General features: G+C 36.7%; 1 protein-coding gene and 1 long non-coding RNA gene across 2 annotated transcripts; both read left to right on the top strand.

Annotated features, from left to right (window-relative positions):
* Nucleotides 1-31,045: 31,045 nt before the first annotated feature.
* On the top strand, nt 31,046-33,559 carry LOC140833041 (putative pentatricopeptide repeat-containing protein At3g23330). The gene has a single exon (XM_073197420.1). It carries the CDS (start codon nt 31,160-31,162, stop codon nt 33,128-33,130), a length of 1,971 nt encoding a protein of 656 aa, XP_073053521.1. The 5' UTR covers nt 31,046-31,159; the 3' UTR covers nt 33,131-33,559.
* A 15,047-nt stretch (nt 33,560-48,606) lies between these two features.
* Nucleotides 48,607-57,664, top strand: LOC140831767 (uncharacterized). The gene is made up of 3 exons (XR_012117927.1): nt 48,607-49,076; nt 49,228-49,448; nt 57,433-57,664. It is a non-coding gene; the product is annotated as an uncharacterized lncRNA (long non-coding RNA).
* The last annotated feature ends 14,425 nt before the right edge of the window (nt 57,665-72,089 follow it).

Below are 72,089 nucleotides of genomic sequence, written 5' to 3'. Positions count from 1 at the left end.
GTGCTACAAGCAGATATCAGGCGAACCCTGTTCAAATGCATTGGAAGGCCGTGAAATATATTCTTAAGTACTTGAGAAGGACTAAGAATTTGTACATGGTCTATGGGGGTGGAGAATTGAAATTGGAAGGCTACACTGATTATAGCTTCCAATGTGACGTAGATGATTCGAAATCTACCTCTGGCTTTGTATTCATGCTATATGGTGCGGCTGTCTTTTGGAAAGGTTCCAAGCGAGACACCGTTGCGGATTCCACCACTGAAGCTGAATACATTGTTGCATCTGATGCAGCCAAAGAGGCAGTTTGGATGAGGAATTTTGTCCACGTGTTGGGAATTATTCCTAATGGAGTTGATCCAGTCCCGTCGTACTGCGACAACACTGGTGCCATTGCGCAAGCAAAGGAACCGAGGTCTCATCAGCGATCCAAACATGTACTGAGGAAGTTCCACATCATACGGGATATTGTGGGAAGAGGAGACATATCAGTCGAAAGAGTCCCCTCTGTAGATAATGTTGCTGATCCACTTACATAGCCCTTGCCAGGACCATTGTTTCAGAAGCATCGCGAAGCAATGGAATTAAAGATAAGGGTAGTTGGCTCTAGGGCAAGTGGGAGATTGTTAGAGTAGATGCCCTGCAAGCCAACGATTGGCTAGGGAATTTATTGACTCAAGTGAAATAAACAATCTTTATTTTAATATAATTTACTTTTTAATGGTTTCGTTATACTTTATCTGTATACCCATGCAATCAGCATAGATAAAGTCCTTGATTATGCTTTAATACGAATGAATCGTAACTCGATGTTGAAACTCATTTGTAAACACTGCATATTCTAAATTCGTTCCTAGTAGATTCAGCCGCCGAAAACATGAATAAAGGTCGCTTGTGCTCGAGACTAACATCTGTGATGTTGTGTAATGCGTTTTTTGGTAAGGGCATAGAGATGTCCAAACATGCAGATGGGTAGTCATATGATGATTATACCGAACAACCCTCCCTCGGACTTTCCAAGTGGTTATCATTCATAGAGAGGATAAGTCCGTGGTTATGATTGTACACCATTAGTACTTACGACCTGAGACAACACTGAGGCTCTATATGCTAGGGCTGTGCTTTGAATCGTTTACCGGCTCCAAGAGAGTCATCAGGTGGCGAGGTTGGGTACAGTTGCGACACATATAGGAGCCAGTGCATTGTAGTCGGGGATTCACCGCTCGCCTACGGGTGTGGATATCCTATGTGATATGATGAAATAATAGTGCGTGGAATCTCTGGCCAGAGTATGAGATGTACGTGGGAGAAGGAGTTCTCCAATAGTACACGCGATGCCACTATTATAGTTATCGAATTAATATGCAACCCTCGATGAACCAATGGTTGCAGATTCGATCGGGATATATGAGATGAAGGGACCGTACTGTACGTTAATCATAATCGACTGGTTCTTGCAGGCACTATCAGTGATACCTAGGGGATCATGGGGCGATGCTACTAGATGCTCTTACCATGATCCGATGGGTGAAATCAGAAATGAGTCCTGACATTCTTGATCAAGGTGTTGATGAAAAGAATGGGGTTAACTAGGGTAAGCTCGAATAAAGGATTATGTCTTGAATCACAAGGAGTTGTGAACCCACGGCTAGCTGTGTCCCTGAACCATTGAGGGTCACACAAGCATTGGATCGTTTGTTCCCATTGAGATAATAAATTCAAGAAGTTGAATTTATATTAGATATAGTAAATTTTAGGAGCTGAATTTATAATAATTAAATTTTGAGAAAATAAATTCAAAAAGTTGAATTTATTATATAATAAATTCAAGAAGTTGAATTTATGAAATTTGGAGAGAATAAATTCAAGGAGCTGAATTTATAACATTTGAGAATTTAATTTATTAAACTTAAAAGTTGAGATTATTTAATATGAAATTTTGGAGGTGATAAAATTCAAGGAGTTGAATTCACAATTTAAATTCAAATGTTGAATTTATAATTATTTTAATTTATTAAACTCAAAAGTTGGGTTTATTAAATATTAAATTAAATATGATGTGAGGTTTGTTTAATTGGCTTGTAGGAGTACAAATCCAACATGTCAAATGATTAAAATTCTTAATGGACTTTAATATAATTAATTAAACTAGTTTGACTAGTCCATTTTAATGAACAAAGCCCATTAAATTATTTTAAGAACCTAAATCCATAATTATGGAATTTAGGTTAAAACTCTTTTTAATATAAAAAAAGGTAGCCTCCACTATCTCATGGACATGGATTTTTCGAGAAACACAATTCCTATTTCCTCCAAAATATTTTCGGCCTCTTTTTGAAAAGGGTTGAGCCGCCTCTCGGATTTTGATCTCAACGTAAAATTTCTTCCAAATTTTCTAGTGAAATTTTGAAGAGGATCAAACAATCTATTCGTGGACCTGATTAGAAGAAAAAGAAAGGAGTCTTTTGAAGAAAGATTGTAGAGATTCATCAAGAGCTAGATCTGTCATACCGGATCAGTTGGTGCCAAGTGATTTAATCACCAAAGGTATAACGATTCTAACATCCTATGTGTGTTTATCTTAAAATCATACGAGCGCCCAAAGCAAAACATATTTTGATTGTCAAAATAAATAAAATTTTAAAACTTTCGCTGCGTTTGGGCGTATAGAAAACCAAGATCCAACACCCACTCCCTAGAACCCAGCAGCGAAGCCCCTGAACCAAAGGACAACAGCCTCGCCCAAAGCATCCCTCACGCTACTGCTGATATATTCTTCGTGGAGGTTCTTACCCAGGCTACCACCGAGCCAAGCCCTTCCTAACCATTACAGGACCATCCTAAAGCACCATCTAGACCACCTAGCCCAGCCCTCAACCGAGCCACCCCCCTGAAATTCTCTGCCGATCACCAACTCCCTACGGGAAAAGTCCTATTCAGCGTGGACTCTTCCCTAGCCTGGCTGCGCGCGTCCTAGCCCTCTAGGACTCCACCAGGCCCTCTCCCCCAACCCTATTTGAGCCCTAGCCAGCCCTGGCCAAGCTCCAAGGGACCATGCAAAACAATCGAACCCTGCACGTTACAAAACCCAAAACAAACTCACGTCCTCTTCCCTTGTTCCAGCTTAACGTTCTGTTTATTTTTTTTTTTGTGCAGCATTTTGTGTGAGTTCTTAGGACCCTAAACTTGTGTAAAAACATAGTTGATCATATCCTAACTCATGGCAGTCCCTTTTCTATCATTCAAACATGATTTTGAAACAAAACCCAAGCCTTAAAAAATCCATGATCATGTATAAAAGAAAAATAAATAAAAAGTCACTTGTTTTTCATGCAAAATTCAATTAAATAAAATACTATGGTGTGATGGATGGTTGAAGGAAAGAAATATGGCGTGCCTTTGCGTATTTAACGCATGATTATTCGTTGACGACGGCGAAAAACGGGGCAAGAACCTTGGCTTGAACTCTACCTTGCAAATTCTCGATTTTCTTCTTTAAATTGTGGTGTGTGTGAGCCGTGCACTTTGAGGAGTTTTGGGTTGGGGTTGATTATTTTATTTAAATACTAACTAATTCTCTAAATAAGGCTTAGGCCTATTAAGCTAATAAATTAGGCCCATTAGTGCTTGATTTAGGAATTAATTAAAATATGATATTAGTTTTGTTTAAATAGAATTTTGAATTTATTAGTCGGGTTTCCAATACGTTCGTATTTTTGTTGAAAATCCAACATCGATAAAAATTACGTCCCGGCGTATAAATTCACCTCAAAACTCCTTACTTTCAAAAATAATAAAAAGCATCACCCATATTTAAAATAATTAAAAATAATTATTTAATAAAATCATTTTCTATTTTTCAGCCCTCGGTCTCCGTTCCTCGATCGCAACTTGAATAACCTTTTAAAATACATTTTAATGCAACCATGTAGAAAAAATATTTTAAACATGTAAATATGCACAACATAATTAATTATGCAATTAAAACAAGCAATTAAAATACAAGAGAACTTAATAATTTCATTCATGTGGTTTGCGTGGAATTTAAAATTTTCGTGGCGTTACAGATAGACTCTTGCTTTTGGATAAATGCATGAATTACATCTTCAAAGTTTTTTCTTGGATGTGTAACATAAGGAATATAACCTTGATGATTTTGGTTATTTTGAAATTATTGTTGTGAGGGTTGTGCATTATTATCATTCCTACAACTAAAATTAGGATGATTTTTCCATCTAGGATTGTATGATGGTGAAAAAGGATCTTTTTTTATAATTGTTAACATAATTTGCTTGTTCATGGAGACATTTTTTAAATGAAGGTAATGTTGGACAATCTTTTGTAGCATGATCATATGTATCACATATATGACAAAAACTTTCTTGAATACTTTTTAATTGACCACTCTTTTTCATTTCTAATGACTCAATTTTTCTTACTAAAGATGCAAGTTTAGCTTGAATATCTATATCATCTTTAAGATTAAAGATACCACCTCCATTTGTTGAATTATTGATTTTAGTTGACGGTGGTTCTATACTACCTATATTATCCCAATTTTGAGCATTTTCTGCTAATGAATCCAAATATTCCATAGCTTCATTTGGGTTTTTATCTTCAAAAGTTCCATTACACATGAATTCTACCATTTGCTTATCTTTAGGTATTAGACCTTCATAAAAGTGAGAAACTATTCTCCATGTTTCAAAACCATGATGTGGGCATGTATTAAGTAATTCTTTATATCTATCTCAACATTGATAAAATGTTTCTCCTTGTTTTTTTAGAAAAAATAGTAATTTTTCTTTTAAAAGAGTTTGTTCTATGGGAAGGGAAAAACTTTTTAAGAAATTGTTGTTCTATTTCTTCCCATGACCTTATTGAACTTGATCTCAAATTTTGTAGCCATGTTTTAGCTTTATCTTTTAAAGAAAAAGGGAAAAGCTTTAATCGAACTATATCCATGCTACAATTTTGATCATTATAAATGTTACAAACTTGCTCAAATTCTCTTAGATGTAAATGTGGATTTTCAGAATCTAAGCTATGAAAATTTGGTAAAAGTTGAATAATTTGAGGTTTAAAGTTGAAATTAGATGCATCAAGAGGAAAAACTAAACAAGATGGGGCACTAGTTCTAAAAGATTTCATATGGTGCCTAAGTGTTCTTAATTGATCATGTTCTTGATTATTATTATTATTATTATTATTATTATTATTATCATTATCTTGATTATTTGAATTATCATCCATGTTTAAATTATTTTCAGATACTCGAATAAGTATACCACTTTATTTACGACTCCAAATACTCATACAAGTAAACACAATACTTATAAAATTTTCTACTACTTAAATTATAATTCACCCAAGTGTAGGTTGTCTGCAAGTAATATATTTCGTAAGTACGATGTTGGGGATCGAGGAAGAGTTTAGAGGAGGAGGGGTGAATGAACTCTTCTCCAATTTCTTCTTTTCTTTCTCGGATAAAGAAGGTGCTAAAATCCTGTTAGGTATAGTAGCTTAACTTGTCGTGAATACTTCCAACAGATTACAATATTAAGTGCGGAAACAATCTGGTGGAGTGAATGAAAATATTAATATCAGTAGACAACAGTTGTTTATGGAAGTTCGAAGATAAAGTCTTCTATGTCTCCCCTTCTTCTGTTTCCAGAAGGTATCACTAAAAGACTTTGAATTTTACAGTACAACTCTTGTACACACCCACTTCAGTAGGGCTTGCCCTTTGCCTACTGAAACTCTTAGTTACTCAACACAGTGAAAATGCGATACAATACAGTTCTGAAAAGACTCTTTTCAGATTACAAACTCTTCTTGGTAAAATATGAGTGCAGTGAATAATTGTGAAGAGTGTAAGAAACAGTAGCACAAAATGATCTCAATAGATTAAATGTCTGCTATGAAGCGTGTGCTACTTTTCTTTATGTTGAACTCGAAGATATCAAGGATTCGTGGTTTTCTCAGTTCGTGAAATACAGATTGATTTTGAAAGATATGTCGCACTTTATTCTATAAGGGTTTGTTCCATATATATAGGTGACTGAGTTCAACGTCTTTAAATCAGAAACTATCTTCTGACTTCTGATAGAATCAGCTTTATTACAGAAATAGGTTCCTGCAGAAAAGCTATAAAACAATCAGTCCTGTTTTATACTAAAATTGGCAAAGTGAATTAAATGACTTCGTACAGTGTTTAATGCTGCAATTACTACTTGTACTAGAAAAAAGTAACTGGTAACATTCAAAGCTGATAACGTTAAGATGTCGAGTCCAATAAAGTCCTTTCTTCTGCTTCTTATTCAATATCCGTTTAGGTACTTCTTCTGCTTTTCTACGCTACTGATTTTGCTTTTTAGTTATCTGTTGTTTTAACAAGTGATCTTCTGGTTTTGATTTTCATCGCCACAATAAATTTAGATCTAACAATTTCTCTCTTTGTGGTGATGCCAAAACCTAGATAATGTTAGAACGACAATAAAGAAAAGATAAATGCAAAACATAAATATAGGAAAGCAGTAAGAGTTTTAACACGAATTTTAATTATTAGTTTCAATATCCCTGTAAATGATTTCTTCATTCTGGTCATCTTAATCTCTTTTTCTGACTGAGGATTATGCGTTGTCTCTGTTTCTCCTTTGTTCTTCTTCTGTTAGAACTCTTTCTCTTTGTTCTTCTTCCCTTTTTTTGGCATCATTGGCAATGACCCGAGAAATTAAGTCATCCATGCGTCCAGACAAGTTTTGAAGCCCATTTGTAACCATTTCCAGATAAGGAGCCTGAGTGGAAACTCGGTCATGAAGAGTAGTGAGAGATTGAGATTGGGACTCAATCTCGGCATCCAAAGATTCCATGGAGTTAGAAAATGAACGGATAAGTGCATCATGATCAGTGAGACGTTGCAAAATATCATTCTAACCAAGCACTATGGTATTGTATCCTATGGAAATTGTTTTTGAAGACAATGGTTTCAGCATGCATCCTGCTCACATATTCTTCCATGTTGAAGATTTCTCTCGTAATGCGGTCTTGAAAGAACTGAGAACCACTGACTTCTGCAGCATGTTCATGAGATAGCTTCCGAACTATATCGGAGAGATTGTTGAGATTTTTCTGTAAAATATTTATCTCATTTTCGATATCGAATGGTTCTAGTGACGGAGTTCTTTCATGCATACAATGCCTCATTTCTTCAATTCGATCATCATGAGCAGTTTGGGCAATTGTGGATAACGCCAATGCAGTAGAGGGTTTAGCTTCTGCTTGAGTAGAAAAAGTAGGAACGAGAGCAGTAGATAATGCAGTAGTGAGACCTTCCTGACCAGTAGATTGTTCAGTAGCCATGGGTTCAACAGCAGCAGGTTCAAAAATAGTAGAAAGTGTAGGAAGTGTGATGTCTGCTGGTTGAGCTACTGTCATGGCGTTCAATGGTTGATCGGGTTGAATCGAATCATTCAAAATCAGGACCATCTCCTCTTGATGTTCAGTAGAGAAAATTGCTAAATTCGGCAAGGAAGGAGACTGGTCAACATGCGATTCTTCCTGAGTTGGTTCTGTTGGTTGGAGTGTTGGGTGGTTGGAATCATCAGCTGGAACGGTATCCGATACCGCAGGGGAGTCCCGAGTGATAGATTGAACGACTTCCTCTACTGAAGCCAATTCACGAACAGATACAAGTGAAGAGGACGAAATAGGCATCTTGGAAAATGCAGGAGTACTGGAAATTATAGATTCTGAAATAGCTATAGATCGTTCCTCAACTGACTGAATCTGAGAAAGATCCGGAATAAGGCCTATTGAATATGGTTCAGTCTCTCCAAACTTTTGTTATTGAGCACTGAGTTGCTCATCCATTATTCTCAGACGTTTTGTCAGTACAAGAATCACTTCTTGATCGTGAGCCGCAGTTGGGATTAATGCATCAGAATTGGACTGAAGAGTCTTTAAGATTGAGTCCAGTTTGTTTCGTTTAATCTGCTCAACAATGAAGCTCCGACGGTGCATCGCTTCAATCACATTCTCTGTCTTTGCAAGATCAAAGACCTTTAACTCATGCCTTACTAGTCGTCCAAACGAACCCTTAGTTTTGAAAAAGGTGAGGGGATGAAATACCCTGACCTTGTGCCATTCATCAGAGAACTCCACTTCCTCATTTGCAAAATTTTCGATTTCTTCTAAAGACAATTCCAGACACGGGTCTAAAAGTTGACGCAGTAGATGTTGTTGAAATAATAGCAGTAGTGATTGGTGCATAGGCAGAGACAGTTGGTCGAGCAGAGGGAACAACTTTTGGAAACACTTGCCTCAAAGGAACAGTTTCCAGATCAGAGAAGGCTGTTGTTTTCTTGATACCAAGAACTGTTCGAGCTTTCTTTTTGAGGGGAGTGGGTGGCTGAGAGGGTTTGGTAGGAGCAGCAGACTGCTCGGATACTGTTTTGTCAAAGTCAGTGGAGATGACCACTCTCTTTCTTTTATCTTTCTTCTGAAGTGCCACAGCCTTAATTTGAGCATTTACTTCCTCCTTTTTCATAGAAATAAACTCAGCCACAGTTGGCTTAGGTTGAAGAGCAAGCACGTTGGCAGCGTCTGTCATAGTGACATAAGATGCGTTTGATTCAGAAGTGAGGGCAAAACCAGCATCTTTGAGCATTGTGCTGATTTGAACAACAAATCCAGAACTTTTTCTTGTAACCATATATTTCATTATTCGAAATAAGAAATGAATCCAATCCATTTTAATTCCTGAAGTGATGGCAACAATCACTTGGAATTTCTCCTTAGTCAGTTTATCAAACGTGCCAGCTTTGACCAATAAGGCCTTTGCCACAATATCAGCAAGCACTTGATACTTTATTTTGAGAAGCTTCTTGAAGCAAGATGGAGACAATTCTTCTCCAGAAGCTCAGAAGGTGTTGAGAGCAGTAGACATCTCGTGCTTAGAAATATCATAGAGTTCAGAAATACCTGAACATGGGAGGAAGAAGGTTGATCCCAATAGTGCTGCATCAATGGAGATGGATGCGTCTCCTTGAGAGTGAATGACCTTTCTTTCTTGAACAGTTGCCCTAGCATAGAAATCCATAAGAGCATTTTTGTATATCGTAGCAGTTGCTTCCAAGAATTTTCGGAGACTTTATTTTTCTAGGGCTTGAAACATCTTCAGAAGATTCTCATCCTTGATGGTAAGGACAGAGGAGAAGTTAACCTGGTAAGCATTCAGGGTGTAAGCTCCGGCAATTTGTTTCATTTAAAGTAACTTCAAAGAGATTGAGTAAGCACGATTGCAGAAGAAAACAGTAGTTAGAGAATAAGATTGTGGAAATGTAAAAAGTGAATAGAAGAAACAAAGGCAGTTAATATTCAAAAGAAAATTTACAGCCCTCATTGTAAACACAAGGACACGTGTCAATATGTTTACGGTTGAGTTATTATTATTTTTTTAAAAAGGAAATTCAGAACGTGTAAGATAGACCAATGATTTTAAATTTTAAAATTTATTGATAAGAGCGGGCTGTCCAAGCGGTTAATTTTGAAATAATCAGAAGAGAAGTTGTCATTTTATGATAAAGTCTACTGGAAGTTTTAAAGTACTGAAAATGATTGAGCACTTTGATAAAACCAGTAGACTTGTTGTTTTATCAAAAGGACAGACATTCTATCTATTTTTGGAAAAAAAAAAATGAAAATCTTAGTCTGACTGAAAAACTATTTCCCCTCGATAAATGCAATGCAGAGATGTGATATCTGAGACAAGAGGGATGAATCTTGGTATTCGTGTGAACACATTGCCGTATCTTCAGCTTCCTGAGACTCTATATAAGTGCCTGCAAGTTTACAAACTGATGCATTCAAGATTTCTTTTATCAAACCAATACATATGATAGGTGCAAGTGATATCTCGGAGTTTTCTCCAGAGTCAGAATCAGCAGAGGAATTCCAAAGACAATTTTCAGCCTCTCGTAATCAGATGTTTGAAGATATCTATTTCCAATACATTAGTGCTGACAAGACCCAAGCTCGCCAGAGTCTTACAAGACCCAAGCTTGCTGGAATCTTTTCGGAGAAAACCTCTTGCTGAAGTACTTTGCAACAAGAAAAGTACTTCAAGCTTCTGATATCAACAAATGTAGTAGATAAACTCAATGTAAAGCTTCTGGTTAAAGAATATTTTGACATTGTTTATCTACTGCTTTCATTGAATAATAAAATAGTTTGAGTAAGAAAAGCTTAGTCTGGTAAATCAGAAGATGTTTCGGTTGATTTGAGAATTTTCCACTTCTTCATCGTGTAATGTACTGAAATGATTCTTTAATAAAATTTCAGTTTGAAGTACTTGGTGTTTCTTTATTTTTCTGCAAATAACTAAATGTCAACATAATAATATATATAACTGATAAATGATAAAATAAATTCAGAAGGGAGTTTGTCGTCTTATGAAAGCTTCTACTGGAAGATAAAGAATGCCTTGTTTTATCAAGAAGACAAATTGTCTTCTGCATCTGACATAGAATCAAGTATAATCAGAATAAAGTTCCTCCTAAATTAATTCAATTATTAAATGATAATTCTTGATAATTGAATCGTCGCTAGCGTGACACAGAACGCTTCTCATTCTTTACTGCATGTCATGATTACCTCGATCTTTGGTACCTGGTTTGCCATCTATAAATACAGGCATAGAGGTTAGCCATATAGTCACTTTTAAACAAGAAGAATATGGCAAGAAAGAATAGTTCTGATTTGGCCGAGGAGTTCATGAAGTGATAGCTGTAAGGAAGGAGGCAATAGAAGACAAGGTGCTGGAGAAGGCACTTGCTACCTGGACTAAGGTCCAGGAGCTTCAGTCCTCCTTTGAAGGTGGGCTGGTGTCTTCTTCCAAGGAGCTGTCAGCAATGGAAAAGTATTATCGACGTCTCCATAGTGCTGATAGCGCAGACGTCTTCTCTGAAGATGGCGTCTACCTCTTCATGCTCTTAAAGGAGCAGAGGACTCTTAAAAAGATTGCTTTTTCAGAGAAGTTTCTGCGTACCTCCACCGGAGAACTGACCACCTGGTTGGCAATCTGGAGAGAGTACGTAAAGAAAGAAATAAGGATTGTACGCACCCACCTCTATTATTAATAAAGTTTTTATATTTTGTTTACTGATTGTTTCTTTCTCTCAGCTTTTATTTTCTGCAAACTAAAACTGAAAAATCACAAGAAAAGATTAAGTCACAATATATCAATGGAATGAAGATATCAAACAATTAATTTAAATCTATCAATCCAAGTGTATTTCGAAAATAAGAAAACCTATTCTCAGGCAGAGGTTTCATAAAGATGTCTGCTGTTTGTTGATCAGTAGGGACATATTCCAAACAAATGTCCTTCTTCTGCACGTGATCTATGATGAAATGATGTCTGATATCTATGTGCTTCGTTCTGGAAAGAAGTACTGGATTTTGTGTAATTGCAATAGCATTGGTATTGTCACAGAAGATAGGTGATTCGGAGGCCTGAATTCCGTAGTCTTTTAATTGTTGTTGCATCCATATTATTTGAGAATAGCAGCTTCCAGCAGCCAGATATTCTGCTTCTACAGTAGATGTGGCTATAGAAGTCTGTTTTTTACTAAACCAGGAGATCAGCCTATCACCAAGGAATTGACAGAAACCACTTGTGATTTTCCTGTCTAATTTGCAACCTGCATAATCAGGTTCTGAATATCCAATAAGATTGAACGATGAATCATTAGGATACCATAAACCGACATTTTGAGTTCCTTTCAAGTACTTCAAAATCCGTTTAGCAGCAATATAATGAGATTGTTTAGGGTTAGATTGAAATCTTGCACTAATACAAACAGCAAACATAATTTCTGGTCTACTGGCAGTAAGATATAACAATGAAACAATAAGACCACGATACTGAGTTACCTCTACTGGAATTCCACTTTCATCTTTATCAAGTTTGATAGATGAGCTCATTGGAGTGGAAGCAGCAGAGCATGCTTCCATACCAAACTTTTTTAGAAGCTCTTTAGTATACATGGCTTGATTTATGAAAATTCCAGTATCAAGTTGTTTGATCTGTAATCCTAGGAAGAATTTTAATTCTCCCATCATGCTCATTTCGAATTGATCCTGCATCAACTTAGCAAACTTTGCACATAGTTTGGGGTTAGTTGACCCAAAAATAATATCGTCAACGTAAATCTGTACTAATAGGATATGTTTATTCTTGATTAGAGTGAACAGAGTTTTGTCTATTGTCCCAATTGTAAAATCATGATTGACAAGAAATTGTGATAGAGTATCATACCATGCTCTAGGTGTCTGTTTAGACCATACAAGGCTTTGTGTAATTTGAATACATGATGAGGTAAGAAATGATCAATAAAACCTGGAGGTTGTTTGACATAGACTTCTTCTTGTAGTAGACCATTTAGAAAAGCACTCTTTTCGTCCATTTGATAGACTTTGAAATTTTTGAAAGCAGCAAAGGCCAAAAATATTCTAATAGCTTCAAGCCTTGCTACTGATGCGTAGGTTTCATCATAGTCTATTCCTTCTTCTTGTCTAAAGCCTTGAGCCACCGGTCTTGCTTTATTTCTGATCATTGCGCCTTCTTCATTTAGTTTGTTTCTGAATACCCATCATGTTCCAATAGCAGCTTGGTGAGATGGTCTAGGTACTAGATACCAAACTTCGTTTCTTTTGAATTGATTCAGATCTTCTTGCATAGCTTCAATCCAACTAGGATCCAGAAGAGCTTCTTCAATTTTCTTTGGTTCATCCTGAGAAATGAAAGCAGCGTGCATATATTCATTAATCATTTGCCTTCATGTTCTTAAAGGCGCTGCTGGATTTCCAATAACCAAAGAGGGAGGATGAGATTTTCTCCAAATAAAAGGCTTTAAAGGAATTTCTTCCTGATTTGGTATATTTGAATTGATCTCATCTGAACCAGTAGCAGGTTCTGGATTATCAGCTGCTGGTACTGGTATGTCTAATATTTGTACTTCCGGTTCTGCTAATGGAATGTCTTGTTCTGGATTTTGAACGTCTTTTATACTAGCTTCTGCATCATCTTCACTATCCATTTCCAAGTGAATTTTGTCTAACATGTTACTCAAATTTGACATATTAGATATTTTAGGAGCACTACTGTCCTCGTCAAAGATAACATGAATCGATTCTTCAACAGTAAGAGTTCTATTATTGAAGATTTTGAAGGCTTTTCTCACAGCAGAGTAACCAAGGAATAGTCCAGCATCTGATTTTGAATCAAAAGCAGTTAAATAGTTTTTGCCATTATTGAGCACAAAACATTTGCAGCCGAATACATGAAAATAAGATATATTAGGCTTACTCCCTTTCCATATCTCATAAGGAGTCTGGTTATGTCTTTTGTTGATCATTGTTCTGTTTTGCGTATAGCATGCAGTGTTGATTGCTTCTGCCTTGAAGCGCTGAGAAATGTCTGCATCTGCTAGCATTGTTCTAGCAGCTTCCTTGAGGGTTCTGTTTCTCCTCTCAGCTACTCCGTTCTGTTGAGGCGTTCTGGCAGCTAAGTATTCATGATGAATCCCCTGTTCATCTAAGTACAACTCAAGAATTCTGTTTGTGAACTCAGTACCCTGATCACTTCTAATTTTAATTATGGAAGAGGATTTTTCATTTTTAATCTTTTTCAGAAGCTTGATCAAGAGGCTACTGGTTTGATCTTTTCCAACAGGAAATATTACCCAAGTAAATCTAGAAAAATCATCAATAACAACAAGGGTATATTTCATTCCCCTAAGCTCATGATAGGGATTGGACCAAATAAGTCCATGTGCATCAATTCCAAACATCTTGAAGTCGATTTGCTGCCTTTGTTCTTGAAGCTGGATCTTATCTGTTTCCCAAGCTGACAAGCAGAACAAACATGATTCTTAAAAAATTAATATCAGGTAAGCCATCGACTATATTATGCTTTTTGAGATTGTTGATAGATTTGAAGTTCAGATGATTCAATCTCTTGTGACAGAGCCAATGTTTCTCACTAAGAGAGACAACTAAACATGTAGGAGAATTAACATGATCTAAGTTCCAAGAAACTTTGTAGGTGTTGCCCTCTCTCTTTCCAGTTAGTACAGTAGACTCAACAGAATCTTTAACTATGCATGTGTGCTTCTGAAAAATTACAGAATAACCATTATCACACAGTTGACTAATGCTGATTAATTTATAACAGAGATTCTCGACCAGTAGTACGTCATTGATAGTTATGTTACCGTGGATAATCTTACCTTTACCCACGGTTTTACCTTTTGAGTTATGCCCAAACCTTATTTTTGGTCCAGTACAATTCATTACTTCTGAAAGTAGATTTTTCTGTCCAGTCATGTGTCTGGAACATCCACTGTCCAGATACCATGTGGAGCTGCTTACTTTAGCTTTCTTTACTTGTTCCTGCAAACACAAATTTTAGTATCTGGTACCCAATCTACTTGGGTCCAACCTTATTAGTCCCTTAGGAACCCACATTTGTATAATTTTTGGTGATTTTGTACTTCGGGTACCCTAGGAGGTGTGTGCAGTAGAGGGTCTATTATTTCTATGCATCTCAAAATGTTGTTCTTCCCTTCTGTTCCTATTGTCTAGCCTGTATCTCTTCTGAACAGGTCTAGAATTATAGTACTGGTAGTTTTTAACCTTTATGGGGGGTTGTCTTCCAGAGTTGAATCTTATACTGGATCCAGAACTTTGGTCAAATCTTCCCTTAGGTTCAATATAACCAAGACCATAATTCTTTCTTCTGTTCATCTGATTTACATTTCTTTCAACTTGAACAGTCGGTACTTCCGGTTCATATGCCACACTGGATTTAACAAATCGAATGTATTTTGTTTTGCTGGTATCCAATTCTGGCTGAGTACTTGCTTCATCATTGCTGAATCCGAGACCACTTCTATCTCCAGATTGCTTCTGCAATTCTTGCATCTTTTCCAGTGAAATAGAAGACTTATTCCAAGCATTTACCAAAACAGACAGCTTCTGATTTTCAGATTTCATTGTCTGGTAATCTGCTTTTACTTTCTCATTCTTGGTTTTCAACTTACTCATCTCCACTTTCAAATCATCGCAGCTATTCTCTTGCAAGCAAGTGAACTTACTGACTTGATTTTTAACTTTAAATTTTCAATCTTAACTTCCTCGAATGATTGAGAAAGTCTTGAGTACTCACTTACCATGTCATGTAATGCCTTAATTAAATCAGTTCGTGTAAATTCGTCAGAGACGAAGTCGAATACCTCTTCAGATGTTGAGTTTGATTCAACATCTGCCATAAGACATTTAATCTCTTCTGCATCACTTTCACTAGAATGACTTTCTGAGTCAGATGACTTAGAGCTGGAATCCGCCCATTTAGATTTGCTTTCTTCAGCAATCATTGCTTTGCGGTCTTTTCTGAACTTTTTTTCATTCTTTTTGTACTCTTTCTTCTTCTAGTCATCTTTCTTGGGCTTTGGACAGTCAGCAATAAAGTGACCAATCTTTTTACAGTTGAAGCATGCCATATCACCAGATGGTGAATCTTTCTTGAAGTTGCGATTAGGATTTTTGTAGACTCGGTGATTCTTTCTCATGAATTTAGAGAACTTCTTCACAAATAAGGACATAGCTTCATTGCTAATTTTTTCAGCAGTCTTTTCAGAAGTACTTCCAGTAAGGGTAACAGGTACTGCTTGTGAAATGACTGCAGCAGCAGAAGCAGTAGTAGTAGTAGTAGCAGCAAGGGCCTTGGTTGGCAGATTTGTTGAAGGCTCTTCTCCACCTCTTACTTCTAGTTCGAACTCGTAGGCTTTTAAGTCAGCAAACAAGTCATGTAATTCCAACTTTTTTAGATCTTTAGAGACCCTCATAACCATTGTTTTTACGTCCCATTCTCTGGGTAATGCTCTCATTACTTTGAGCGCTATTTCTCGATTGCCGTGATTTTTGACCAGAGCTGCTAGCTCATTGACTAGGCTACTAAAACATTCATCAAACTCATTTAGAGTTTCACCAGCCTTCATCTTTAAATTTTCAAACTTCTGCATTGCTACAGACAGTTTATTTTCTTTTGTTTTCTCATTTCTTTCACATATCTGAATGAGCTTTTCCCAGATCTCTTTAGCAATAGAACACATCTTGATTTTGCTGAATGTGTTCTTATCAAGAGTTTTGTAAAGAATGTCCTTAGCGACATTATCAAGATTGGCTTTCTTCTTATCTTCGCCAGTCCATTCGTTTCGTGGTTTTTCAACCATTTGAGGTGCACCCTCAGTAACAGCAATAGCTGTATTTGGCTTTAAGATCTTTAATGGTCCGTCTGTGATGACATAACACATGTCATCATCCTGCGCTGCAAGGTGAGCTTGCATACAGATCTTCCAATCATCAAAATCTTCTTTCGAGAACATGGGAACCTTGCTGAAGTGTGCCATCTGTATGTATTTTCAGGGACAAGAATAACCTACTCTGGTACCAATTGTTGGGGATCGAGGAAGAGTTTAGAAGGGGGGGTAAATGAACTATTCTCCAATTTCTTCTTTTCTTTCTCGGATAAAGAAGGTGCAAAAATCCTGTTAGGGATAATAGCTTAACTTGTCAAGGATACTTCCAACAGATTACAATATTAAGTGCGAAAACAATCTGATGAAGTGAATGAAAATAGTAATATCAGTAGACAGCAGTTGTTTATGGAAGTTCGAAGATAAAGTTTTCTATGTCTCCCCTTCTTCTGTTACCAGAAGGTATCACTAAAAGACTTTGGATTTTACAGTACAACTCTTGTACACACCCACTTCAGTAGGGCTTACCCTTTGCCTACTGAAACTCTTAGTTACTCAACAAAGTGAAAATGCAATACAATACAGTTCTGAAAAGACTCTTTTCAGATTACAAACTCTTCTTGGTAAAATATGAGTGCAGTGAATAATTGTGAAGAGTGTAAGAAACAGTAGCACAAAATGATCTCAATAGATCAGATGTCTGCTATGAAGCGTGTGCTACTTTTCTTTATGTTGAACTCGAAGATATCAAGGATTCGTGGTTTTCTCAGTTCGTGAAATACAGATTGATTTTGAAATATATGTCGCACTGTCTTCTATATGGGTTTGTTCCATAAATATTGGTGACTGAGTTCAAAGTCTTTAAATCAGAAACTGTCTTCTAACTTCTGATAGAATCAGCTTTATTACCGAAATAGGTTCCTGCAGAAAAGCTATAAAACAATCAGTCTTGTTTTATACTAAAATCGGCAAAGTGAATTAAATGACTTTGTACACTGATTAATGCTGCAATTAATACTTGTACTAGAAAAAAGTAACGGTAACATTCAAAGCTGATCACGTTAAGATGTCGAGTCCAATAAAGTCTTTTCTTCTGCTTCTGATTCTATATCCGTTTAGGTACTTCTTCTGTTTTTCTACGCTACTGATTTTACTTTTTAGTTATCTGCTGTTTTAACAAGTGATCTTCTGGTTTTGATTTTCATCGCCACAATAAATTTAGATCTGACATACGAGATCGATCCACAGAGAGGTTATTTTAAGTTTAAATTTATAAATTTATATATTACCAAATGCAAGAATGAGGTTTACAAATTATAAATTTTGTCAAGGCTCGAGTATTTATTCTTGGTTTATGTAATATTGTTTAACTAAAAGTAAAACAAAAGAAACCACCATAAATACTGGATCCAAGAAAATTTAATATTTAAACACACACATAATATAATATAGTTCCCACTATAGAAAATACAGAATTAATCGATATTTTATATATGGTACCTATGATTATATATATAACTATATAAATATATACTTGCATAAAGTAAATGTTAATGTAATGCCCAAGATTTTATATCATGTTAAATTACGATTATAGATTTTTAATCGAGACAAGTATGGAGTACTAAGTTAATGTGATTATTAAAGGCTATTACAAGACCAATCGGGCCATACATATAAATTACATAACTTGAGGACAGAAAGTCTGGCGCCCGAGCGGTAGTTTATGACCGCCCGAGCGCCAGTGTCCATGAAAAATACGTCGCGGGCAGAGGAGTTGGCGCCCGGGCGGTAGATTATTACCGCCCGAGCGCCAAAGAAGCAAATCTGTAGTGCTCGAGCCGAGAGGGCCGCGCTCGAGCGGTAATTATTACCGCTCGAGCGCCGACCGAAAGTCACGAAAAGTAAACACGTAGCTTGGACATGCAAAGTGGATATATATATATAAATTATGCCTCAGAATTCAGAATAAGGAAGAAAGAAAAGGAACGAGAAATCTCCGTGAAAATCCTTACGCCTTTATATTTCAATCCGTCCGTCAGATTTTAAATCCGACTTCGGTACCGAGTTCCTAGCAATGTAGGCTACAACTGGACGTAAGTTTTACTACGTTTTAACATGTTGTGAAATTATGATGTTGTTAGAATTGAGTACACGTCATATATGTTGTTCTTGACATGTTAGACAGCGTAGAATCGAAGTCAGATTAAGAAACGGACTGAATATGGAATTGTTATGATTTTCAGAATGAAATTGAATGAGATGTGATATCAGATTTGTACAGGGATTGATTATAAATTATTAGAACTGGTATATACTGGTTTGGTATCGCCGGTATCGCAAGATTGTATGGTTGTACTGTCAGAATTCGATAGAACAGAGATGTTGTGATTTGATTAGATTATTGATACAGAATATATTGATATTGTCATTGCCAGATTAAACAGTGACAGACTTTGAATCGAGACTTCAATTTTATCAGATCGACAGCAAGAAAGGTATAAATTAATGTTGAGTTGGGATTGCACAACTCGAGTTAGGTTTGACTTGAGTTTCCCTAAATCACATACTTTACTTTATTGCATTGATATTTGCAGATTATCAGATTGATATGTTAATGTATTGACTTAGAACAGAGTCAGAGTCCGAGTCTAGGGCAGACAGCCTAGCTAGGGCAGAACCGCCGAGTCTTTCTCAGACCCGATAAGACTCTAGACTTACGGTGTATCGACGAGCTTCAGATGTAGATCGACGTCTATCTCAGACACACTCGATACAGCATACCAAAGTCTAAATTAGATTGGGATCCCTAGATTTGAGATAAGATAAGATTAGATCACGAGTCATTAATTCATGTAGTCAGACTAGATACATGTTTTGATGATTGTTTATGCTTTTATATATGTTTTATATGATTGCATGTATACATTGTTTATACTGGGATATTCATATCTCACCGGAGTTATCCGGCTGTTGTCTTGTTTGTATGTGTGCATGACAACAGGTGGGACAGGTACAGGGTCACAGAGGTGAAGACAGACTGAGATTAGAGTGGTGATACCGGACTTGGACTAGAGCTAGGGTTTAAACACTTGATAGTAGTTGCTGAACCTGAGTATGTATGATTGTATATTTTATCAGATTTGTACTTTTATACTGATATGTATAGGAGTTTGATTCCATTACCTTCCGCATTTAAAAAAAAAAAAAAATTTAGACCCTGTTTATTATAATTGATTAATTAGTCCCAATCATGATTAAAAGATGATTAGCGTCCGGGTCCCCACAGTTAAATTAAATCATTTTTTTCATTTAAAATAACCGACAGAGCCACGCTATTACCTAAATGAAATAAATGATTTAATAAGTTAGTTGCAGAAATATAAAAGTTAGTTACGGGAACGTAAAAGTTAGTTGCAGTAAAGAAAAGTTAGTTGCAAAAAATAAAAGTTAGTTGCGATAAAGCAAATGTTAAATTGTTAGATGTTAGTATTAAATCATAATATTTCATTTAGAACAACCGACATATCCACGCTATCGTCTAAATGAAATATATGATATAATTATACAAATATATATATTTATATAATATAAAAAAAAAATTGATGAAATATTTATTGTATCAAAATTAAACAACAAATCAAGATAACCACTTCGATGGTATCAAACATTTGATGTAAATTGATAACAACAAATAATTTATTTTTATACCTACAATATAAAGAAGTTAGCTAAAGAAAAGAAATAAAGAAAGAATATACAAAATATAAACAATCTTACTTCACCAAGAATTCATCTTCTTCACATTGACATAATAGATTTAGCTTACTATGAGCGTACTTTTGATCAACACTAAAATCATCACTCATAGTTGAGAAAATGAAAAATATATTGGAACTTAGAACTTTTATACAAACACACTATATTTTACAATGGGATATAATAATTCTCAAGTTAGCACAAGGCCTCTATTTATAGGCCAAATGTGAGAAATGATCAAAAATTTTATTAATGCCATGTATTTGTAATAATAGTTTTTGTCTCCTCCAACTTCAATTCCATAGCTCTTCTTTCAATGCTATGTTCCACGACATTAATCAACGAATTTCACTCTGTTCAAAACAGCAAACATGTGGGGACTTGTCTGTAAATGACTTTGGCCTTTTGGTTCACCTCATTTGGTTAAATATTTAAATAGTTATTATTTTTTTTACCATATGCTGGTCATAGTAAAAGTAAATATGTCCTTCTTTTGATATTTTCACAATTTGATCATCTTAATGAAATTTTTAGGCAATCATGTCTTCTGCAAAGTTGTAGATAATTTCTCAAGGATTTCAAACATGTTTGAATCACCTCCATTTGAATTTTGTAGCTTGAGTTATCATTATTTTACCAACACATAGAAAAACTGAAAAAAAAACATATTTAGTAAGACAATTAAATATAAACAACTAATATTAAAATAACATAATTTTATAATTTTATTGAAACTTAAATTTTAAAATATAGGTTTTAATATATAATAAATTATTTTTAAGTTTCATCAATGACTGGGCGTGTTTTTCAGGCAGAGCAGGCCCTGAGGGACATCGATTTCTAGATGCAGAGGAAGAGATCCCAGACCCAGTCCAACTCCCAGCCACAGAAGCGGCAGTTTAATGGGCCACCAAGGTAGCAGGGGCAATTAAAGCCCCAGGGACAGTTTATGAGGTCAGGACAGCAGCGGTCACCTCAGGCACCAAGGGCTCCTAAGCCGGAGGAAGGACCGCCATGCAAGCAGTGCAACAAACTTCACTATTGCAAGTGCATGTGTGGCTCCTTCAGATGCTTCGTATGCAAGGAAGAGGGCCATAAAGCAGCTGACTGCTCGAGAAATCAAGGCCCCACTACTGGCAGAACATATGTGATGCATATCGAGGAGGCTGGGACGGAGCCAAACTCTACCTTGATCGCCGGTAACCTTTATGCTTAAGTTTTATGCATTTACCACTTTGATTGTATTGGGTGATATGATTATAATGGGAATACATTGGTGTGAGTGAGAACATAGAAGAAATAAGATGCATGCTCTACCTAGTTGGATTTAGGGATTGAATTGCATGAATTTAGAATTCTTAAGGGACTATTTTAGAATTTTCGAAACTTCAGAGATTTAATTATTAGTTTCGAGAATTCTACGGTTACCAAGAGGCTAAGTTCAAAAATTTTGAGGGACCAAGAATGCAAATTTCGACAATATTGGTAGGGCCTTATTGTGATTTTCAAAACTTTAAGGGCTAGAATGACAATCCCAAAAATTTTGAAGTCTAATTTCAAAATTTTGAAGGATACTTGGGTTAATTCAGTAATTTTTCGAGGATTTTTGGGATAATTACTGGTAAGAAATTTCTTAAGTTCAACTCGATCAGATTTGATGGTATGTTTTGTCGCAGGAAGGATCTATATTTCAGGTGTAGCCTCACATACATTGCTAGACTCCGGAGCTACACATTCTTTTATATCTGAGACATTCGTCCAGCGACTAGGAATCATACCAATGGCGATGGATTCAGGATTTAGGGCATCGATTCCATCCGGTGATCAGATGCTCACTTCTCAGATAATGAGGGTATTGGAGCTTCAGTTGCAGATGTATGCAATACAGGCAGATTTGATTGTGCTACCGTTTTCGGAATTTGATATTATTCTGGGTGTGGAATGGCTGTCGTTGAACAGATCTATCACAGACTTCCGATAGAGATCAATATTTGTCCGACCGTCCAGCGGTAAGCCGTTTATTTTTTAGGCAGCCAGACACCAACAGATGCCGCACATCATTTCCTGCATGTGTACGAGAAAGCTCATGAAGAGATACTGCCATGCGTTTTTGGCCAGCATTGTATCAGTGTTAGAGCCAGCTAGTAAGAGACTAGAGGACGTTGATGTGGTCAGAGATTTCTCTGATGTTTTTCCTGACAATGTTTCAGGTATTTCACCAGACATAGAGGTGGATTTTTCGATAGAGCTGATGCCATGTGAGAACCCGGATTTTTCGAAGCAAAGTACCTCAAAAAAAAACTCGAAAAGTAGCTCAAAAAGAAGCCGAGCCAATGCAAAACCTTGAGAATTGAGGGTACGTCACTCGGAAGAGGAAACCCTTAGCTCACAAGCTCAAACCCTAAGCTCAAGGAAGATCCAAGATTCTTGGAAAAGAAATTCTCAGTTCCTAAGCTAAAACCCTCAGCTCAAGGAAGCTCCAAGATTGTCGGGGAAGAAATCCCTAGCTCATGAATTCAATATCATAGCTCAATGAAGCTCAACCATGCTTGTCCTAAAAGGACCAAAAAAGAAGCTAAAGGAGGAACTAAGAGAATGGACAAATTTATTGAGCAAGAATTGTCCATAAGCTAAAAGTTTGGACAAACTTATTGTGCAAGAGAGGACCATTGAATTAACCAAGGAAGGAACAAAATGGGCTAAAGGTTTGGACAAACTTATTATGAAAGAAATGACCTTTGCATTAACCCATAAAGGAGCTGCGGGAGGAGCTAAAGGCTAGGACAACTTTATTATGCAGGAATGTGACTCTTGATGCTTGATATGGAGCTTGGACATAATTAAGGTTGCTTGGAGGCCAAGAAGTCGACCAAGGGGCTAGGTGAAGAGACAAATGTTGGCCTATAAATACTACATCAAATGAATGGAAAAATGCTCTCAAAAAGCTACTAAAATTTCGGTTCTTCTCTCCCCCTCACACTCCTAAATTTCGGCCAAGCAAGGAAAAGAAAGAGAAGGAGATTTCTTTCAGTCCAGAGTTTTTATCCAGTGTCGGAGTGCTGCCCGATCAAAGACAGTATTTATTGGAGTTACGCCGAAGTGCTGTCGAATTTTTGAGAAGAAGCTTCGTATAAGAAATTGTAAGTGGGCTTTTGTTATGTACTTCGTTTGTATTTTTAAACCTTGATAAAAATAATGTGACATGCATGAATGTGTGTCTTCTTTTTCAAAAACCATGATGCCTATCTGTTTAAAATTTCGATCGATTATATGTTTCTTTCATGCTTCGAATTTCTTTGATTCCGCTGTGTCTGTTGAAAACTCTGAAATCTGAAACTTCTGATAAGTTCTGTCTGATAAGTTATGTCTGTTAATTCTGAAATCTTTGTTACACTGTTACGATTCAATTTGAAATGGGACGAGAATTGTGATTCTGTCTGGCCCCCAATGGTGGGTATAAAACCATTTCTGTTTGGCCCCCAATGGTGGGTATAAAACCATTTCTGGCCTCACCCCTTAGAGGAGTAACATATTGGGGACAATTTGACCATGGAAATGAGATGAGTAACAGTGTTCTGTTTTTCTGATATGATCTGTTTCCGAACTGTTTTGAGAAATCTGTTTCGTTCTGAAATATCTGTCTCATGTTCGTTTCTATAAGTTAAGTAGTAAGATTTGAAAGATTGTTAAAGAATTGTTTTAAAGACATATGATCTATATGTATCTTTGGAAATCGATCGACCCCCCACTTTCTGAGTGTTTCCCAAAACACTCACCCCTTACAAATTTCAGATAAGAATGAGGAGCAGATTGATGAGGAGGAGCAGGAAGCTTTTTGGGGATGGTGAATCAATGATCGATAGCAAGCTCAAGATTTCGTACTTTTCTTTTGAATTCGTTTCTGAAAACTCTGATGTAATCTTCATTTTTATTGTCATTGTAAGACAATATTACATTTATGAAAAAGACTGGTTTAATTTGATACGAGGCTTTATTGTTTTCAATTTAATTGTTAAACAATGCCGGATGTAAAAAACGCTTCGGACTCGGGGCGTGACATGCCAGGTACCGTGCCAATTTCTAAGACGCCCTACCGTCTAGCACATGCTGAGATGAAAGAACTGAGACATGATTTTGTAGATAAGGGTTTCATCCGCCCTAGCTTTTCTCCTTGGGGAGCGCCCGTACTTTCATGAAGAAGAAAGATGGAAACATGCGGCTATGTATTGACTACAGAGAGCTGAACAGAGTCACAGTTAAAGAACAAGTATCCATTGCCAAGAATTGAGGATTTATTTGATCAGCTTCAGGGAGCTTCAGTATTCTCGAAGATAAACCTTCGATCCGGATACCACCAGCTGAAGGTTAGGGAGTCTGGCGTGCATAATACAGCCTTCCGGACGTGTTATGGGCACTGTGAGTTTATGGTGATGCCCTTCGGTCTGATGAACGCGCCAGCGATCTTTATGGATCTAATGAATCGCATGTTTCAGCTATATTTGGATCAGTTTTACATAGTTTTTATAGACGACATACTAATTTATTCTAGGAGCAGAGTCAGCATCTGAGGATCATAGTGCAGACTCTATATGACAGACGGATGTATGTCGTTCAGTAAGTGCAGGTTCTGGCTGGACAGAGTGGCATTCTTGAGCCACATGGTATCTCGGAATGGTATAGAGGTCGACCCCAGTAAAGTGGAGGCAGTCAGAGATTGGCAGTGCCTAAGAGTGTGACAGAGATCCGTAGCTTCTTGGGATTGACCGGATACTACATGAAGTTCATTCAGGGCTTCTCTTCTATTGCGGTGCCTATGGCCGCCTTGAAAAAGAAGAATGCCAAGTTTATCTGGGGATCTGAGTGCCTGGAGAGCTTTGACAGACTGAAGCAAGCACTGACCACAACACCAGTTCTAGTTATGCCATCGGGGCAGGGTAAGTACGTTGTATATACAAATGCTTCGAAGCTTGGTTTGGGCGCAGTGTTGATGCAGCATGACAGAGTTATAGCCTACACGTCCAGACAACTGAAGAGTGATGATGATGCAATTGAAGATGGAATAAATATTGCACACAAAATTAAAAAAAAATCATCCATCATATCAAATCATTGGAAATGTTCAAGGAGATAATCAAACCCGAAGGGAGTAAAAAGTTGATTACTGCAAGATGGTTGGGTTACTATGCATGAGTTCCATGTACTCCCAGGTTAGAAATTCATGTTTTGTGTCTCAATTCGAACCCAAAAATGTCTAAGAAGCATTAAAAGATGAGTTTTGGACGAATGCAATGCATGATGAGCTTGAGCAGTTTGTTCGAAATGATGAATGGTATTTAGTTCCACCTCCTGACAACAAAATTGATATTTAAAAGCAAAACTGATGAGTAAGAAAACATCATTCGAAACAAAGCAAGGTTGGTTGCTCAAGTGTACAAACAGGTAGAGGAATTGACTTTGATGAGACTTTTGCTCCTGTAGCTCGTATTGAGTCAGTTCGACTATTGCTAGCCATTGCATGCTATATGAAGATCAAACTCTATCAAATGGATTTCAAAAGTGTCTTTTAAATGACATTTTGTGTGAGGAAGTGTATGTTAGACAGCCTAAAGGATTCGAAGATCCACACCACTTGGATCACGTTTACAAGTTGAAAAAAGCTCTATATGGATTGAAGCAAGCACCTCGTGCATGTTACGGTAGACTGATAGAGTATTTACTCGAAATTGGCTTCAAACAAGGTGAAGTAGACAAAACTCTTTTTATTCAAAATTCTAAAGGTGAAATTTTTATTTGTCAAGTTTATGTGGATGACATCATTTTTGGTGCATCATCTCAAAGACATGCTGATAGTTTTGTTGAGTGTATATCTTCTACCTTTGAAATGAGTATGGTTGGTGAGTTAAGTTCTTTTCTTAGTTTTCAAATTAAATAAATGCATGATAATATTTTTCTGTTCCAAAGTAAATATACCAAGAATCTGATTAAGAAATTTGCAAACAAAAATACCAAATACATCAGAACACCTATAGGATCTAGTGAGAAAAGTGCAAGGATGATGTTGCCGAAAATGTTGAAAACACCTTATACCGCATCATCATAGAAAGCCTCTTGTATTTGACTGCTAGTCGCCCTGATATAATGTTTAGCGTCTGTTTATGTGCTCATTACCAATTAAATCCTAAAATCTCACATCTAAAAGCTGTGAACCGTATTCTACGCTACATAGCTGGAATATAGACTTAGGATTATGGTACACCCAAGAAAGTAATACCAACCTGGTAGGTTTTTCAGATGTCGATTGGGCTGGAGACTTAAATGATAGGAAGAGCGCAATAAGAGGATGCTTCTAACTTGGCAATAACTTAGTCTCATGGTATAGTCGGAACAAAAATTATATATCACTTTCAACTGCTGAATCCGAATATGTGGCAGCTGGAAGTTGTTGCTCCCAAATTTTATGGATGAATCAAATGGTAGACGACTACGAGCTTAAGATTGAAACTCTACTTTTGTACTGTGACAATTCTAGAGCAATTGACATTTCAAAAAATCCAGTACAACATTCTCGAACAAAACACATTGACATCAGACATCATTTTATTTGAGATCTTGTAGAAAAAAGGTTGATCTGCATGGAATTTGTTGGTACTAATAACCAATTGGCTGATATATTCACAAAAACATTAGACTTTGAAAGACTCTCTAACCTTAGGAAATCTCTCAGCATGTGTGCGATCTGATCATTCATGAACGTGTTCGTAGATGTTACAACATTTCTGACAACACCCAATACGCATGTGTATTTATAGGACTTAGATGTGTATTTGCATGCATACTGTAATATGTTGTGTTTCTCACTGTGTTGCATAATCTTCTGATGTACTGACAATTCCTTACTTTTATTGTTTTATCAACACACTTGAACATCATAAACCTGATTAGATCACAAAGTAGTGAGGGATGTTCTTGAACTCCATAATCATGTCCCATGTAAGAAGTGATCTCCATAATCATGTCCCATGTAAGAAGTGACTTATTATGAAAATAAAAATAAACTATCCTTTTGTTTCAGAAGATAAAAGATGGAAAAGATACCTAAAAGAGTCCAATGAATATTGTTCTTTTAGTGTGGGAGCTACATCTTTTGAATTAAATACAAAAGTCAAAATAGAAGAAAATGGAAAAATCTACCTAGAGGAATCCTGAGAAGACCGTTCTTCTAGTGTGGGAGTTACCACTTCTATATTCAGAAACTTAAACAAACCTCTGAGTGTGTAGAAAAATCAAAACTGTTTTTATGAATTGGACGTGTTGTCGGAAGATGTTGCCACATCAGTGAAAACACCTCATTCGTAAACATATCACATACTTGTTTTCATGTTTCTATTTCTATTACATTATGTTGTTAGGCATAATTAGGACATGCATTTACATATTACTATGAATATTGTTGAGTCAAGAGGGTATGAGTATTTAAACAAAGAAAATATGATGAAGAATCCGATTTTGCTAGAAATTTAATTATATGATTTTTGATGGTTTAGCGGGTTGACCAATGAGGAGTTTAAACCTGGAATTAATTTTTGAAATACAATTATGCTGAATTAATGTCTCATTACTTGGCTTAATTTTTGGATTTATTTTTCACCCGTTGAAATTTTTACCGTTGGGAAGAATCTGTTCAACCTGTTATGATATGATGGGTTTTTGATTTTGTTACCGTTGTACTGAGTGTGTGGAATTCTCTTTCAACCCTTAACGCCTCATATTTTTACTCACAATCTCTGAAACTTCTCGACAAAATTATCTGCTATTTCTTCTGATTTTCTTCGCAAATATATTTCACTTCCGTTCAATCACCTCTGAATTTGACAATGGTAGGACACAACTACGATCCACTTGACATTCAAAGCGAAATGGATCATATGGAGGATGTTGCTACTGTTCCTGCAACATCTGCTGAAACACCAACTGTTCCGAGTCTGGAAATCGTCCCTGTAGCAGAAGCTCCCGTTCCTCTTGAAACAATAGCCCCGTGCGAGCTGGAGAATGAATTTGGTGTGGAGAATCCTCCAGATTATGCTGCTATAAACCGAGTATTTCCATCGGCCCCAATTGCCAGACGATCGAAGAGGCAGGCTGATTACAACCCCGACTTCACCCCCAACAAAAGGTTTCGTCACAAGGGTGAGCACTCAGCTCGACCTTCACTTGCTGATTCCTACTACACTTCCGGAGACTATTCAGACGATGCGGACTATGAGCTGGTGGCCCGTAAAAAGACCACATCAAAAACTGCAAAAAAACCCATCCTCATCTTCCTCCTCTGATGAGAAATCCTCTAGTCCTACTGATGAAGAGCCACAAGTTCAACCAAAGACGCCCAGTTCGTCTGACGAGGACGAAGTCTCGTTGGCTCAACTTCTAGCCAATTTGAAGAAGGCGAAGCTTTCTGCCTCTTCATCCACTGCCCAAGTCTCTGATGACGAACCTAACCCTGATATGATGCAAGAATTCGAAGATAATCGCCCCTCAGTTTACACTGAATCCTCCTCAAGGAGCACTGATGAAGTATTTGAGGAATGAACAGAAGCTTCCTCTGACGGTGTCAGAGTTGTTCTAGATGTTGAAGACATCCCGGACAACACAAACTTCAGTGACTATGACCTAGATAGAGCCTTCAGCACTAAGTTCTATTCCGAGCAGGCTCTGTCACAATGGTCTCTCAATGCCAACAGAGAATTTCTTGAAGAAAAGAATGTGGATGTAGACGTGTTTTCCAGATAGAAACTGGTAAGTTTTCTCAAACTCTGTAAGCTATTTTCAATAGTGTCTACTGTGGTGCCATACTGCAGCAAACCAATACTTGAATTTTATACGAATCTATTCCAAAGTGTTGGGGATGAAAGATCTGGGAAGTGCGGGAAGGTGTTAGTCTGTAACAGGGTATATGAGTTCAATCCAGGTGTGATCAACAACTTCTATCATACCCCTACAGATGTAGAAGAAGGTATCCTACCAAACATACATGAAGCAATGTCAACAATCATCGGAGGCCTCGTCAATCAATTTCTGGCACATCCAAATCGGTTATATGCCTCAAATCTGACATCCTTCTATTCTGTTCTTCATAAAATTCCTATTCAGAGTTAGACCCATTCCACGAATTCTAAAATTGTCACCAGACAACAAGCTTTGAACCTTTTTGCCATCAGTACACCTGGTACTTTCAATTTTGGCAAACTTGTCTTCAAGACATTACTTCAATTTTCCAAAAGGAGCCTCAAAATGTCAAAGCTACCATACCATTCACTGATTTATGAGATCCTTGAAGATAGATCTTCCATGGTCTGAGTCTTGTCAAGCCACTCCTGATACTCACACTCCCACAGGATATGTGATGATTTCCATTGCTATCATCCAAGCACAAATCGATCATGCCATTGCCAATATTCTTCAAGCCAAGATTGATTTGGCCAACTATGAGAATCTCATTGCACACTATAGGCTGGCGTTGGAAGTTGCTGTTCATTCTGGACCAAAAAAAGGAGATCACACTAAAGCATAAACTGATGAGGCTGGTCCGTCTGGAACAAGATAGGAAGATGCACTGATGCAGTGGACACTGACACTGATCAGTGATTAATCACCTTGTTCTGCTCCTATGTTATTTTGTGATTCTTTTTTTTTTGTGCCTAATGCTTTTGTTACTTTGTTTTAATGTTACGTTTCCTTAAAAATATGCAGTGAATGTTTGTTTCTCTCCTAAATTGCCCCATGTAATGCTAAAACTTTTAACAATACGTATGCTAACTTGATTAAATTACGGGGGAGACTTGATATCACAATCAGGTGGAGAAGGATTGTCATATACATAGGGGACCGACTGGAATCAATATGGAAAATGGTGTTTGTGATGATTTTGTCTAGAAAGACAAAAAAGTGGAGATTGAAATGAAAATTAGTCTTGGTTTCCAAGATATAATTTAGTCCTTGAAAATTTTTTTCTTTAAATTTAATTTTCTTATTGATAAGATTGTGTGAAATATTGAATTAAGGGTTTTGCCTTTCTAGATATAATATTTATAATAAAGATTTTATGAAAGAGTTTATTTATAATAAAACTCTTAATTTTCATATCTTGTAGATTTTTTTTGTTGAAGATAAAACCTAGGAGACGAAGAAACTATAAATAAAGGAAGCAAGCTAAGGAAAGAGATTCCTCGAGACTTCAACTTTTGACTTTTGAACGTTCGCTTGGACGTTTGGTGGCTGCTCACTTTTACACTCTTGCACGCCGAGGTTTTCAGAGGAAATAATTCATAAGGACGTTGATGTTTTGAAGAGTGCTGCTGCACGTATTGTCGTTATTATTGGAGACTTCTCCAGACAATACACACAGAAGTGTTGGCTGAAGATCACGTTTTGCTACTCCAGTTTTGACAATGTGTTTTTGATTTCTTGAATAAGTTTTATTATGATTGTTTGTTTTAGAAAGTAATTTATTTTCTCAACGTTTTGAGAAAATTGGGTTTTGAATAAAATCACTAGTATTAGCTTTTGTAAACTGAGATTGATTTTTTAGTGATTATTTTACCTTAAGTCATCGCACAAATATAAAAATATTTATATTTGTGCATAATTAATCCTGAGTTATTTTAATTTAAGTAATTTAATTGTTTGCTATTTAATTCCGATGCGTGTTATCACTAGAAGTTATAACATTTAGGACAATATTTAAATCTGATACGCGCAACTTTCGTATATCTTTTACCATTTATGTTAAACAAAATATACCTCGTATCTACGGACTCGATTCGGTTCATTTATACCCTAACAAAGGTAGAATGAAACTTGAAACTTGAGCGTCTTCTAGACGTATCGATTCAAGACAAAATTCAAAACTTTTAGGACTATTTTGACACGAGAAATTAAATCGTTAGGGACTGATCCGGAAGTCGGGCCAAATTTAAAATAGAAGCAAAACAAATCTAGCATTTATCATGACTTGAATCCTACATTCAATTTCATACTTGGATAAGAAACATTCTCATTTCTTTTCTCTCGGGGAATCCTACATTCTTATGATCACCTTCTCCAATGTTTCTGCCCCGAAAAAACTATTCAAATCAACCCACGTAAGTTCACTGGTGCACATCTTTGCACCCGCGCTCGATTCTACATCATGCTTGACCACTATTTTGCAGCTCCTCGCGCTTTCCATTGAAACCCAGTCTCTGCGTCTGAGCCTTCAATCCCACGCGAGATGCCATCACTTGGGCGTCACGCAGCACCAACGCATTGCACAGAAACTCATCTTCTCGTACGGTTACTTCGAACATCCTGCTGACGCCCGACTCGTTTTCGACTCGCTTTTGGTGAAAAACTTGCATATTTGCAACACGTTACTTAGTGGGTATGGGAAAAACCAGCTCTTTCTCGAAAGTCTTGAAATTTTCAGGGAGATGTGTCGATTTTATATTTTACCCTCGGCGGATGAATTTACGTTCTCTGTGATGTTAAAGAGTGCTGGGGAATTTGGGGATGTTTTTGTCGGAGAAATGGTTCATGGTAGGGGCTTGAAAGATGGGTTGCTTTTGGATACTGTAGTGGGGAATTCTTTGATGTACATGTATTGTAGATGTGGAAGCTTTAAAGATTCTATGAAGATGTTCGATGAAATGCCTCATAGAAATGCGTGTTCTTGGAATTCAGTGATTGCAGGCTATGCAAAACTGGGTTTGGAAAAACAGGAGAAAGCTTCGGATTATTTCAGTTTGTGGGACTTCGCAAAGGGAATGCAAGCTGAAGGCCTGAAATATGATGCGTTTACCATCTCTACGCTTCTTCCATTGTGTGGTGGAGATCTTAAAAGCGATATAAACGACAGATTTGATTATGGCAGGGAATTACATTGTTACATTGTGAGAAACGGGCTGGATTCGAGTTCTAGGTTTGGCGATGAAGTTCATCTAGGTTGTTGTTTGATTGATATGTACTCAAAGAACAGTAAAATTTATGAAGCTAAAATGGTTTTTGATCGGTTAAAGTATAAGAATGTCTTTTCTTGGACTGCTATGATCAATGGCTATGTTTTGCATAAAAATTATGATGAAGCCTTTCTTCATTTTCGTGAAATGCAATGGGGAGCTCGAATTGAACCGAGCAAGGTATCAATTGTTACTATCTTGCCAGCTTGTAGTTCCTTTACTGGCTTAATGGGTGGGAAGCAAATTCATGGCTTTTCTGTGAGGAGGGGGATGAATAACGAATCATCTCTATGCAATGCTTTAATCGATATGTATTCCAAATGTGGAAGTTTGCATTATTCGAGGCTGGTATTTGAACATGAATGTATTGATAAGGATGCAATTTCTTGGAGTTCGATGATTTTCGGATATGGTTTACATGGCCAGGGTCAACAGGCAACTATGCTCTTCGATGAAATGCTTCAAAATGGAATTAAGCCTGATACGACAGTGGTTGTAGGAGTTCTTTCGGCTTGCTGTAGGTCAGGATTGTTTAACGAAGGAATCAGAATCTATGAATCTTTTGTGAATAATTGTGATGTCGAGCCTACAATGGAGATGTGTGCATGTATGGTCGATCTGCTAAGTAGCTCGGGCCAGTTTGATCGAGCCCTGAACTTTATCAAAACCATGCCTGTGGAACCTGGTCCCAGCATTTGGGGAGCCCTTATGTCTGCTTCTGCGCTCCATGGTAACTCTCATATGGCGGATTTGGCCTATAAATCCCTCGTGCAGATAGAACCTGAAAACTCGTCGAACTATATCGGGCTTTCAAACGTATATGCTTCTTTGAAAAGGTGGGACACTGTAGCTAAATTGAGGATGATGATGAAAGAAAGAGGGTTGAGAAAATCACCAGGATGCAGTTGGATCAACATAAATAGCAAAACACACAGCTTTTTGGTTGCTGACAAATCGCATCCTCGATCGGACTCAATTTACACAATCCTGGATCAACTAGTTTCAACTATGAAACTATCGCATTACATCCCAGACTTCGTTTATTTAGTTGAGATCATAGAATGATGACGAGAATCCAGCAAGACGTAGTCAGCTTAGATTGAAGTATTCGCTTGATCGAATTATTTTGATTCATGGGAATTTCAAATTCAGCCTCGTGCCAACTTGCATAAGAAGAAAGTTGCATTCAACCAGCGGTCTGTTCAAGTTACTGGAACTCCGATCCCGATCGACAGACTACCGCTCTTAAAGTTCGGATGGAACTCGAGATTACAACATGGCTCCCACAATCTCGTTATTTGTCATGTATTTCAACCATATCAAATCAAAGGACGGTTTTTTACTTCCCATTCGAACGATTCAATCACACTTCCTAGCACAGCCATTTTTGTTTTGTTGTTTCAAATTGAAAATTAGGCTCATTAAATATAGAAAATTTCAGACTTGGTGCTCAAGTTTTCGAAATTATTGCCAGATTTGGACTGAAATTTATGGAAGAGAATTTTATTATTTATGAAATGCTTTTCACCATATTATGGAATAAATTTTGCTTATTATGGAATGATTTGAGGGTAAAAAATAACACAATTTCGTGCCAAAAATTAAGAGGGGTACAGCATCTATAAATAAACCTTCAAGCCATTATAAAATCATAGCACAATTTTTGAAATTTTCAAGCAAGACACATATTTTTGAGCAAGATAGAGGCAAGTAGTTTGTGAAGCGCTGCAGAGATCTCTTCAAGTTCGAGTTTCAAGCAGTAACCGAAATTCTGTTAAGCAATATATATAATAAGTAGCTTATGTTTTCAAATATCATATAAGCATAAGATCTCTTCATTCTATGTTCGGTTTTGAAATTCGATCGACATGCCCTTCTTTGTTTTAAGTCAATTCTAAGAGTTATGATTGAGCATTGCTAGGATTAACAGTTGATAAAAAATCATTATATGGCATCATCCTTTAGACGAGTAACAATTAAGGATTAATCATTAAGTCATGAAAAATAAAATGAAATATTAGTGTTGTATGATTATGTTTTGTGTATGATATGTCATGATATGTATTTTCCTAATTTACATCTATTGTTTTATATTGTATTTGATCGGCATTTACTTGCTGCGTTTTTCCCTAACATTCATCCCCTTATTCTCCTTCCCCCAGATAAGAACAAAGAACCAGTAGAGGAAGACGAGCAACATATGTTCTATAGTTGGTGATGAGGAATAATTTGAGATTTTCACTGTACGACTCGTGCTACTAAAATACTACTAGAATTTTATTTTTTTTATAAACTATTCTTCGAAATTTACATCTAAGCGCATTCATGCAATAACCTCCGTCAATCACACATTTTAAAATAAAAGTATTCAACTACTGGTAAAAATACTGCAGTTAAAAAAATGTCAAATCATCAAACCCTAGACTGTCTTTTAAAATAATTCATGTCAAACCATCAACATATACAAGTGAAAGTGTATAAAAATATCCATGTCTACTCCTAACTCATGGTGGTTGTTCTGACTTGGGATTTTTATGATTGTGGAATTCAAACGGTGGAGTTTTGTTATTAACTTTATTTCTAAGATGCATGGTGACCGTTTTTTTATTTTACGAGTTATGCTTATGATAAATTATATAATAAGAAATTTTTTAATTTTTCACAAATATTAAAGTAGTACTATTTTAAGTAACGGGTCGTCACAGTTGGTATCAGAGTGCATGGTTCCTGATATGGGGTTGTGCCTACTGCCGGTTGTGAGAACCTCAGGAATTTAAGCCTTAAGTATGTAAGTTTTTATGATTTTAAATATGTACAAGTTTCTTTAATTGCATGTTTAAGTTTTGAATCATATTATCATGTTATATTAATAGTTCTATTATGCATGTTGGTTACGTGTTGGGTTAAATTGTGGAGCAGTATGTGAAACGTCTACTGCTTAAATACTACTAAATATCTTTTTGGTAATCTTATTTCCGAAAATGAGCTTACAAAAAATTAATAATAATAGTATTTAGTAATATTTAAGTAGTAGACGTCAGAGCAAGAGTACTGTATAGGGTTGTGTCACCGCCAGCTTATGTAGCCCAGTCTTCAAGCCTCAAGTCTGTAAGTTTGTGTGATTCTAAATGTTTTAAATGGTTTACTGTTATCACTTGCATGATCACATGATACATATTTTACAGCGATTTACAATACATGTTTAGCTGCTTTCGAGATTTGAGGAATGATGAGTTACGTTTAGAATTTGGACAGTATTCACATATCATGCCTCCCCGATGCGCCCCTAGCACTGACCGACAAGATGATACTACTAGAGGCGATAGAGGCCTCCCACCTCCACCACCACCGCCAGGGGACGCAGCTACCCGTGTACTTGAGGGTATTGATAGACTTATAAAGGAGGCGCGGCAGATTCCGAGACCACAGACGGACCTCTACGAGCAGTTCAAACTGCTCAACCCAAAGGAGTTCGGGGATACTACTGATCTGTTCTTGACGGAGGGTTGGATACGGTCATTGGAGCTACACTTTCAGTATTTGGAGATGAGGGACAGAGACTGTGTCAGGTGTGCGATGTACATGCTGAGAGACGACGTATCCTTGTGGTGGGAGGGAGCAGCGCACACATTGAATTTTGCTACCCTCACTTTGGACCAATTCAAAGACCTGTTCTATAACAAGTAATTTTAAGCGGAGATTAGGGGTCGCCTGACTAGAGAGTTTATGAGTCTCCGATAGGGGGACTTGTCTGTGGCAGAGTTCATCAGGAAGTTCGACAGGGGCTGTCACTTTGTGCCCCTTATTACGAGGGTGCCGCCCAGAAGATGAGGCACTTCATGGATGGCCTCAGACCCACTTTGCGTCGGAATTTGATGCTGATGAGACCGGTGAGTTATGATGAGGCCACCGCTTGTGCTTTTCAGGCGGAACAAGCCCTCTGAGTATCTACGTCGAGATGCAGCGGAAGAGGCATTGAGCCCAATCTAGTTCTCAGCCACCGAAGAGGCAGTTCACTGGGCCACCGAGACATCAGGGGCAGCAGAAGCCCCAGGGACAGTTCAGAGACCAGGACAGTAGAGGCTGCCTAGGCACCAGGGGCTCCTAAGCCGGCATAGAGGCAGCCATGCAAGCAGTGCAACTGGTTCCACTTCGGCAAGTGTATGTGGGTAATTTTCAGATGCTTCATATGCCAGGAAGAGGGTCACAAGGTCGCTGATTGCCCCAGGAACAAGGGCCCCGCGACTAGCAGGGCCTATGTGATGCATGCAAAGGAGGCATAAGTGGAGTCAGACTGTACATTGATCACCGGTAACTTTTATGTTTAAGAATTTTAATATACCGCCTTGATTGCATGGATTATATTATTTTTGTGGGAATTATTTTGGGATCGAGAACCTAAAATAAATTAGGTTGCATGTTCTAAGTAGTGGACTTAAGGATTGAATTGAATTGATTAAGGGTTTTAAGGACCATATTGCAATAACCGAAAGTTTAGGGACCTAATTGCAAGAATCGAAACTTTAAGGGCCAAATTGCAATTTTCGAAATTTTTGAGGTAAAATTAGAGATTTTTGATTGATACTAGAATTAAATCAGTAATTTTTTGAGGATTTTGGAATAATTGGTGGCAAGAAATTTCTTAATTTTCATCCCGATTAGATTTGATGGTATGTTTTGTCGCAGGAAGGATATATATTTCAGGTAGCCACGTATGCGTTACTAGACTCCGGAGCTACACATTCGTTTATATCTAAATATTTTGTCAAGCGAATAGAAATCATACCAGAGGCTATGGATTTGGGATTCAGAGTTTCGATTCCTTCCGAAGATCAGATGTTTACTTCACATATAGTGAAGGGATTGGAGTTTCTGTTGCAGAAAAATGTAATGCAGGCAGAATTGATTGTTCTACCGTTACCGGAGTTCGATATTATTCTTGGCATGGACTGACTTTCTTCGAACGGAGCTGCTATAAATTTTCTGCGTAGATCAGTATATGTCCGTCTAGTGTTCAGCCATTTATTTTTGAGGCAGCGGGACATCAGCAGATACCTCACATCATTTCTTGCATCTGTGCGAGGAAGCTCCTAAAGAGAGGATGCAAGGCATTTTTTGCCAGTATCGTGATAGTGACCGACCCAGTCAGTCAGAGGCTAGAGGAGGTCGAAGTGGTCAGGGACTTCCCCAATTTTTTTCCTGGATGACGTTTTAGGCGTTCCACCAGAAAGAGAGGTGGACCTTTATATCGAGCGTATTCCAGGTATCGTACCAATATCTAAGGCACCCTATCGTCTAGCACCTGCAGAGATAAAGGAACTAAAGGATTGGATTTAGGACTTGCTAGATATTGGTTTCATTCGCCCTAGCTTTTCTCCATGGGGCACACCGGTACTATTTGTTAAGAAGAAAGATGGCAGCATGCGGCTCTGCATTTATTATAGAGAGCTTAACAGAGTCACGATCAATAACAAGTATCTACTACCCAGGATTGAGGATCCATTTGATCAGTTTCAGGGAGCATAAGTATTCTCGAATATAGATCTTCTATCAGGATACAACCAGCTGAAATTGAGAGAGACTGACGTGCATAATACGACATTCAGGACGCGTTATGGGCACTATGAGTTTATGGTGATGCCCTTCGGATTGACGAACGCGCCAGCGATCTTCATGTATCTCATGAATCACGTGTTCCAGCCGTATTTGGATCAATTCGTCATAGTTTTCATAAACGACATCCTGATCTATTCGAAGAGAAGAGAGGAGCACAGTCAGCATCTGAGGACCGTAATGGAGACTTTTACAGGACAGACGACTGTATGCCAAGTTCAGTAAGTGCGAGTTCTGGCTAGACATAGTGGCATTCTTGGGCCATATTTTATCCCGAGATGGAGTGGAGGTAAATCTCAACAAGGTTGAGGCAGTCTGAGATTGGCCAGTGCTTAAGAGTGTGACAAAGACCCGCAGTTTCTTGGGTCTAGCTAGGTACTGGAAGTTCATTGAGGGCTTCTCTTTTATTGCGGTTCCAATGACCTCTCTGACAAAGAAGAATGCCAAATTTATCTGAGGATCAGAGTTCCAGGAGAGTTTTGACATGCTGAAGCAGGCGTTGACCACAACGCCAGTTCTAGCTATGCCATCAGGGCAAGAAGAATTTGTGTTTTATACAGATGCTTCGAAACTCCGTTTGGGCAGGGTTCTGATGCAGTGTAAGGGTCTGTGTTTAGACTCTCATTTTTCCTCCTCTTCTTCCGAGTATTTCTGACGTGTCATTGCGGAGTTTGACTTTTCTTTCATTTCTTTGGCTTTCATCCTCTTTTGGTCAAACCTGCAAATAGCCATAATGAGACGAAATAAGCGCAAAACTCGGAATAAAAAATGCCAGATAAGCACGAATACGACAAAATAAATGCCCTGACATGCTATATAATTCGTGCTCATCATGAAGCAAGACAGAGTTATAGCCTCTGCGTCCAGATAATTGAAGGTCCGTGAGAAGAATTATCCGACTCGCAACTTCGAGCTAGCGGAAGTGGGTTTTGCCCTGAAGATCTGAAGGCATTATCTGTATGGAGAGAAGTGCAGGATTTTCATGGATCACAAGAGCCTGGAGTACTTCTTCACACAGAAAGAGCCACACATGAGACAACGGAGGTGGCTAGAGCTAGTGAAGGATTATGACTGCAACATTTGCTACCATCCGCGAAAAGCTAATGTAGTTGCAGATGCCCTGAGCAGGAAGAATGCAGTGATCACTCAATTGTCAGTACAGAGATCGCTGCAGGCAGAGACTCATAGGTTTGAGCTTGTGGTTTATGTCAGGGGCGATGCCCCTAGTATTTTTACCCCAACAATACAGTCAACACTGAGAGACAGGATTCGAGCGAGCAGGTTTCAAACGAACAATTATAGAAGTGGAGACATATGGATGAGTTGAAGGGCCCGATAATGTATACGGTTGAGGACAACATAGTCAGATATCGTGACCGATGTGGGTTCCTAGCAGAGATTACCTGAGAGCGGATAACATGAGCGAGGCCCACAGTTCCCCAGAGAACTCAACAGCTAGAGATGCAAAAATTCAATATCTAGGTTTATCCTAGGGGCAGAGCTCCTAGATTATCTACCTTGATAGTTCAGTCCACCTTGATAGACCGTATTCGTAATGGAAATTCATATGATGAGAAACTGTAGAAATGGAGATTGAGAGATGAATCTAAGGGCCGTAAGCTTTATACAGTGAGAGATGGGATTGTGAATTATAGAGGGAGAATTTGGGTACCTAGGGATGATTCGATTAGAGGAGATATATTGTCAGAAGCGCCTACAACACCATATTCCATTCATCCAGGTGGTACCAAGATGTATAAATATTTGCATGTGCTATATTGGTGGCCATGAATGAAACAAGACTTCGACGCTTTGTATCTCAATGTCTAACTTTATAGCAGGTGAAAGCATAGCATCAGAGATCAGCATGGACGCTCAAGCCTCTTCCTATCCCCGAGTGGAAATAAGAGAACATTTCGATTGATTTCGTAGTCGGTTTGTCGATGTCAGTCAGAGGATCTAACGCCTTCTATGTAATTGTTGATCGTTTTACCATGTCGGCACACTTATTGCCGAGGAATACGAAATTTTTTATGACTCAATATGCAAAACTTTATATTTGGGAGATAGTCATATTGCACGGGATCCCAGTTTCCATCAAATCTGACGAAATTGCTATTCAGTATAGCATTCCATCCTCAGACAGATGGCTAGTCCAAGAGGGTGATACAGATTTGGATAGACTTACTGCGTGCATGTGTGATCGATTTTCATGGGAATTGGAAGTCGAAGTTACCTCTAGTTGAGTTCATTATAGCAGCTGCTTTCAGTTATCTATAGGTATGGCTCCCTACGAGTCATTATATGGAAGGAAGTGTAGATCTTCTATCCACTTGGATGAGCTCGGCTAGAGATAAGAATTTGATCCAAAAATTGTTCAGCAAACCGTGGATATAGTAGTTAAATCCGGGATAAGATAAAGACTTCTTGGAGTATCAAAAGTGCTATGCTGACAAGAGAATGAGGGACCTTGAGTTTTCCATAGGATATTATGTCTTTGTAAAAATAACACCTATGAAGGGTGTTATGATATTCGGGAAGAAAGACCAGTTGAGTCCTAGATTCATAGGACCATTCAAGATCCTTGTAAAGGTGGTAATATTATCTTATCGTGTAGTACTGCAGCTGAATCTGGTAGGTGTACACAATGTGTTCTATGTTTCTATGCTAAGGAAGTGCAAGGCAAATCCTTCACATGAACTGAATTTTGAGCCGTTACATCAATCACCGAACCTGTCATACGAGAAAAGGCCTATTCAGATTTTATACCGATAGGAGAGGAGACTACAGAACAAAGTTACCAAGTTGATCAAGGTCAAGTGGCTGAATCATTCCGATGAGGAGGCTACTTGGGAGAATGAAGCCGAAATGAGGAGCCGCTACCCAGAATTTTTTGTTAAGCCTTAATTTCGATGACACGATTTATTTAAGGGTGGAGGAACTGTAGTGCCCAAAAATCAGTACAAGTAAACCTCATGCATGATTATTAATTTATTTAATTAAGGGTTTAGGTGATGCATGCTATGTGTTAAATTATTTTAAATTTTTGTATATATATTTTTATGTAATTTAAATTATTTTCTTGAGTTTTAGTTTTCAGGCGAATATTCGATGTCGGGCCGAGAAAGGAGATCGGAGATGAATGAGGTGCTAATAATTTAATGTTGTAATTTTAAGCCGAGAAATTAGGTATTTAAAGAATTTATGGATTTTAGCCTTTAAGGTCCAAATTTAATTTATCGATAAAATAGAGGATGTTAAGCATTTTAATTAGCAAATTTTGAAAAGTAGGGGATTTAAATCCTTTCACTCGAGATACAATAGAGATACAATATTTAATAATTATTTTATGTCTTAATTAATTAAATTGGTTATTATTTAATTTATTAGAGGAATTTAGAATTTCAATGTAGAACCCGTAAATCAAAGTACGTATAAGCCATGCATAATTACTGTAATTTAAATTAAAATGATTTTTATACATGAGGATTTAAATTATTTTCTTTAAAATTGTTGAGTTATTTTACGCAGTAGTTTAGTTTTATTTTTTCAGTTAAATAAGTGAGGCCGGATTGGAGTTGGAGTATTGAGATAAAATTTACTATTAAGAAAATATTCCAAGAATTAATTTAAGATAAAGAATAAGTTATTTTAATGAAAAATTAAGTTTAAGGAATTATTTAATTAATTAAGAGATAAGTAGTAAATAAGCCTTTTATGTCCAATAATTTAATTAAAAGCCTAAATTAAAATATATGACCAATTGAGATAAGTTAATCTAGGCTTATTTTATTTAAGAAATTGTAATTTAACATGTTGGTAATTTAAAAGATTTTGCCAAGCATGCAAGATAATGCCTAACCTAAACTAATTTAGTAATTCACTAAAATACATAATTAATGTTTAAAACTTTAATTACTCAAAATTCAATAATTAAGCAATATTTCACCCCATTTTTAAAAGAGAAAAATCGTCCATCACCTTCGGAAGATTTAAAATATTTGACAACTGATTTCCCTTGATTCTTTCCTTATCCATTTTTGTTAGATAATCCCTCACCTTTTAATCACCAAGTAATTTATTAATTAAGCAATTTTCTACCCTTATTTGACATGAAGATTTCGGTCACCTCATTTTAAAAGATTTAAATTTTTTTATTTGGCAACTCACCATGTGCTTCATTTCCTTAATCTTTTCTTAGACGATAATTTCCCCCACTTTTAAATCACCAATAATTAAACAATTAAGCAATTTCCTCCCTTGTATTATCTAGCAAAATCGGCCAACACACCTCCAAAATATCCTTCATATCCCTTGATATGATATTATTTCCTATCAAGCAAATAACTAGGATAGCAAGATTATTTTCTCCTTTTTTATCTTGCAATCATTCCCTTCATCTCCTAGCCTCCCTCCCTCCTCATTCCACCGAAAATTTCAGTAACAAACCTCTCAAAAATCGTGACTTGAAAGAGGGAAAAATAAGCGAGAAAAGTGGAAACAAAAGAAGAACACTCCGTCTCCGCCGCGCCGCGTCGTCGTAATCGTTTGTTTTCTTTCAAAACAAAAATCCAAGAAATACTTATATTTTCCCTTGCTCTTCAATCAAGTCATATTATTATTTTTCAACATCACATATGCATGATTTGTATAGAAAAAACAGAAATTTTACAGCAACTACACAAGAAAATTATGGGCAGATTTTTCGGCCCTTTCCTCTATGCCTTCACGGTTTTTGTTTGTGTTGTGGTTTCAGGGTTGGCTCGACTTCCAGGGGATCAAGGCTGCTTATAGACATGATATAGGATGTGCTAGGAAGTTGTTAGTCCGTTGGTTACAATCCCCACACCCCCCGGCAACGCGAATGGACAGCAACTCGTCCATGGTTCATTTTGTGTCTCGGTTGCATGGTTTCTTGCCTAAGGGGTGGTTTCTGATCTTGGCTGCCATAGGGGCTGTAGCCATGGTTAGAACCTCTCCTTGGTATGTCTAAGACATGACCAAGTTGGCCTTTCAAGGCTTAGTCCATGGCTATATCGGTTTTCAAAACAAAACAAGACAAGCACCCTTCGACCCTTTTCATTTCTGCGTGTGTATGTTCGGTTATGGTGTTGGTGTGGATCTAGGTTGGCTTGTTAGACCTTAGCCACGGTTCATACCATAACTCTTGATGTCTAAATCTAGCCAGGGTTGATCATGTGGCCACTGGAAGGATATATGACATCAGGAATAACAACAGCCCCACGCGTGTGAGGTGTGCTCTCGGGTAGAGTGTGGGAGTTGTTGCTGGTGTTGCTTGGATTGTAGCTGGCCTAGGGCCCTTAGCCATGGTTCAAGCCACACCTTAGGATGTTGGTAAGAGGCTCTGGTTGGTGGTTCAAGTCCCAATGGCTAATAGTCTCGAAAACGAAGCACGGAAGCGCAGCCGCTGCTGCTGTATTTTTTGACAGCAAGTTGGTGCTCCGGTTCAGAGGCTCGTTCGAGTTCTTGGTTGGCTTTTAGCCTATGGCCTTGGACTGGACAGTACCTCATCAAGTTAGGAAGGTCATGGTTTTGGCCATTCATGATTCGGTTAAGTTTAGAGGTCGTACAAGAATTTACGGTGCAATGTGCCAAAATGACTCTCGAAAGAACGTTTCTTGTTTTTGGCCTCCATTCACCAAATTTCGACTTGTACAATTTTCGGAGCTTTATTTCATCATTTTAGGTGTATTTTAATCATGACTAAATGATGGTTCGATGTTGTTTCGGGTTGGTACGGAGTCATGGTTAGAAATTTAGTTGTTGGTCTAGTTGGCCCCGTTTTTGGGTTCAATTACGAAGTCATTCTCAAATTAAGATTATTTGCATTTTTCTCATAATAGAATTAGGTCGCAGCGAGCCTGGGAACGATCCAACCCATTAGGTAAAATAATACAGGACATTTAATTATATTACGCGCATAAAAATATAAAATGTTCATTTTTGAGATATATGAGATATTTCTTGTGGCCACTTCACGTTCATGGGATTGCAGCTTATCATGGGATTATTACTTCATCCGGTTGTCACTGACTGGTTCAGTTCATGTTCATGTATGGGTACGGATATCCAGCCCAAGGGCTATGATGATCTCTACCGCCCAATATACTGTGGTTTAGTTTGATCAGACGATTCATTTCACATTATGGGTCGCTTGCGTAGAACATATTCTCAACAGAAATTTATTATATGCTATTTCATGACAGGGCTCTATCGAGCAACATTTCACTTATGATTTTCAGTTCAGTTATGCACGTATTTATAATTATTCATGACACGATTTCCACGTTACTCTTTACGATATGATACCTTTACACGTCGTGAAATTTTATGATATATTTACTTGTTATCTACGATATATGCATGCTGAGTCTTTAGACTCACTAGACTTGATTGGTGTAGGTACTGATGAGGTCGGGACCGAGGGCGGGGACCAGTGAGCTAGCTTGGGTCGGCACTAGTAGGAACCCGAGAACCTCATTTATCAGTTTATTTATCATTTTTATGCAAACTCAATTTTATCACGATGAATTATTTTAAGTTGTTGTTTTGAAACAGATATTAACTTCCGCTGCTATTTTGACATTTGAACTTTCATTCCGCTGCCACTGTAAACATTGAATCTTTTTATCAGTACATTTTATGAATGAGGCATTTTATTTATTTAAAGATAAAATTTTAAATTTTTCCGCAAATTTTCAAATACGAATTTCGGGCCTCTACATTCAAAAACTCTTAAATTGTCATATTTCAAAAATTGGGGGACTGAACTATTATTTATGGTATTCAAAAACTTTGGTAATTAACCTAAAAACACCTAGCTAATATTTTTAATAAATAAGAGGAAATTCCTACCCTGATAAACACAAAACACACACCTCTCACACATTCACACCTAGAACACACTAAAAACACACACATTCGGTCGTGAGATCTCCAACCTAGGGTTTGGATGTTTTGGCTCTTCTCCTAACAACAACCATAGTCGAACATCCACCCTATGTTACTTGATTGTTTTAGTCACTTTTGAAGCAAGAAAGCACAAAAACCGTTCTTCGTTCTGCCTCTGTCTTCACCGTGTTGGTATTCCATATTTTGTGTGTTTAAAGCGCAAAAGCCTGCCTAAACCTTTCTTTAACGCTTCGATCATGTTACTGTATTTTGATATAAAAGATGCATGAAACTCGTTGGTTTGATTATATTAATGCTAGAACGTTACCAAAATTGTTTTCATATATAAACATAAGAATTTCTTTGTTTTCTCGAGTTTTTTATCTTAGGCTTTGCTGGACCGTTCAAAATGCTTGCTGCTATGTATGGTTATGTTATGGGTTGTGTTTAGATATCATTAGGTGGTCCGGGATGGGCCGTAGGTCGTTGATGCAGTAGAAGCCGCTAGGTGCGCAAGGTTGCGCGCATAAGGGGATGATCGCGTTCGGCCAAGAGTTTGGTTTCATGGCTGGACCAGGGCTCATGTCTAGGGTCTAGGCGGGGTCCTAGGGTCCTGGGGTAAGCCCGGTCTTGGTCGGTTGGGGTTAGGTTGGGCGGTAAGGGCTGAAGTCGTGATTGCTCGTTTTCGCACGTAAGGGTGGTCCAGGGCTGTGCGTGTGTCTTTGGCTGGAAAAAGGTTGAACCAGGGTCGTAAGTGATGTCTAAGGGTTGATTCTAGAGCTTGGTTTGGGCTTGGTTCGAGTTGGAATCAGCAAGAAGTGGTACGGAACGCATAAGTGCCATAGTGTCACTCTTTGGAGGCAGCTTGTGTTCTATGGTTTGTGTTGCATGGTACGGGGTTCGATCATGTTTCAGGGCTGGTTTAGAGCCTTTTATAGTATTTTGGGATGTGTTTTATGTGTGGGTCGTGTCCCAAGTCGATTGGTACGTCCTAGGTGGTTCTATTCAATTCAAGTTATGTGTGTCTGAATGCACCTTTAGGAGCTATTTTGATTATTATTTAGGATGTGGTGGCAGCATGTCCGGGGACAATCCAACGAGGTCCATGATGTTTGTAAGTATGTATGACGTGCAAAATAATTATTTTTTAGGTATGCGATTTGTCTCGTGGCCAATTATGTTACGGATTTTTAAGCCGAAGAACGTGTCTGGAGACCTCTCCAATCTCTTGGGAGGAATTATGTTATGTTTGGGAGTGGACATCCATTTCAAGGGCTACGGTGATCCATTCTAGCTCAGTACCGTGGTTAGTTTGATCAAACGATTCATGTTATGTGCCACTTGCATTGAATATAAATCTACGCAAAATGATTTACGATTTCGATCATGTATGACAAGCAGGAAAATATGATTTTATGAAATTGTTTATGTAGGAAAGTCGCGTTATATATATTTATGCTCATGTTATGCTATGAACGAGCTATGATTAAATTGCATGCATTTTTATTACGTATTACTTGTTATACACGATTTTGTGCATGTTGAGTCTTTAGACTCACTAGATTTGATTGATGTTTATGTAGGAAAGTCGCGTTATAAATATTTATACTTATGTTATGCTATGAACGAGCTATGATTAAATTTCATGCATTTTTATTACGTATTACTTGTTATACACGATTTTGTGCATGTTGAGTTTTTAGACTCACTAGATTTGATTGATGCAGATGTTAGTGTCGAGGAGACTGGAGGTGGCGACAAGTGAGCAGGCTCGCACTAGTGGTGGCGCAAACGCAAGGACCTTGTAGTTCTAGAGATTTTTATTATGCACGTTTTAAAATTATTTACTCTGATTTTATTCATTTGTGTTGATGGCAAGTTCTTTGAAACTTATTACGTTGTGCTAGGCTTTTTCAAATTATGATGGTCGTTTTGAATTGGGATTTTTATGATTTCGGTATTCAAACGTTGAAGTTTTATTATTAACTTTATTTTTAAGATGTGTGGTGACCGTTATTTTATTTCACGAGTTATGCTTATACTAAATTATATAGTAAAAAATTAATTTTTCGCAGATATTATAGTACTATTTTAAGTGACGGATCGTGACATATCCATTGGTAATTTCTTCTAAACTTGCGAGTGATTAAGAAGGTAAATTAGTCGATAAAAGGCATAAAAATACTATTAGTTGGACACTAAAAGATTTCAAGGGCATTAATCAACTAATTTGCACTCACAGAATTCATTTACAAGAAATTCTAAGACATCCCAATAACCACAAAGAAGATTAAACCCACATATGAAAGATGTTGTGAAAACTGAAGTTCTCAATCTACTTGATGATGAAATTGTCTACCCTATTTCTGATAGTAAGTGGGTAAGCCTAACACAAGTAGCTCCAAAAAAAATCTGACATTGGTATGATAAAAAAAATGATCAAGGAGGTTTGTTAACAAGTCAAGTTCCTTCTGATTTGTGTATGTGTATTGATTATAGAAAATTGAATGATGTCACCAGAAAATATCATATTCATTTACCATTTTTTGATCAAATTTTAAAAAGAGTAGCAAGTCATCCCTACTACTGTTTTCTTGATGTATATTCATGCTATTATCAAATTCTCATTGCACTTGAAGATCAAGAAAAAACCACATTCACATGTCCTTTTGGTACATTTGCATTTAAAAGGATGTCCTTTGATTTACTCAATGCCCCCAACAACATTTCAAATATGCATGTTAAATATTTTCAGCAACATTGTTAAAAATTGTTTGGAGATTTTTTATGGATGATTTGACAGTTTTGGGAATACATTTGATAATTTTCTTGAAAAGTTACTATAAGTTTAAAAAATTGTTTGGAAAAATGTATTATTTTGAATTGAGAAAAATGTCCTTACATGGTTATTTCTGGAAATGTTTTGGACATCTTGTGTCATCTCATAGAATTAAAGTTGATAAAGAAAAAAAGATGTCATCGCCAATCTACCTTCACGAAAGACTATTAAAGAAATTCGTTCATTTTTAGGACATTCTGAATTTTATAGGAGGTATGTAAAAGACTTTAGCTTAATCTCTAAACCCATTTGCAACCTCTTAACAAAAGACACTAAATTTGAGTGGATTAAGAATATCAAAATGCTTTTAATAATATCATTAGACATTTAATATCGGCTCATATCATGCAACTTCCTGATTGATCTTTACCATTTGAAATCATGTGTGACTCAAGTGATTTTGTTGTCAGTGCAGTATTGGGTCAAAGAATGAAAATTAAGCATTACAAAAAATATTATACAAGTAGAACTTTAAACCATGCTCAAATATTTGCATTAGATAAATTTTGTTTTTATTTGGTTGGATTAACGACAATTGTGTTTACTAATCATTATGTTGTTAGATATTTATTGACCAAATAAAATGTGAAGCCATGAATCCGATGAATTTAATTACTCGAAGAATTCGACATTTCTATCAAAGATTAAAAAAAATAACCGAGAATGTTGTAGCATGATCATCTTTTGAAATCACACAAATCAATTATAATTTTCCTATGAACAATTATTTTATGTTGCTACTACACCTTAGTTTGCTGACATAGTCAATTTTATTGTGAAAGGAAAAATGTCACCATAATGGAATTCCCAAAATAAAAGAAATTTTTTGAATGAGGTAAAAAAAATTTATTGAGATGATCCTTATTTTTTCATGTATTGTCTAGACCTAATATTTCGGCTTTGATTTTTTTGGACATTTTCCATCGTTGTTTGGATATTTGTATTTTTTTAGTTGCAGTTGATTATGTTTCGAAATGAATAGAGACGATTCCATCTCCAACAAATAATTATAAAGTAGTCATCAAATTTTCGGAAGGAAATTTTTTTAGTAGACGTGGAATTCCTCGAGTCATGATAAGATATGGAGGACTCACTTTGTTAATAAACCATTTTTTTTATTAATCAAAAAATTTAGTATGACTCACTAAGTTACTACTCCTTATCATCCTTAAAACTTTTGAAAGTGATCCTTTCATTTTAGCATCACAAGCAAAGCAAGTATTCTATTCCAGGGACAATGATGAAACAAATTGGTATGTGTAGCTAAAAGCGTTGCTTCGGGGTATTCATATCATGAATGTTCTTGAAGAAGATTCTTATACGTCATCAACACTTCTTGATTTGTCCCTACTTGAGATTAACATTACTGAGAAAGAACCGTACTCAAGGAATGAGTGTGAGGGAATCGATGTGACTGAGACATGACTGAAATTTTCAGCAATAGATTTTATAGTTATTTCTTTTGATTGATACATCTTTTTCTAAAGTTACATAACTATTTATTTAGTGTTTAAATATATTTGTTTGCTTGTTTATTTTCAGTGATGCATCATGTCATATTACATGTTTATCAGGTCATGAAATAACATTCAAAAGATGAGCAAAATGGCCAAAAAACTTAGCAAAGGATCTGTAGATGAAATTCAGGTGAGACATTAAATCTTGTTTTATTTTGCTAAAGAACACTTGTATATTTTAGTGTATCTTTTTTCCATTTTACAAGAAAATATATCTAATAGGTTATCGAGAATGGATTCTAACAATTGAGCTAATTCATCACATAATTTTCATGGTAAAGAACCAATTGATGATGAATAAACAGATAAGAAAAAAGGACGGCGAGCATCAAAGTTGAAAATGGTTAGTGGCCAAGACAAGTGCAATTAGTTGGAGCGTAATAAGTTTGGACAGCCGGTTGGAGATAATTCAGTGAAGTACGCTTCTTTACTAGGATGCATGATAAATGAATTTGTGCCTTATACATTAGATGGATGGAATGACATAAGCGAAAAAGTGAAGGTGTGGAGACCCGGACGCTAATCATCTTCTTGATCATCTTTGGGATTTAATGATCAATTAAGATAAACAGGGTCTAAAAATTTTTCTTTTTTAAAATATAACTGCGGAATGTAGTGGAATATAACTAATATACATCTCAGTATATAAGTACAATAATGTACAACAATTATTCAAACTAGTCTAAGGTTCAATTACTAACTGTCAAGTATTAAACCAAATCTACAATAAGTCCGGAATCACCACTCTAAACTCGTCTTCTCTCATCATCTTCTTGACCCCGATCATGTCCCACCTGTTGTCATGCACACATACAAAACAAGACGACAGCCGGATAACTCCGGTGAGATATAAAAATCTCAGTATAAACAATGTATCAATGCAATCATATAAAACATATATAAAAGCATAAACAATCATTAAAACATGTATTCAATCTGATTACATGAACCAATACGAATCTGTATTTAAGCCAATGACTTATTATCTTATCTCAACTTATTTCTAACCTAGGGATCCCGATCTAATTTAGACTTTGGTATGCTGTATCGAATGTCTACAATAGACGTCGATCTACATCTAAGCTCATCGATACACCGTAAGTCTAGAGTCTTCGCGGTTCTGAAAAAGACTCGGCGGTTCTGCCCTAGCTAGGCTAATCTGCCCTAGACTCAAACTCTGACTCTGCTCTAAGTCAATAGATTAACATATCAATCTGATAATCTGCAAATATCAATGTAATAAAATAAAGTATGTGATTTTGGGAAACTCGAGTCAAACCTAACTCGAGTTGTGCAATCCCGAATCAACATTTATTTATACCTTTGTCTTCCTGGTCTGACGAAGACAAAGTCTTGTATTCTGATCTGTCCATACCCAGTCTGGCAATGACAATCGTATAATTACAATATAAGTAAATAACTCAATTCAAAACCTGTTCTGATCAATACTCAAACCAATACATAATCTGATCCATATCTGAACAAGGTACAATCTAATTCATATCAATGATATTACGATACAATCGAAATCATTACTGAATCTGGTCAATCTAAATCAACTGATGTTTCGACGGCATAACAATACAATCTGAATAACCCCGTCAATCTGAACATCACAGATATAATACCACAACTCATAATCGATATCAGTACTAATCATAAATTTCAATAATAACAGATCGTGATACCAAATCTATACAATCTTAGTCATATTACTTCAGAAAATCATAAAAATTACAGAAACAGTCTGTTCTTTAATCTAACTTCAATTATACGATGTCTATTATAGCAGAAACATCATATCTGATTCGTATTAGATTCTGACCATATCATAAATTCAAATCATGTCTACGTAACAAAACTTACGTCCAGTTGTAGCCTGCGTTGATAGGAACTCGGTACTGAACTCGGATTTCAATTTTGACGGACGAATCTCCAAAATCTTCAATTCCAAATCGAAGTCTTCTTCAGAGTCTTTTCTCGGTCCCTTTATCTTAATTCTGAAGGATCAATCGTTTGTATGTATATATATATATACATCTCGTGCATGCAAAGCAACTGGCGTCGTGCATGTTCTGTACGTTGCGCGCATAAGCGCGAACAAGTTCGCGCATATGCGCCGGTAGCTCGCACCAGCATTTTGCCTGCTCGCGCATATGCGCCATCTTCGTCGCGCATATGCGCCGATCATTCTGTCCAACCCACGCATGTGCGCCATTTATGTCGCGCATGTGCGCCGATCATTTTGGACGGGTCGCGCATATGCGCGCCTTATCTCACGCATGTGCGCCAATGCTTCTGTTATTTTCGCGCATGTGCTCCGATACATGTCGCGCATGTGCTCCAATCTTATTCTTCACACATAATGTTATTTTTTCTTTCGGCTCTCCAGATCTGATCCGTTCCGTCTATAATCATATGAATTATCAACAATAGATTATAATAATCATTGCCATATTCTTTCAGATTAACAAGATAAATTTATCGGGCCTTACATTTCTCCCCCTCTTAGATCTGAGTTCGTCCTCGAACTCGTACGAACTCAATTCAGATATATCAGAAGAAATGTATATAGAGTTTAAATCAGAACTCATCTCATTGAATCCATTCTGAAATCTTATAAAAAAAATCTCAATTAGTTTCTTTGAGATTCTGACAATCTTACTGTGTTTTCAACAACAGAAAAATCTTCTTTCTGAAACATTTTTCTTATATGGATCTCTGATTCCAATATGGAATAGGAATTCAAAAGTATAATATCATAATACCTTTCAAACTAGTTCTGACAAAATCAATCTCGCAATACTGGCTATACAACATTCGTATATACCAAACTACAGCTCATAACAAATCCTTATCATCATCTGTTATCAAGTCTGTTTATCCCATTCAAGGATATATTAAATCTTCGGCCCAGAATACCAATCGTCACCATCCGATGTTGGTATATTAGGTTTGTCTGGTCTGAGCTATCTTCATTCTCTTCTGAATTAACTATATTTTCTTTGTCATATCTCTGATCGTATCAGATCTTATCTCAAGTATCTCCGAGATATTATTCTTATGCCAAAGAAATCTGTAGTACTCACTGTACAATGTCTCATTTGTAACTATCTCATTACTCATATGATGATCTGAATACAATAATTCACACAGCGACAATATGTCATATCAACTAGTGCTAGCATCCAGCACTACAGTTCCACAAATATCTTCCAATATCTGGATAGTACGCGCTGGCTATCTGTCAGTCTATGAATAATATGTGAATGAGTTCATGGTATATTCTGCCAAAGACAAAATCAATCAGAATTCACAATCTGATACAATCTACTTCTACATTCTGATCAATCTGACCATTTCTTTGACATCGATCTTTGTCATCTGGTCATGTTTGTACGTCATCTTGTACAAACTAATAGATATAGATTGAACAATCTGTCAATCACAATCATATCATATCACAATCTGGAAAGTATTACAGTAACCTCATTACGAAATTCATTGAAACATACTTCCCATGTCTAGTCAGAAATATACAATTCTGTAATAAATCTTCTGATTTCTATCTTTCTATCTTCATTTATTGGCGATTTAGACATTTCGGTACAAATTTTGCCAACATTTCAGCATAAATTCTACCATAACCGATTTAATCTGTTTATATCAACGCTGTCTGTCCGAATATTATACATTCTCAGTCACCACAATGAAAACTGAATCCGTTACTGTGTTTTTTCTGACACTATCTGTTATTTCAGTTTCGAACTATTTGGTATAAACAAATCAGTTACTAATATAAATGAAAGAAAAATACCTACCTGGTATTTGGTTCTGACTATCGATACCAATTCTGCTGTACAATTCTGAAACATTTGACATCACCGATAATCATTCTCATATAGTAAAAATCTCATATCTGTTACTCTGATCGATGCTCTGATCTGATTATCGAATATAAATTCTGAATATTCTGATTACATTTCTGAATCACTGAAATTCTCGAATTCAATTCTGATTCGGATTGAACTGTATATAATATCAACGGTTCACAATGATCTGTATCAAATACGGCTGTAGAAATATAACAATACTCAGGTAGACACAAAACAACAATCGTATACGATAATCTGTCAATTCAGACCCAAAAATAAATTTATGACATTTCTGACATTTCTGATATTTCTGATCTTTCTGTATCATTCTCAGCCACTGATCACAATCTCAACTGTGTCAAAATCAATCAGTATACTAACTTCAGATATCGCATATTCTGAATACAATCTGTTTCAATCAGGATTCATATCTGAATAAATTCTGTATACAATAATCACAGTTCCCAGAATATTCAATACAATCTTCAGATATTCGATTCAATCAATCAGATGTTGCGAATATATCAAAATATCATAGATACAACGAGCATGAAATCATCAGAATATCTTTGAACATACTAAAACATGCCAAAGAGAAACACTAAATCAGATGTAACTCCTGGTCGGCAGTCTTCTACTGATCTTTCAATTCTTTCAATTCATTCAGTGTCATTCTGTACATTCAATATCATTCTGTACTGAATTCTAAAACAACAAACAGTACCTGGTATTCAATTCTGAAATTTATCTTTCTAATACAAAGTAAATCTGAAATCTTATTTGGGCAAACCGCAGTCAACTCGTACATCACTGGCAAATCTGTCAATGCTAGGCTCGATTTCATTATATCTACTGAATACATAAGGATACCATCTGCTCCTTTCTGTATCAATCGAGTCATAGACAATACAGATATCAAAGGAATTCTAGATCTAGATTCCTTACCGTGAAATCTCTACTCATCAGCCATATCTGGTCTGAATCTTATCTTTTCTGAAAGAAATCTACAATAGTTCTGTACTTGTTCAGCATATTAATATTAATAATGAAATTAAATCAGAAGACACAATTACATCATAAGCTAACTCGATCTCATTCTCATCTTACTGTAGTATACAATATGTCACAGAAATCTCTGATATCAATCTTTCTTTCTCAAAAGGTACAAAGATTAATACTCCAGCAATACAGACCCAACAGGTACCATATATATCAATGCAACTCAGTCAAAGATAATCTTAAGAAATGCATTAGTATATATCAATACATATGCAACATCATCATAAAAGAACAGTACCTGCCACTATATCATCAAGTGCCTCTTGGGTCTGTTCCTCGGTCACTACCACCAGATGGTCCTGCTCCCTGAAATCTTCGGGACCCTTTCTGTGGACAAACTCTAGCAAAGTGTCCCGGCTATCGGCAGATACGACAACTACCAGTAACTCCCTGGCACTGCTCCGTGGAATGTCTTCCTCCGCAAGTTCTGCAATACACTCCAGTATAACTCGGGCTAGAACCACTGGAGCTAGAGGAATCACTCCTTAACTTCTTGAATGGCTTCTGTCGAGCTTTCAGCAAATCTTGCTTTCCACTCGTGCTGCTGTGATCACATCTGAGAGGGGATTGCTTGTGTCTGGGGTTGTATCGCACACAGCCTTTTCAGTTGTCTAATCAGACTCGCTTCCGCTCTCATCGCTCTACTCAAGGCATCAGCAAAATGGTGAGGTCGTTGTATATTCATCAATGCAACTATCTCCGAATTCAGTCCTCTGATGAACTGATCCGCTACAGCTTCATCATTCCCAATTACATGAGGAGCAAAACGCAGTAGAGTAGAGAATTTAGCAACATATTCTTCAATATTCAGTTGACCTGGTCTCAAATTCTCAAACTCTGTTTTCTTGTCCTCTTGGTACGAAACTGAGAAAAATCTTCGGTAAAATTCAGTTCTGAATATTTCCCACGAAATCATTGTACCTCTCTGTTCTAACATTCTTTTACTTGTAATCCACCAACTCCTGGCGGCTTCTCGTAACTGGTTAGGCACCATTTTAACTCTATGTTCATCTGTACAATCAAGTAAATCGAACAGTATTTCTATGTCATCAAACCAGTTCTCACAATCTTCAGACGTCTCGATACCACTCAGAATCGGCGGCTGAAATAACTGAAACTCTTTCAACTTTATTTCCATATGAGTTTCTGATACATCTATCTGTTCAGTCTAAGTACTACCCCTTTCTGGAATTCTCCGTGGAAGTATATCTGCTTATCAAAAAATTAGAACCCAAATACTACAAATCTGTTCAAATCTTTCTCTGATCATCTTACTGCTGATCAAGAATCAAATCTGATTCATACTCCATAATGTCATATTACCAATTCAAATCAGATAATTAGATAACATGTATTTTAAAGCAGTAAAACATAATGTCATGCTAGCATACACCATGTCAATCAACATTAAAATAAATCTCATGCTAGCAATCACATACAAGGAAAGAAAACTCAATCTACCCCGCTCATTCTTTTCTATCTCAGTCTAAAGGATCTATTGCTATGATACCACCTGTTGTGGGGACCCGGACGCTAATCATCTTCTTAATCATTTTTGGGATTTAATTATCAATTAAGATAAACAGGGTCTAAAAATTTTTCTTTTCTAAAATATAACTGCGGAATGTAGTGGAATATAACTAATATACATCTCAGTATATAAGTAAAATAATGTACAACAATTATTCAAACTAGTCTAAGGTTCAATTACTAACTGTCAAGTATTAAACCAAATCTACAATAAGTCCGGAATCATCACTCTAAACTCGTCTTCTCTCATCATCTTCTTGACCCCGATCATGTCCCACCTGTTGTCATGCACACATACAAAACAAGACGACAGCCGGATAACTCCGGTGAGATATAAATATCTCAGTATAAACAATGTATCAATGCAATCATATAAAACATATATAAAAGCATACACAATCATTAAAACATGTATTCAATCTGTTTACATGAACCAATACGAATCTGTATTTAAGTCAATGACTTATTATCTTATCTCAACTTATTTCTAACCTAGGGATCCCGATCTAATTTAGACTTTGGTATGCTGTATCGAATGTCTACAATAGACGTCGATCTACATCTAAGCTCATCGATACACCGTAAGTCTAGAGTCTTCGCGGTTCTGACAAAGACTCGGCGGTTCTGCCCTAGCTAGGCTGATCTGCCCTAGACTCAAACTCTGACTCTGCTCTAAGTCAATAGATTAACATATCAATCTGATAATCTGCAAATATCAATGTAATAAAATAAAGTATGTGATTTTGGGAAACTCGAGTCAAACCTAACTCGAGTTGTGCAATCTCGAATCAACATTTATTTATACCTTTGTCTTCCTGGTCTGACGAAGACGAAGTCTTGTATTCTGATCTGTCCATACCCGGTCTGGCAATGACAATCGTATAATTACAATATCAGTAAATAACTCAATTCAAAACCTGTTCTGATCAATACTCAAACCAATACATAATCTGATCCATATCTGAACAAGGTACAATCTAATTCATATCAATGATATTACGATACAATCGAAATCATTACTGAATGTGATCAATCTAAATCAACTGATGTTTCGACAGCATAAAAATACAATCTGAATAACCCTGTCAATCTGAACATCACAGATATAATACCACAAATCATAATCGATATCAGTACTATTCATAGTCTTCAATAATAACAGATCGTGATACCAAATCTATACAATCTTAGTCATATTACTTCAGAAAATCATAACAATTACAGAAACAGTCTGTTCTTTAATCTGACTTCAATTATACGATGTCTATTAGAAACATCATATCTGATTCGTATTCGATTCTGACCATATCATAAATTCAAATCATGTCTAAACGTAACAAAACTTACGTCCAGTTGTAGCTTGTGTTGATAGGAACTCGGTACTGAACTCGGATTTCAATTTGGACGGACGAATCTCCAAAATCTTCAATTCCAAATCGAAGTCTTCTTCAGAGTCTTTTCTTGGTCCCTTTATCTGAATTCTGAAGGATCAATCGTTTGTATGTGTATATATATATATATATATATATATATATATATATATATATATATATATATATATATATTATATATATATATATACATCTCGTGCATCAAAAGCAAGTGGCGTCGTGCATGTTCTGCACGTTGCGCGCATATGCGCGGACAAGGTCGCGCATATGCGTCGGTAGCTCGCACCTACATTTTGCCTGCTCGCGCATATGCGCCATCTTCGTCGCGCATATACGCCGATCATTCTGTCCAACCCGCGCATGTGCGCCGATCATTCTGGACGGGTCGCGTATATGCGCGCCTTATCTCGCGCATGTGCGCCGATGCTTCTGTAATTTTCGCGCATGTGCGCCGATACATGTCGCGCATGTGCGCCAATCTTATTCTTCACACATAATGTTATTTCTTCTTTCGGCTCTCCCGATCTGATCTGTTCCGTCTATAATCATATGAATTATCAACAATAGATTATAATAATCAATGCCATATCCTTTCAGATTAACAAGATAAATTTCTCGGGCCTTGCAGAAGGATAGGATGTGGAGCTGTCTTCAGGTTTACAAAGTTGAGGATTGTGAAAAGAAATCAATTTTTCGAAAGTTGGCTAAATTGTGGCGCGATAGGAAATCCAAATTACAAATACTTGTACGAGAAGCTAATACAAGTCGACTGGCTTCATGAGATCTCAATCTTTTGAAGCCTGAATTTATGGACCAAAATCAGTGGGACTTGTTTGTACATAGGACATTATACCCTAACTTTCAAGTAAGAATTTTTCTGGACTCTTTTATGGTCATTTAGTACATATTCTTTTACTTTCAATTTGTTGGTGCTATTTAGATCTTCGTGGTTAATGTAGTATTATATACAAAATACTTAAAATCATATGTAATATATTTAAAAATACTGAATGATTATAATATGGATCTTTAATTGACCGGATGTGATTTTAAAGTCTTTCGTTTAAGTAGTATTATATATAAAGACTCAAATCAACGTCGCTGTAGTTTGCATTCCTCGAGATCATTGGAATGCAAATAATCCATAGGAGTTTTAGGTGCATCGAGGAATTCAAATAACATGAATGTAGTTTGCATTCCTCGAGATAATTTTTAAAATATGCCAAAACGTGTGGCAAATATGAACTAGGATACGTCGTTTACTGTTGTTTTAGCAGGCTCATTTCTTATATCGTGAATCTAAATGAATGGGGTGATTGAAGTAGTAATTGTCTTTATTTTACTTAAGTTCTTTCAACTATTCTAGTTATGAAAGTTGAACACAACATATATCATTGTCAACAATCAGTATATGGATGCAACACATGATGCCATCTGAGTTTTTTAGGGAACAAACCACGAACCATGCATCATTGAAGTTGCCTAAAATGAGATGTGGGAGAAATAATGTATGGGGTGAAGTCTTTGATCAAAACAGTTTGGAGCTTTGGTGTTACGCTGCATGTTTTTAATTTGTAGTAACCTTAAATTTGTGAACTTTATTGGGTTCATGTTGATTTGATGTCCGTGTTGTGTAACTTTGTCATTGTTGTTATCTGTTACTTCGTGTCAGAAAACTTTGATTATGGAAAGTTAAAGGAAGTCATTTTGCTCATTAAATTTGATATTTCCTAAATGTAAAATTATTAATGTTATATGTAGAACTTATATTTTGAAAAAAATAACCAATGAAATTTGATTTTTTTCTTATTTTGAGTGCAGAGAATGATGGCTCTCGCATATTGGATCCCACGAAGTTATATATTTGATCCCATTTTGTTTTATATAAAAAAGAATTTCATTGGCATAACTCAAATTAATGGTGCTTACGACTGTGAAACCTCGGACCATAGTAATCTTCATGAAATCTTCATTAATGGTAGCCAATGATGATGTTTCTCTGAGAGATTAGTGGTCAATAATTTTATTTTCTTTGTACTTGAAAATTTCTTGATTTGGTCAAAAATTGTCTTCCCTTCATCATCTTCAAAACCATAACTACTTCTTTTCAGTGAAATAATTTTCCGCTGCATAAAAAAAGATAATAATTACCAACATCATTAATTAAGAATACAAAAGATTAAGCAAATTGATCCAGCTTATGAGAGAATATTCTCTGGATAATTATGACTTTTGAACTAATATCATGAAAAGAGTGAAAGATTTAGAACGATGAAAAAAAACAAGATCACATTCACACAATGAGCCGAAGAGGTTATGCATTTTGACTCACATTAAGGTAAATTTTTTTATGGTTTTTTATAATTTATGTAATTAGTAATGATATATACATCTTGAATTATGTTCTAACGATTTTGTATATATTTCTATATTAAAGGAGAAGAGAAGCGCAGACACAAAAATTACGAGATCGCAAGTTTGGATTGAAGGTCACAAGAAAAAAATGGGGAGCCTAGTACTCAAGCTGTTGGAGAGAAAATAGTAATAAAATAAATAATTTATTTTTAAAATATTAAACACAATTTTCCCTTTCTCGATTTTATCGCGTTTGCTCATATTTTTTTTTTTTTTTTGCAGAAAGAAATAAATCTCAAAACACAACTAACATTGTTGATGATGCAATTAGCCTTGTGTTTGGCAAGGAAGCTCAAGGTAGAGTACGCGGAATGGGCTTCGGAGTTACACTATCAAAAGTTGGAGCTTCTGTGAAACAAAATGGAACTGTTCAACAACTTCAAACTATGGTACAAAGCCTTCAACAACAAATACAACAAAATCAGCTGGAAATGCAAGAAATGAGGTCCATGTTTTTACAAAGTATGAATCAACAAAATCAGCAAAAAATAGGTTAGTAAGTAAACAACATATAAAAAATATGTTTGGTATATATAATGTGGGGACCCGGACGCTAATCAAGTTCTTAATCATCATTGAGACAATTTAATCAATTAAAGTAAACATGGTCTAATTTTTTTTAAAAAAATACAGTATTAAATGCGGAACGTAATGGAATACATTCTAACATACTTATCAGTATTAAAGTACAAGTCTTGTACTATATACAATCATTCAAAACTAAGGTTTAACGACTACATATCAAGTGTTCAAACCCTATCTCTAATCAAAGTCCGTAGTCTCCTTGTATCTTAGAAAATTGTATGTGCAAGATCCGACCATCCGATTTTTAATCCGAGCACAGTTTTGAGATCCCCTCATCAAGAGCTACACAAGGACGTAAGTTTTATTAAGTTTTTATCTTGATTCGAAAATATGATGTTGGAGAAATTTTGATTTGATTATTATTATGTGTTCTGGGAATACTGGTAATCGTAGAAACGAAATCGGATCGAAAAACAGACTGTTTATGCGATTGTTATCATTTCTCAGATTATATTTGAATGAAATGATACAGATTTGAGATTGTGGCATTATGATGGTATTGGTTGAGATTCTGAGTTGCTAAGATTGGTTATTGATATTCAATTGTCGAGGGTATACCGAGTTTATACAGTTATGTCGTCGACATGTACAGAAATTGAGTATTGATCAGATTGAGTTTTGAATTGAAGCAAATGTTGATATTGTTCTTCTCGATAATGTCATTTCAGATTTATATTGACAGCTTCGGATTAAAGACTTCGACTTCGTCAGACCGAGACTACGAAAGAAAGGTATAAGTCAATGTGGTACCGGGAGAACAACTCGAGTATGATATACTTGAGTTTCCCTAAATCACATACTTATTGTTATTATTTACATTGATTTGAATTGATATGCTTGTTCTATTGATTTATAGAAGAATGTATTAGATGAGTATTAGACGAGTGATCTTGTGACATAAGTGCCGATAGTGATGGAATCGTCACTGACACATTGCACATTGTCACAAGATAGTGAATTGGCGATAGTGCCACAGTATGTGACGGATAGGTCAAGATACCGGATGTTTGGTTATGTCGATTGAATAGAATTGGAGTTTCTTCTATTACTGAATTCGATATAGGAATGCCAACGTCTGGAAACCGGGATCCCTAGACTAGGATTGAGTCTAGTCTGAGACGTGGAGTCAGGAGTCTGATTAATGATTTTATATGATTATGTTTCAGATTTTGATACATGTTACTGATATTTCTTACATGGTTTACATTTTTATATGATTGCATGTTTCGTTGGTTTATACTGAGATATATTTCTAACCGGAGTTATCCGGCTGTTGTCGTGTTTTTATGTGTGCAGGACAACAGGTGGGACATGATCATGGTCGAGGAGATGACGAAAGATCATGATTAGAGTGGAGACCACGGACTTTGACGTTGCTGTAGATAGGATTCAGCACTTGACATTAGTTGTTGAACCTTAGTTTAAGTTTGATGTATGTCGTACACGACTTGTACTTTTATACCGATATGTATATTAGATTCAATTCCATTACGTTCCGCATTTAATACTATATTTTAAAAAAAATTAGACCTTGTTTATTATAATTTATTAAATTGTCCCAATAATGATTAAGAAGATGATTAGCGTCCGGGTCCCCACATGTACACACTTAAATGCTTTTGAATTATCATGATTACATCGCTTGACACGATTTGATTGTAAAATTAGGTTGCTAGTGGTGGCATTGGTAGCGGTATTGGAATGAAGTTGGTAGTAAATATTGATATCGATATTGGTGCCAAAAAAATGGTAATTTTGATCATGTTTCTCAGGTAATTATCTTTAAATTATGTATTTTTAAACAGCAAAATTGTTAAAAAAATAGAAATGGTTGAATCAATTACTATTCATTGTTTATTTATAGCCAAATTTGAGGAATTTGAGTCTTGGAGATATCCGTACTAATACTAGATATAAGCTACTTCATTGATGTGTTGATGAATTAGTTGTTGCAGAAGGTCAAATTGTATCCACATATCCAAACACAAAAGTGCATCACGTTGTTCTTGGTAGATCTTGTTGGAAAATTTGGGTTGATAAGATTTTGGTGGAGAAAGTGGACCTTATTCGACCAAATGATGAAATGCAGTTTCTCGAGGACGCGATAGGAAGCACGGTAGCATGGTTATCTAAATTTATAGTATTGTGTGATTGATAAATATTCTACCAATCTGCGTGTATTGAAAGTTTAATCATTGTTATTTATGTACCAGCTAGTTGTTACATATATCGTATCTTGCTTTGGTTTTTCAGACTTTCTGTTTTGATATATTGAAAAACAATGACTTTCATCAATTTTGTTTTAATTAAACTTAAATTTGCGCTAACTTTTTTTGTAAAATTTTGGTTTATCGTTTTTGTCCATTCGATTGATTTTTTTTAACGAATTTGATTTTATCGGCTTGCAAACGAACGATTTAGAATTTGTTTGCATGTTGCGGATTGTAATATTAACGGCGTACATTGCACGATGCAGATAATATTATCCGCAACGTGCGTGCGCGTGCGCGTGCTATCGATAATTGTATCTGCGGCGTGCAAGTACGCGCCACGGATAATAGTATTAACAGCGTGCATTCGCACGCCGCAGATAAAAGTATCCGCGACGCGCATGTGTACGCCGCGGATAATAGTATTAACGACTTGCATCGGATAATAGTATTAACGACATGCACATGCGCGCCGCAGATAATCTTAAATTTTCAACAGCTTGCAGTTGTGCAGCGTGCAATGTGCGCCGCTGAAAGGGAATTTGCACGCTGCGAAAAGTCATTTTTGTTGTAGTGATATTTCTGTTAGGTGCATTTTACAATGAATTATATCAAAGAGTATTAGACAGGAACCGTAGAACAACTCGAGGAGAGTATTGCTGAAATTATATGCATGTTGGAAAGGTATTTTCCACCCGATTTCTTTACCATCTAGGTTCACTTGACAATTCATTTAGCAAGAGAGGATCGCTTGTGAGGGCCAGTTCAATTCCGTTGGATGTATCCATATGAAAGGTATTAAGTAATCATTAATCTTTTTGGAAAATTTGATATTATAAAATGATTTAGATTTTGCTATCGACACTTCTTTCATGTGAATTTTTCTTTGTGATTTAATTTATGAAAATACTAAAAGTGTATGTGAAGAACCGGGCAAAACCAGAAGGTTGTATAGCTGAGTGTCACCTCGTAGAAGAACGAATGACATTTTATAGCGCTTATATAAAAAATGCTTCTAGTATTAGTGCTCATTCTAGTAGGAACGATGATTTGGAAGATGGATTATTAGAAGGTCGGTCAATTTCTAAAGGGAAAGAAAATATTTTAGAGGATAACGTGTTACAAGCTGCACATCGATATGTGTTGTTCAATACTGCAGAAGTTGAAGCTTACTTACAGTGAGTTTAGTTAGTTTAATATTGTTAGTCTTGATTTATTACATATCTTGTGTATTTTTACATCTTCATTCAATGATTTTAATTAGGATGCACATTGACGAGCTTAAACAAACAGATCATCGTTTCTTAAGTAATGAAACGTTGTTACAAAAGCAACATATGGAAACATTTGCTGAATCATTATCAAAACAGGATCATGTTAACTATTCAGACCGAATTCAATGGCTATCACATGGTCCAAAATGACACGTTACATCTTATACGGTATATATTGTAAATGGACATCTGTTCCACACAAATGATGTTGGAAGGTCGACAAAAGATAGTGTTGTTTCAATTGAAGCCGATACTGTTTGTCAATCTAATGCTAATGACAATTCACATACAGTAGGAAGACTATTATACTATTGGGTTATATGAGATATTGTTTTGCTAGACTACTATTCTTTCAAAGTGCCTATTTTAGGTGTGATTGGGCCAATCTTGGAACTGGTATCAAAATTGAAGATGATTTTAACTGTTCAACTTACACCAAGGACTAAAAAACTTTTGAAAATTATCCTTTCATTGTATTATATTCCATGGACAATGATGAAATAAATTGGTATGTGTTGCTAAAAGCGCCGCCTCGAGGTATTCATAACATGAATGTGCTTGAAGAAGATTCTTATATGTCATCAACACCTCTTGATGTGTCCCTACTTGAGATTAACATTAATGAAAAAGAACCATACTCAAGGAATGAGTGGAGGGAATCGATGTGACTGAGGCATGACTGAAATTTTCAGCAATAGATTTTATAGTTATATTTCTTTTGATTGATACATGTTTTTCTAAAATTACGTAACTATTTATTTTGTGTTTAAATATATTTTTTTGGTTGTTTATTTTTAGTGATGTATCATGTCATATTACATGTCTATCAGGTCATTAAATAACATTCAAAAGATGATAAAAATGCCCAAAAAACGTAGCAAAGGATCTGTAAATGAAATTCAGGTGAGACATTAAATCTTGTTTTGTTTTACTAAAGCACACCAGTATATTTCAATGTATCTTTTTTCATTTTACAGGAAAATATATCTAGTAGGTTATTGAGAATGGATTCTAACAATTCAGCTAATTCATCACATGATTTTCATGGTAAAGAACCAATTGATTATGATAAAAAAGATAAGAAAAAGGAGGGGTGCATCAAAGTTGAAAATGGCTAGTGGCCAAGACAAGCATCAAGAGCTGGAGTGTAATGAGTTTGGACAACCAATTGGAGATAATTTAGTGAAGTTCGCTTCTTTCCTAGGTTGCATGATAAAAAGAATTTGAGCCTTTTACATTATGTGGAGCTGTCTTCAGGTAATATATTTAGTTACTTAATTTTTCATTTCCATTTTCATAACTAAATGTACACATTTTCTTGTTATTTAATGTACAACCACTACAAGAAAAATGATTTTCCGCAGCACGTCATCAACAGCATAATAAAAGCACGTTGTGAATATTTCTTTTAATGGCGTGCACCCATATGTGCGCTGTTAATATTGTTGCACTTGGCAGAAATAACGGCGTGCATTACAAGCAATATCTGCAGAATGCATTTATGTGTGCTGTAAATAAATTATAGAAACGACAGCGTGCAGTTATATGTGAGATGTTAATAATCTATACAATTTTCGCAGCGCACAATAGAGGCACTCCGTTAATAGAATTATTAACAGCGTGCATGTTTATGTGCGCTGTTAAAAGTAAATCATTTTTAAAAAATCGTGTCTAGTGATCGAGCAAAACTTGCACTGTGGAATCTTTAATAAAAATATGATTTTGTATGCTCAAAAATTAATCGCAAGTACGTGATGTCAAGTAATAGTATAATGTACGTGAGCACGAGTATCGTTCCACTGGATACTCTATTTGATCATTATTATTTTCAGTTGTTAAATCTCTAGCAACGAAAATTGATTGATTTATTATTACTACTATGATCAAATAAACATGCAAATAAAATTATTCAAGAATTGATTAATGAAATCGAATATCTAAAAATGGTTGATTAAAAATTCAATGAGAAATGAATTTGTTGGGAATATCGGTTCACCTAACCCTCGTTAATTAAATAATTCGTTCGATAATAATTAAATGCTTCCGACAGGATTTCCTATTCAATTGAACACACTCTCTCGAGTTATGCCAAACTAATTCTACTCAATGAAGTAATTAAATGTCTTTAATTATTTATCAAGAGTGAATCGCATGTCGATCTATGAAATCCCCTAGTTTTCGCCCTACCGGACTATGACTATCGACGCCTATCCAATTTCATATATATATATATAATATATATATATATATATATATATATATATATATATATATATATATATATATATATATGTAAATTGTAGATCCACGGATTACACTACTCGTTCCTATCACAAGTTATTCTCTCGAACTCACTCACAATGTAAAATTGTTATTAAAGTTAGCTACGCTTTAACAATTCAATAAAACAATAGTGTAATCAAGAATAAATCAGAAATCGATATGTGAATTACTTTAAATCCAAGTTCGGGGTAGGATCCTCTAAAATCCCAACAAATAATTACGTTCAGCTACTCGAATTCATAATATACATAAACACAACAATGTTTAAAAGATAAAAACTAAATTAGAAATACTAGATTTGACGAAAATTGCGAGGAACGACACCCGGAAATCTTTGAATCTTCAACTCCAAGCACAAATTCTCTCCAAAGCTTGCGGCGGCTCTCCAAAGAAGTCTGAATCAATCAGAAACGTCCAAAGATCCTTTCCATATCATCCACATCCCAAGACTAAGATAAGGAATCGGTAAATAATCTTTTCCAAAAATAGGTGGCGCTCGGGCGGTAGAACATTACCGCTCGAGCGCCACATCTTCTGTAATCTTTCTTAAGGAATGCGGCATTCGCGCTCGGGCGGTAGAATATTACCGCTCGAGCGCCACATGTTCTAGACATTTTTTCTTCGGAGGAGAAATCTCGCGCTCAGGCGGTAGAATATTACCGCCCGAGCGCCACATCTTCTGTAATTTGGCTTGTGAGTCATTTCTCGCACCCGAACGGTAAATTTCTACCACTCTGGCGCCAGTCTTTCTGCCCATTTTTGCACATTTTGCTCCGATTTTGGATTTCTGGTCATTTTACCTGAAAATTTTTCACGCACAAGTGAGAAATGATCAAATGCATATGCTTGCTCTATAACGAAAAAAATGTAAATGAAATGTACGCCTGCACAATGCAAACACACACAAACTAATGCAATAAAACACGTAAAAACCACACCTATCCACCCCCTCATACTAACATTTTGTTTGCCCTCAAGCAAAATAGGTTACCAACCACAACCAAAACATGAAACAAAGCACAAGGTGAAAATACTAAAAACAAATAAACTGATGGCGAAACTGCAAACTAAAATCTCATGCCTCAGCGGGTTTTTTAAACTGCATCACATTTGTCAACTCACAACATCTATTAACACCCATTTTAAAACACCTTATAGCATTTTGATTTGACCAGATGGTGTGGTCATGTATGTGTGTTCTGTGGGTTTCACTAGCTTGTGCTTCAGATAGTTCTATTCGCAAATCATGTGGGTCGCCAAATCAACAAGTCAACGCAAGTTTCTCTTTCCTGAGTTCTATTTCTATTCGGGACCAACCAGTAAACGCATAAAGTGATAGAATCACATAGTTGCACAACAAAATGTAGGGAGTCAATAGCCATAAGTGCTCAAGTGGTTCAGAAAGATTGGGAGTACGTAGATCATTTTCACTATGCACTTGTCAGAAATTTTCTCTGACATTCCTCAACACCTTACATCTCCATCTTTTTAGCCTTGGGATAGGATTTCATCCCTTTTTGGCTCCCCCACACCTTACATCCCCTTTTGATTTCATCCCTTTATTTTATTTTATTTTTTAATTTTTTATGCATAGTTTTCTCTTGCGTACTCCCTAGGATTGGAATAAATGGTATGTTTATTTATCGGACCTTGAAGAGAATTTTAGGTCCTATGCACTATTGGGATGAAGGGTATTTGAGGTATACTTTTGATTTTCTACTCGAGTTCATGCTACTGGCCAGTCACTTGTTTCAACATGAATTCATTCAAGTTCTACTCGCGTCTCATGTTTTTCTAGTTTCCCTCACAGATTATTTTGAACTTAACTATCATTCACACCACTATCAAAATCCACTATATGTGCATATAAAAAAATTTCAATTCACCGGGGGATTCCTAACGAGTGATAAGACTAATCAACATGCAGTTCATTTAGCCCGAAATCCTCATTGGCTACCAATTAACTAGTTTCACCATCATCTGACACTCATGCAAGACAAATCCGAAAAAGACATATGCGAGACAAATACGAAAAAGACATATACGAAACAACCCCCTCATACTAAGTGTGTGCAATGTCCCCATTGCACAAAAGACCAAAACACATAAGTGCAAACACGAATGCAGACACAGAAAAAAAAAAAATAATGCAAAATAAATGACAGACTAAAACAACGGTAAGAAATAAAACATAAACCAATAAAAGAAACTCAAATAAAAACGCGAAGAAAGGGAAAACAGTGAACTCCCCTGATCAAGGCTCCTCCTCATCGTGCTCCGGTGGTGGCACTCCGGTGGCAACCCCTTGCAGAAGATAGTCATACTGAAACTGGTAGAGAGAATGAACGGCGGAATTGGTGGTATGGTCCCTGGATCTACGCCCCCGTGGATGAGCATAGTGCGCATCATGGAGTCGAGATGGGCAAGATGTGTCGTGACGTTGGTGTTGACCTGCTCCTGGTGAGCCATGAAGGCAAGACTCTCGTCCATTTTGTCGTTCTGAGTGCGCCTGCGGGGTTGTGGTCGACGAGGAATGAAGGTGCTTGATCCACCTGCCTCCTCCTCCTGAGTGGGGAAGTCGACGTGTCGTTTTGCCCTCTTCCGCTGTAAGTCAGCTACACAAATATCCTTCATTGGCTGCAACCACTCTTTATCATCACGGAATACAACTCCTGCCCTCGCACACAATTCAGAGATGATGGTGGGGAAGAAGAGACCGACATGACTATTGTGAGCACTCAACATTATCTGAGAATTTATAAGTTTGCCCACATTTATGTTGTATCCAGCAGTCAAAGCAAATAGGAGCACCGCCCGCTCTTTTTGCACCTCGCTCTTATACGGGCCATAAATAGATACCAAAGGGCAATCCACGCTTTCAAATACTTCTCGTCAAAGCAGATTGGCAGTCCGCCCAACGGTTTCCACATCTCTCCCGGATGGCACAGCTCTGCGAGGATCATATCATAATCGAGGTCGGCGACCCATGCCTCGAATTGAGAGTCATCCACTTCCTCCGTTTCTAATAGGGCGTTGATTGTAACAGAGTTACACGGGACTAGTCGATCCCTAACAAAGACCCTACCATCTTTTCCTTCCGCCGCATTCGCATAGAATTCTCTAACTACTGAAACTACTGCCGCCTTGGGTTGGGTCCCAAATTGTTCCCATCCATGCCGTTCCAAATCCACAAAAGGCCCTAAGTGTCTGTCCTCAAATTGTCTATGGAATCCCATCTCGGCTATAGGGTTTCTGTGAATCTTAGCATGATCGTATCTAGCCCTAGCCGCCTCACCCACAAACCGATGTCTATCAAAAGACGAAGATGAAGAGGAGGAACCGGGATTACCTCGTTGTTTCTTGGGAGCCATGTTGGTGTTGATGGAGATGGTGGATGATCGGAGAGAGGTGTTCTTGCTTCCTAATGAAGATTGTGCCTCGTTGCCGGAAATTTGAGGGGATATTGAGGTTCCTACACAAGAAAATCGAAAAGGGGGTGAGAGGGTTTGTAGGGATTGAGAAGTTGCAGAATGAGAAAGGGGACAGGGGATTTCATGTTTTTAATTGAAGGCGTGCTCGAGCGGTAGAAAATTACTGCTCGAGCGCCAAGTTCTCTGGAATTTTCACCTCGACTTAAGTGTTCACGCTCGAGCGGTGAAAAATTTCCGCTCGAGCGCCGAGCTCTCTGTAATATGTTTCTGAAATAAGTGTTCGCTGTAAAGGCCCGAAAATTCAAGCTTGAAAATTTGCGGAAAAATTTAAAATTTTCTTTTTAAAATAATTAAAATGCCTCGATCATAAGTTAAACTGATAAAAATGTTTGATATTGAAAATAGCAGCGGAAGAAATCTAATGTTTGCAAAGTAACAATTTAAAATAATTCAACAAGAGATAAAATGTTTGAGCATTAAAAATAAAATGGCAAGTGCTGAAACTGAGGTCCTCGGGTTCCACTACTGCCGACCCAAGTTAGCTCACTGGTCCCCGCCCTCGGCCCCGACAGCATCAGTACCTACAACAATCAAGTCTAGTGAGTCTAAAGACTCAACATGCATATATCGTAAATAACAAGTAAATAATATAGTAAAATTTGCATGGGATAAAAATATCATGTCAGGAGGCATACGTGAAAATAACTTGTCATGAGCAATTATAATACGTGCATAACTGAACTGAAAATCGTAGTGAAAATATTTGCTCCTTGGAGCCCTGTACTGAAAAAGCATGAAATAATTTTCTGTTGAGATTATGGTCTACGCAAGTGGTCCCTGAACTGAACTGACCGGTAACTGGCGACCGGGCCTGTAACTGGCGACAGGACTTAGTAATGTACGTCTGATCAGACCACTGCCACAGTACTGGGTGAAACAACTGAACTGACCGGTAACTGGCGACCGGGCCTGTAACTGGCGACAGGACTTAGTAATGCTCTCATAACCGGTAACTGACGACCGGACCGGTAACTGGCGACCGGATTTAATCAAGATAGTAAAGTGACCACAAGCAATATCGCATAAATCTCAAAATGAATATTTTTGCACGTAATATAATTAGATAATATCATTAAATATGAACAATTTTGATCTTCTTGCATTAAAATCATGTACTTGCGATAATTAAAAATACCTATATGACTTGATTGAAGAGTGAAAGAAGATATAAACATGCCTTAGTTAGTTTTGACAGAAAACAAACGAAATAACGACGCGGCACGGCGGAGACGAAGTGTTCTTCACTTTCTCACTTAATTCCTTTAATTAAGCATGCACCATAATTATTATAATAGTTTTAAAAAAAAATCGTAAACGTGATGCATGAGCATTTAAAAATATTATGATTTGTGCTCAGGGCGCTGCCAATACCAAAATCTCACCCCGGGTGCAAAATGACCATTTTGCCCCTGGAAACCCAAAAATTATCGTTTCAACCCTGGACCTCTAAAATTGACCCGAAGCTTAACAAACTCCTTAAAATATCCCAAAACATTTTTTTTAAAAGTATTCCTAGACGTAAACTCGAGCCCGTATCATAACTTATCTAATTCGTTTTAAAAACTTAGACCGGAGTCCCGGTTTTAATCCGAATAAATCCAAAACTCAACCAAATTTTTCCCAACTTTTTAATATAAATTAAAACACTAAATAGGTCCTAAATCCATGTCATTAGCTCCCCAAAACCCACGGCCAAATTTCCAGAAGTTTTTTTTTTTTTTTACAACTCTCGGCCCCCTCTTGCATATCCATCACCCAACACGTCCCTACCCCTTAAATAATTTGGTTCGGTCCTACCCTCCATCACGTGTCCCGCACCGATCAGACAATTAACAATCTCCTAAACTAAGCTTAGCCGAAGCATAAAGCTGTTGACAATTCCCGAAATTCCCAAAAATTCTCGGCCCTACCTTGTTTGCAATCTATTCATCATCTTCTCCAAAACTCACGTCCCTAGCCTACCCCGACTTACCAGCCATGAACCAGCAGTAAATCTATCTTCCCTAGACCATCCTAGGACACCTCTGAACCTGCTGAACCCACCAACACAGCCCCATGAACGCTGTTATTTTCTAAGAGCCGAGAAACATCCCAAAAATTCCTACCCGCGGCCTACCCGACTCAACCTGGCTCGATCAACTTTTCCATCGACTCCAGCATCTAAATCTCATCACCTTCGACCTTAACAGCTCTCTGTCAACCTATTACAGCAGCCCTTTACACCACAAGCCAGAAAAGTCGTGAGTGAACAACAAAATAATACAAGAAATACATTATATCACCGAAATCTTTCATGCACAAGGGGGGATCGAAAGTTTTCTTGCATGTACACATTCAACAGCATATAAAGCGTGTGTGATGCATAAAGAAGGATACAAACATGCCTGAAGATTATAAGAACAACCGATCGAAGGACCCGAGACGTGGGAAGAAGCTTGAGGTTGAAGGAAGAGAAGAAACTGAAATCTTATGCTGCTGCACTCACGAAGAGCTCAACCGATTGGAGGGGAGTGGGCGGCTGATACACCATTAGGTTTAGGGTAATTAGTGATTAAGGGTTAATTATATAGGTAAAATATTTGTTAATGGGCCACATTGTATTTTAAAAGTTTTTTTTTGAAAGAGTTACAAGCCCGATAAGTCCAAAAGTGAGCCCATTACATCTAACCGCAGTCCCGAAAATATTTCATGTTGGAAAGTTTTCGAAAATATTAGCCGAACCCTCAAAACGACTCCCGATTCGATAAAATTTATGTACCGATTAAAAATAAAATCTTACGGGTAAAAATACTCAAAAATTCCCATTTTAAAAAAATACACTTAAAACGCTCCCACTTAATTTATAAAAATAAATCGTGAAATAAACTAAATTTCCTGAAAATTCCCCGGTCTCCGACCCTCGTTCGAACGTGAAATGCAACTTAAAAATCTTAATGCACGAACTTTTGAAATGTAATGAAACAAATCCTATCATAAATGAATTATGCCTAAAATGCATAAAAATAATTAAACATAAATAAATGAAATGAA

Source organism: Primulina eburnea, chromosome 5, assembly GCF_022965805.1.
Source record: "Primulina eburnea isolate SZY01 chromosome 5, ASM2296580v1, whole genome shotgun sequence".
Taxonomy (NCBI): Eukaryota; Viridiplantae; Streptophyta; class Magnoliopsida; order Lamiales; family Gesneriaceae; genus Primulina; species Primulina eburnea.
The sequence above is the reverse complement of the archived record's forward strand: the minus strand, read 5'-3'. Positions and strand labels throughout refer to the sequence as shown.

Bases quoted from the DNA above. Each gene is read 5' to 3' on its own strand.
- LOC140833041 (XM_073197420.1), top strand. From the start codon at position 31,160: ATGATCACCTTCTCCAATGTTTCTGCCCCGAAAAAACTATTCAAATCA.